Raw genomic sequence first — 51,704 nt, forward strand, 5'->3', positions numbered from 1 at the left:
GATTATATATTGTCAACGCTTTTATTACTTCACATCACTGAACGGTTGTAGATATTTTTTGAATATCTAACTCGCCGTGAAAATAAATTGTTTTCGTTTTTGTCTATTTTAACCAAAAAAATCAAATATTTGTCATCAATCAAAAATAATTTATATCTGGAGTACAAAAGTCTTCAGTCACACAGAAAAAACGTAAATATCGTAAATGGGATCAAGGCAAAAACCAAAGCCATCAAAACGGGGGAGTGGATAAAGTCTGTGGCTATTTGAACCACGATATATACTATATGAAGCATAAAGTAAAGTAGCGTTGTAAACGTGTGAGACATACTTTAGAGATTTTAAAAATGAAACCAAAAAATTAAAGAATATAAAGGCTCCTAGAATGGACAATATAGAGAATAAATTACTGAAGGTTGGTGGCCCTGTATTAACTATCTTATTTAATAAGATACCTACTAGAAAAGGTAAGAAAATATCGTAAGAATGACACAACAGCGAAGCAATACCATTCTCAAAAAAACGGGCAAAAAACCAAGCCAGAAATCTGCAGAGGAAGGAATATCGGTCCTAAGCACAACCATAAAGTTTCATACACAGTAGTGAAAGGTAGGGAGTTGGCATTATAGTTAATAAGAATTCTCAAAAAGCTGTTTGTAACTTTGTTCCCTACTCTGATCGAGTATTGGAGCTATCTTTCAACTCTCAACATCTCAAACGTAAAATAAATATAATCCAAGTAGGTACATGCACCCACTGCAGACAAGGATAAAGACACCATAGAGAACTTCTAAAGACATGATATAAATATTATATTGGGAGATTTAAACGCTAAAGTGGGCCAAGGAGAAGTGGAGAATTGTGTGGTGCGATATGGACTCGGGGAGAGGAATGAACGTGGCGCTCGGCTGGCTGATTTCTGTATTAATGAGGAACTCATAATTGCAAATACCTTGTTCAAACTTCCTAAGCGTAGATTATACACACGGAGGTCACCAGCAGACAATAACAACAAAATAGTCAGAAATCAAATAGATTATATTATCGTCAACAAAAAATATAAAAATTCTATAATATCATCCAAAACTTATCCAGGTGCGGACATATTCTCCGATCACAATTCGGTTGTTTTGTCGATGAGAGTGAAAATAAAGAATGTAAAGCACCCTACTGCAAGAAAATCGTGGATACAAGGCGGCTCAAACAAGACAAAACATATGCGGAAACGAAATTTAAAATAAACGAGAACTTAAGGAAAGTCAAACAAGATAATGCAGTAACTCTAACTATTGACCAAAAATGGGAAAAAATTCAACATGCCCTCGTGTCAGTTGGAAAAAATCCTCAAACCACTTGGGGAAAAAACAACCTTGAATGACAGTAGAAATTTTTGAACTTATGGAAGAACGGAAAAAACATTAAGCAAAAGACCTAAATAAATACAAAGAAATTCAGAAAAACATCAGAAAGAAAATTCGAGTGGCAAAAGAGAGTTGGCTCTCCGACAGATGCAAGGATATAGAAGATCGGGATAAAAAGTATGATAGCTTTAATTTACACAAAAAAATCAAAGAAATGACAGGTTCTAGAAAAAACACAATAAAGATTAACTTTAAAAATGTTAAAGGAGATATGAAGGAAAGACTATGTCACTGGACCAATTAGATCAAAAAGCTATTTAATGATGAAAGAGAAGAACTATCATTAGAAATCACAGAGGTTACCGCACCACCAATATTACGGGAAGAAGTCATCTATGCTATCAAAAACACCAAAGAAGGCAAAGCTACTGGACCAGATGATGTTCCCATCGAATTATTAAAACTCATTGATGAAGATGTAATGGTTGAACTCTTTAATCTAATATATCAGACTGCCACAATCCCCAGACAATGGCTGCAATCGACCTTTGTAACAATACCCAAATAATCAAGTGCAATATCCTGCTCAGATCACAGAATAATAACTTTTATGAATCACACACTTTTTGAAAACACTTTTAAAACATTTTTAAAAATAATATACAGCCGAATTTTTAAAACTCTTGAATATGAAATTGGTGATACACTTTATTTGGCTTTAGAAATGGTATGGGCACAAGATATGCTTGGTTCGGCTTAAATGTACTGGCCCAGAGATGCATGTATATGAATCAGGACATGGATGTTTTGTAGATTTTGAAAAGGCCTTTGATAAGGTTCAACATACAAACCTTGTAGATATATTAAAAAGCAAAAATATTGACAGTCGTGATATGAAAATTATATCTAATCTATATTGGAATCTTTCAGGGTAAGAGTTGACAACCAGAACACCCCAAATATAAAAATACAGAGAGGAGTCCGCCAGGGTTGCGATCTGTCACCTTCCTCTTCAATGTCTACAGTGAAGCGGTATTTAAAGAAGCGCTCTCAGATTCAATAGAAGGTATATCTATCAATATCTATAACATCGATGAAGACATGAGAAATATAGGAATACGTGTTTGGCAGAGAAAGGCGATGGATAGGAACGAATGGAGAGAAATTCTTGAGGAGGCTATTACCCTATCAATGGAGAAGTTTTGAATAACTTGCGTTTTGCAGATGATACTGTAATAATAATTGATAACAACAATTATTTACAGAACGTAATGCAACGACTTAATGAATGCTGTCATGAATACGAACTAAGGATGAATTTGAAAAAAACTAAATGCATGATCATGACCAAATCAGCAGAGGCAAACATGCAATTGATTGTTGAGGATACTATAATTGAGAGTTTGGACAAATACCTACAAATACTTAGGAATATGGATAACATCAAATGTAGACCAAACCAAAGAAATCAAAGACACGTATTAAAATAGCACGTGCATCATTCGTTAAACTTAAAAAGTTTCTTTGTTGTCTTTGTTGTTCTTTGTACACCTAAGAATGCTTTAGTGTTACGTATTCACTACCCTTCTTTATGGCTTAGAAGCATGGACATTAAAATAAGTGCATCTGAATAAGTTGGCGGCCTTTTAATTTTGGTGTTACAGAAGAATGCTACGAATATCATGGACTCAAATAATGTCAAACTCAGAAGTTACTAGGAAGAATAGGAAATGAGGCTGAAATAATATTGACTATCAAAAGAAGAAAACTTGAGTACTTAGGCCATGTTATGAGAGGACAAAGATACTCATTATTGCAGCTTATTATGAAATATAAAATTTGAAGAAAGCGAAATGTGGGAAGACGAACAATATCGTGGTTTAAGAACTTGAGAAAATGGTTTGAATGCAGTAGTGAAGAACTATTTAGAGCGGCAGTCATGGTCTTCTTGTAGGTCATATCCGTTTCGGATGTTTACGACCATCATGGCAATCTGTATTGTGCACACTGCTACTCTAAAAAGATTTGTGGGTGTGTTAAACCACGTACTTGGATTTTTCAGCCAGAAGATCCTTTGCCTTTCTGGTCATCGTTTGCCTTCTACTTTTCCCTGTAGAATTAATTGCAGCAGCTCATATTTTGGTTGTTTTATTGTGGTTAACAGTTCTTTTTCTTTTTGTATTCTTAATAAAACGTCCTGATTAGTAACGTGGTCCGTATAAGATATCTTCAGGATTCGATGATAAAGCCACATTTCGGAAGATATAACATCGTAGTAACCTGATTTTTATGTAGGTATACTAATAAATCATACCTATAATAATAGTGATATTCCTTAAACATTTTTTATGTGATTTTACCGGCTAAAATGCTCTTAAGCACACAAAAAGTGTTACATGCTCTTCTGAGTAATTTCAAATGTCGAAGAAACATATCAAGTTGACTATATATTCTGTGTAAATTAAAAATAGCGTGTTTTGTGATAATTATTAAAAACGCATTTCCCTCAAGCTACTTCCAATTTCATAAACATCAAGTGACTTGTGATCAACATTGAATTATACTTATTCATTTTTTATTTTATGCAAATTTAAATTTAATATATTTTTAACGAACTTTTTCCGCTATTACTTGATATAATTTGATTATATAATTGTTTGAATTCTGCTATAAACACATGAATACAGTTTAATTAGATGTATGTCTAAAATGTGTTAAATTTAAGTAATTAATCTTTTCCGTAAGAGGTGCAAATAAACTAATGGTTGTAAAAGTGTAAGTATAGTGTAATATTGTATTACAAACTGCAAGTATACCTATGCTATCCATAACATTTCTAAATCAATCTTGCAGTTACTCTTCATACTAAGATAAGCTTTCTCTTCTCTTTTGACACTAATGTTTCTATCCATGTGATGTCTTTCATCTTATTTAAACTTATTTCTTAACATTCTTATTCCTTGTCTTATCATTTTGTCGAATGATGTTACCTACAAATTTCCATTTAAATTTCACCTCTTTGATCCGTTCATTTCAGTTTTGATATTTATGCAAACATATATATCCATAAATTACTTTTGTAATTGTCTTATTGTAATCGAGTCATTTTCATCTATATTTATTATGTTGTTTTTTAGTTTTTTAAGTAGGTAATAACTTTAGACTTGTTTTATATCAGCTCTCAGAATAATAGCATTAACATATTATAGTAAATGAATCAGATATTCTCCGTTTATTTTAATACCCCATTCATCCAAGTGCCATTTTTTTTAAGTCACTCTCTAAAATCTTTTGCTTCTTCATTTTAATTTATAACCCTGGCCTATTTTCCTCTAATCGCAGTTCCCTTTTGTGACCTTCTCCTCCATCATCTTATGTTCATCGTTACCTTCATCGTCCAGAACCTCATCCATCCATCTCGCTCTGGGTCTTTATATCTTTTATGAGTCTGTAAGTTTTTGTCATTATCAAAGTCTCGTATCAATAGGTTAATACAGGTCTAATTATTAAATGATCGTTTTCATTTTTCTGTCAAATATCTTAGATAACATCAATCTTTTATTGGCATAATAGGCATAATTCATTTGATTAAATCCTGTGCCCAAATACACTCGCGATCATAAAATCCGGGTCACCTTGAACATTTCAAGTTTCTTGAATATTTTTGCATCTGGTGCAGTAATAACCTTTTTTTTAGGCTAATGTATTTTTTATTTGTCATCAATGTTTGTTTTGAAAAAAAGAAAAAACGGTTTTTTTATTGTTTTTATTGAAAAAGCAGAAAACAAACCAAATTGTTGAAACAGACATACGAAAGAAAAAATGAAAAATACAGAACGTGGTAAAACATCAGTGGAATTTCAATGACTAATATCGTGTATTGCCTCCCCTTGCTCTAATAACCTCTTGCAGACAACGGGGCATATTCTCAATTTTTCTCCGGATTACATGTTGTGGTATGTTATTCCACTCTTTCACTAACAGATCCTTAAGCTCCTGTGCGTTGTTAGGAGGAGGTGTATGGGTTTGAATACGTTTTTTCAAATCGTCCCAGAGATGTTTGATGGGATTCAGATCCGGAGATCTAGCTAGCCAGGGTAACCTCGTAATTCCAACCTTGTCCAAGTATTGCATACTGATCCTGGTAACCTGTGGTCGTACGTTGTCTTGCATAAAAACTGCGTCTTCTCTAAACCCTGCCATGGTGGGCATAACATGTTCTTCCAGAATCTCCGTAATGTACCTTCGTGCAGTTAAGGACCCATTTTTGATGAAGGGTAATTCTGTGCGGAAGTCGGAATATACACCTCCCCTAGCCATGACCGAGCCTCCACCAAATGGCATTCTTGGAGCAATGCAAGCTTGTGAAAATCGTTCACCGGTTCTCCTCCAAACTCTTACACGTCCATTGGATCCAGTTAGGCAGAAACGGGATTCATCTGAGAATAACACTTTGCTCCAATCATTAATTCCCCAATGCGCGTATTGTCGAGCAAAAGCTAGTCGTACAACTCGATGCGCACGGCCAAGTGGCGGTCCTGTAGCCATTACCCGAGAAGATAGTCCAGAAGAACGAAGTCTTCTCCTGACTGTTACATTAACACCCAACGCTAACATTACAATTTCGTACTTCCTGTAGGCAATTTCGATGCATAACCGCAGTTGAGGTCCGGTTTCGTAAAGCCTGAAACACAAGGAAACGGTCATCTCGTACCGTGGTCGTTCTTCTTCGTCCAGAGCCAGGTCGTCTGGTTAGCAAACTCGTCTTCTGAAAGCGTTGAAGCACTCGTTGAACCGTAGAAAGGCTTACGCTAACAGTTCTTGCGACTTGCCGTTGAGTGTGACCGTCTTCCACAAACGCAACAATGCGTGCCGTTTCAACAACAGTCAAGGCATTTTTGGCAAAATATAAACAATAATAAACACTAATAATGACATTATAATAAACACTAATGGTGGCAATAATAAACGTTTGTTTGTTACATTTGAATAGAAAGTGGAAGCACAAATGAGACATTTAAAACAAGCGGCAGTTACAGGTACCGTTCATTTTGGGAAGTGTATAGTTTTCCGCGAAATCGGCATTATTGGAATTCTTTGTTACAAAGGAAACCCTAAGCCGACAACAATTCTCAGAAACATGCATTAGTTTGTATTTGTGTTATTATTATTTACGATAAAGCTCGTTAAAAATGAAATAACGCCGATTTTCAAGGTGACCCGGATTTTATGATCGCGAGTGTATATGAAGGTATTCACACGTACCTAATACACGATATGTAGAGACATAACTACATATATGTAGTTGTTTACTCTGATATTGACTTCAATATTAGGTGTTGACCTCACCGTAATATACCTACTTGGTTTCTGATTCTTTGATTTTAAATCTACTTTCTTGTGCTTCAAGATTAATTTCTCCTAATATTTTTTGTCAGCATTCTTTACTCCTGCTAATGATAGCTACGTTATCTGCATATACAGCAAGCAAGTAATAGTACTTAACCAAGCCTGTGAGACTTGTGTACCCCTGAGAATAACATTCGGGGGATACAATTCATTGGGACGAGAAGGATTAATTCGTGTATTCAGAAATTACTCCACCCCGCTCCAATGCTCCAGACTATCCTCCACCCCCTGATGCGCTATAGAGGCTTCATATCAACCAAGTGCTTGTCAGTGGAAGTCCGGGCTACAAAGACTCCCTCATGAAAACCTACCCCAAGCAATGCAAGCTAGCGTGACGCGCTCTATTCCCGCTATCTCTAGAGAATTATCATCGATCTGTATTACTTGCTCGGCCCTCGAGTCCCTGCTCTGTGCTACGCCTAGTTCGGTGTCTCGGCGTCTCGAGGATGTGGGCCCCTCTTGCCCGTTTTTTGGGTTTTGTTAGTATTCTTTGTGGATTGCGCCTTTTGCTAGTATTTTGTTATTTCTTTTTTATTGGCCGAAGCCGTTTATTAGGTTTTTGAAGCGAAACTTCTATATTGGCGTTGTATTAATTTTCTCTTTATAGTGAAATGCTGGGGTGAGTGTCAAGGAACTAGTGCCACGAGAAGGCGTCACAGATAGCGTCACGATATAGCGGTTCTTCACAACGATTCAATACTCTCGATTAATTCGTTTCTAGTCATCATATATTTATTCTAAGCAGGTTTAAATTAAAAACTGTATGAAAAATAACTAACAAAATAGAGACATTAAATGAGAAGTAAAAAAATTAAAAGAATATCGTTCAATAAAAGATTCGATTCGTAACGATTGTCAAAATTTAAAAGTCATAAATGTCATCCAATTAATGAATAATAATATTGAATTATCTGTTTAAATTTTTATGATACTTCTCGTTTTAAAATATTTTCTTGGAAATACAATTATTATTTTGAAACATCTTATCCAGTTTATATAATAATTAAAATTACTATCTAATGATATTTATTTATATTTTATTATTAATTTAATATTTCGTCTGAATTTGGCAGGTCTGTCAGAGGTAAACAGCATATGCTTTGTTACGTGTTACAGTACGTTACCAGGTGGTGATAGGAACAAACATAATAATTTAATAAATAATTTTAATACTGTATGGCCTACTGTACCATCTTTTTTTGTGATTTTTTTTTAGGGTAACCTAAAACATAAAACACCATTAATAAATTTGCCAAAGCCAAAATGCCAGGGTTATCTTCTTTTGAGAGGGCTACGATTATCTAGACTTTATTATATGTTTGTTAATATTTGCTGTTTAGGTCTTCTGTGCTTCCATCGATGGAACACATATACCTTAATATCTTTCGCAGTATCGATCTTGGGTGGTCTTCTTGCTTAGCGAATTTTGTTCTGGCTTTTTCTTCCATGATGTCTAGTACCCTTATTTGTTTCAGTTCTCTGAACAAGAATCGTTTAGCGACATATCTAGGCACATTTTCAGCTTGTCTAAAGCAGTTTTTGTGAGCTGCTTGTATCCTGACTGTTGCTATTAGTTATGTGTCCCGTGCGAGAGATGCATATGTAATTATTGGTAGTATGATGCTGTTGCTCAGTCTCAGGTTAGTTGTCATTCGTAATTTGCTTCTTCTACCTGTGAGTCCTCTTATTGCAGCTATGGCCATTGTTGTTTTTTGTATTGTCGCGTCGACGTACTGTGTAAATACTAGTGCTTGGTCCATTGTGACTCCTAGGTATTTCGCTTCCCTTTTTCTTTCCATTCGATGCATGCTGTTTTTGGACATAACCGCTTGTGTTTTCTCTGGATTTATAGCAATTTTTCATTGGATACTCCATTCTTCTATGGTATCCAACGCAGTCTGTACATTGTTTACTTCTATGTCCAGATTTCTGTGTTTTGCCGCAATAGCTGTGTCACCTGCTTAAAGGCTGAGTATGGTCCCTGGTGTTCTAGGGTAGGCAGTATATATTGTGTTCAGAAGGGGTGCCAGGACCGCCCCCTGCGGTAGTCTAGCTTCCGGGGCTTCATGCCGAAATCTCTCATTTTGTACGTCAATCCTTTTTGCCATACTCAGTCGAAGGCTTTGCTTACGTCCAGAAAGGCTGCTCCTATGTATTGTCTATCGTTAAATCTAGATGTTATGTACTCTGTTAGTCTAAGTACATGTAGTTCGCTGGAGTGTTCTGCTCTGAATCCAAATTGAGCTTCTGCGATTAGTAATAGCCTATCTCTTTTAGCTTTCGCTAGTTGATACTTAGGAGCTCTAATTGTAATTTCATCTGGACCAAGTGATTTTCTTAGTGAACTAATGTTAATTAAGTCACCTATTTCCTTTGGAGATTTGGTGGGTGTAATTATCTCGTCTGGTTCTTCGGGTATTTATTTATTTGCTTCGACTTCTTCGATGAACTCTATGTCTTCGTCTTGGTGATAGTTAAGTCTGTACTCTCTCTCTCTCTCTCTCTCTTGAGCGGGCGAGAGAGAGAGAGCGAGTACTCCTCGTCACCTCGGCTTTTTATTCAATGAAGTAGTATTCTTCTAATCCTTGTACATGGTTGTCCCATTTTTAGCTTCTGTATTCTTTTAGCGCCTTTTTGACCTCTCTTTTTAGTTAGTTTACCATGTTCTTCTTTTCCTGGTTTCTCGTTCTTCTGGCTTCTTTTTGACTCTATTATTTTGCCTTATCATGTCTTTCATTTCCTGGTTGATGTCTCTGAATCTTACGATGTGTATTTCTAGCTCTTCTTCTGTAGTGCTGTTTCTGCATATACAGTGACCAGTGTGTACTGGTGTTTGTATACTAGGTTGAACTAGATTGAACAATACGATCGGCAAAGTAAGTCCCTGCCTCACTCTCGCATCATGCAAATAGGGAGTCAGTAATTCTTTTACCGTAACTGCGTCTTTTGAACCTTATGATGTCATTCTTATGGGGCAGATTTATTTTCTATATTTGATGTATGCCCAGGATATTTTCATTCTAGAAAAACTTTTACTTTATTTACATTGTAATTGTGCCCCAAACCTCTTTCGCAATTACTGTTCAACATTTCTGTAGACTGTCGCCTAATATTCTTCTTTACTACAGATTCTTCTTGTTAGCAACATATATGTTAACAGACATGCTTGTTAGTTGTTTATTATAGTTTTATTATGATGAGCTGATGTTTTTTTTATTTATAAAGTCGAATAAAATAATTGTGCATTGTCTCTTGGCTTCATTATTCGATTTAAAACCTGTCATCAAGAGTTTGTTTAGTAATGTTTAGTTCATTAGATTTTTAATCTTTTCTGGATCTGTAATTTTATTGTTAAATAAAAACTGCGAAATTTTATTGTGTGTGAGGTAATTTGGTTTAAGAAAGGTAAACAGCATGATATTGAATTCGCTTTATTAGTTTATATGATTTTAATGCTAAAAAATTATTTATTTTAAAAATAATTAAAATCTGACACGGATTTTAGTCTGCTGTTGACACCAAGTCGCATTGTTAAGGAATTCAATCAGTGTTACCAAGTGTTAAAGAAATATATTAAATGATATATATTGCTCAAGCGCACATATTTTAGTATTTTTATTTCGTAATATCACTGACAAGAGGCAAATTTTTAGAGATGTAGCAGAACTAAACCAGTTTTAAATAGGTAGCGACCACAGAACGGCAAAAGTCTCCATCGAAATAGACATTGGTAAAGAGATACCGTATGATCAAAAAGAAATCCAGACCTACCTGGACAGAGTCTGATTATATAAATGCATTTGCTATTTTTGAAAACCGGGACTTACACTGCTAAAAGAAACCATATAAAGAATAAGTCCCCAAACACGAGCGTTAATGGAAGAGAGAAAAAAACGGACAACTGAAAGCATAAAAGTGAACAAATCCAACAAACGAATAAAGATAATAAGAGTCTTAAATTTCTAGATAAAAATAACAAATGTCAAAAAAGAAATAACGAAATAAAATGATAAAGATGGAACTATGATCACCAACAGAGAAGAATTACTAAAGGTAGTAGAAGATTTCTATACAGAATTATACAGAATTCGACCAAAACATGACGAGCCACGAACAGAAAAGTTAGAAAATTCAGGAAAAATATTAGTCAAGAATCAGAGTTAATGTGCACAGTGCACGACCGACGTTTGTTAATAATATTGATTTTTGTCAATAATACGCAGAAAAAATTCAACAAATCACACTAAGAATTTTAAAGTATATTTATTGTATTAAATAGGTAAAACAAAAACTTACAATAATTATACTTTAATTTAATAAAAATTTATGTTTTTTGTCAGACTATCATGATCATCAACCTGTATGCGTCCGCTGCTGGACATAGGTCTCCCTCAGCTCTTTCCATCTGTCTTTGATTTAATATTTCCGCTCCATAACTGAGTATATGTAACACACATTGGTCAAAGATTTTCTTTTGAGACATATAGGTAAGTCAGATTTAAATACACAGTTTAATTTACCAAACGCTGTCCAGGCTAATCCTATGCGACGTGGGAGCTCACATGTCTGGTTATCTCTGCCCAACCGAATTTCATGTCCTAAGTACTTATGCGATGCAGTCTGCACAATATCCTTTCTACCAATAGCAATATTTTGATTTAGCACCAGATTAGTCATATTTGCGTCTTGTACATATTAATCTTTAGTCCGATCTCCAACGAAGCGTGATATAATTTTTCAAACATTATTATTGCACCATCCATACGATCGGCTCTCAAATGATTGAGCTTTTCTCAATTTATGTTAATACCATGCTCGTTCAGATCTGCCTTCTTACAAGTATGTTCTAAAAGCGTCGTGAATAACTTGGAAGAGATGATGTCTCATTGCCGTACTCCTCGCTATATACAGAATTTATTTGTTTGTTGTTCAGATAGTTTTACGCTAGCTGTGGCATTTTTGTAGATATATTTGATTGTATTAGTACAGCGATTGGTCTATTCGGCATTCTGTTAATGCTTTTAACATTTTCTGATGGCTTATGGTATCGAATGCTTTCTCGTAGTCCACGAATATTAGTGCCAATGGTTTTTTGTATTTTACAGACTTCTCTATCGGGTTCTTTATCACAAGTAAGTGGTCGTTAGTGCTGTATCCAGATCTAAAGCCAGCTTATTCTCTAGGCTGATAGAAGTCTAACCTAGCGTCCAGTCTTTTTTTGATAACTTTTGTGAAAAATTTATATATGTGTGAGAGCAAATTGATAGAACGGTAGATTTTTAGATCTGTTACGTCTCCTTGCTTGTGTAATAAAACAATGACTGCATTGTTCCACTGAGAAGGAGTTTTTCCTTGATACATGCAGTTGGTGAAAAGCTTGGCCAAAGCCTGGATAATTTTAATTTCACCTAGTTTGATCGCCTCGGTCACTACTCCGTCATAGCCAGGAGATTTGATATTTTTCATTTCTAGAACGTGCCGTTTTGATTTCGTATGGAGTTATTTCTGGTCCCTGGTTTGTAATTTTGGGCAGGGGCTAATCTTGCCTTTCGTCGGTGCTCTCATACATTTCGCGATAAAAGGATTCGACAATCTGAATAATTTTGGTTCTATCCGTGGTAATGTTTCCATATTTGTTTCTTATTTTGTACATAACCTCTTACCTCATACCTTAGGGTAGAGAGGTATTCGATTATATATATATATATATATATATATATATATATATATATATATATATATATATATATATATATATATATATATATATATATATATTGTACATATATTTTTGTTGCCTATATTGTTCGTATTTCGCCTCAAAAATTTTAAACTTTTTTGTTTTCTTGAATGATTTTAGTTATTTCTCTTGTATTGTTTTCTCTTACGTCTTTTCGGATTGACCGGTGGACATCTATTTAATTTCTTCATTGTTGTGTAGTTAGAGCGGTATTTTTCCGTCATCTGTCTTCTCTTACCTATTAGCTCTTTGGTATTTTGGCTTAGTTTTTCTTTATGGGTCAGAACAGTCGGGCAGCACTCCCTTTCTGTTTCTTTTAGTGCCTTCGTTATGCCATCATTTGCTTGATCTACATCTTCTATTTTATCTTGCAGTATTTGGTTATTGTATCTTCATACAGGTCGTTGTTTTCTGGGGGAATATATTTCTTTTTTCGTGTTTTTAGGATCATCTTTGTTCTTTCCAATGTGACATTTAATAGTATCTTAGCTCGGATTAATCTGTGGTCGCTTCCTATTGAAAATTTGTTGAATACTTTGATGTTTTTGATTAGGTATTTCTTTTTTGTTTGTTATGATAAGTATAATCTATTTCATTTTTGTGACACTGCCATCTGGGCTGATCCATGTCCATTTACGCTGAGGCTTTTTATCGAAAAAAGAGTTCATAGTTCATTTATCATGGATAAATTTTCCTGGTGTAAGAAGTTCAACAGTCTTTTCCCTCGTTTATTTATATCGCCATATCCATACTTACCCATTCCTACTTCTGCATCATTTTGTTTAAACCCAATTTTCGCATTAAAGTCGCCCATAATTATTGTGTAATATGCAGGTGTGGCATTTAACGCTGTTTTTGGGTTCTCATAAAATTCTTCAATTTCTTCATCCGAGTGGTTAGTCGTTGGAGCATATGTCTCGATTACCTTAAGGTTATATCTTGCATTTAGTTTGCAGATGAGGTATACAATCCTCGGGCTTATGCTGATAATTTCAACTATAGTTTGTTATTTTAAATATATTATGTATTTATAAATAGAAAAACTTCTTTTAACATCAACTGATGTGATAGGAGCATATTTTAAATTGGCTAAAAAGCATTGGTCAATATTGGTTTCTTCCGAAAATTTTCCCCGGAAAGTATTTGCCACTTAAAGAACCAATGCAAATCCTACATTTTTGTCAATGGTATTATTTATTTTCGTAAAATTCGTGCTCAAAATTTTCCCTTAACGTTTTCGCAAGGAGAAATAAATTTTTTTCTCTAAAGCAACACTTCCTGAAAGCGGACTTCGCGCTTTTTGTCATTTATTAAGTGTTTCAGATACAAAAGCATAATTTTCTTTCAGAAAACGGATTTGGTGTTTAACGATTTCATTTTTATTTCATGTTCGTTGAGCAGAAGCATTACTAGATTGTTGTCATCAGAAAATTTAAGAATTAAACTTTTAATATCTTCAAAATGATCGGCGTAAAGAATACAACCTCTAACCAGGTTTCCCATCTTGTCACCACTGGTTGTGGAGGAAGTGGTGTGCTAGGAAGTCTTAGAAAAACGTCTGTGGTCATACAATAAGAGGCTAAGCATTGCAGTTAACATGGGGCGGTGTGACGAAGGCACCAGAGTAGCAACCAAGTAAATACGAGCGATAGTTCTATCTTTAGTCGCACCGCCCCCAGTACCCGCTGACTCTCATTACCTCCTGTTCCCCTACCAACCAATTTTAATCATTTTTGATTTATTATAATATTATAAAAAATGAATACAACTACAAAATAAGTATTGTACAAAAAGGGTGTACATATTATTTGAAATTATGAGTATAATTTCAGTGTATGAGGACTGTATAACATAGGGATGGTTCAAATAAAATTTGGATGTGTAGTTAAAGGTTATACAGATTATAGCAAATTAAGTTTATACAAAGTCTTACCAATTCTTCTGCTGCACACACACTCGCGGTATTTACATGCTTTCACTCGCGGTTGTTCTTCATACGGGGAAGATCCGGTTTATGAACACGTATCTCGTGGTACTAACACTGAGATCACGAGATAGAGCACATTTGCATCTATATACGATTTAAAACAGTGTTTGCGATATTTTTCGCGTAACTGTAAGCGGGAGAGAGAGGATGTCTGTTGTTAGTGGCAGTCAACAGTAGAGAGTATCCTCTGTTATTAATGATAGTTAACAGGGAAGAGAGAACGTCTGTTCTCAGCGATAGACAACAGGCAAGAGACAGCGACTGTTCCTAACGATAGGCACCAATCAAGAGGGAGCCTTCTTGTTTGCTATTTTAAAACTGTCTGTATTTCTAAAGGAGGGGGTTGGAAATGGAAGTAGAAAGTATTATCAAGGGATGGACTAAGGTAACGATTGTAAAATTGTGGTAGAATGACATGATTTTTCGCATGTGAAAAAATTGAACAAGTATTACAATGGCTTGTCAGAAAGACATTTTCTTTATTCAAACTATTGAATAAACATTCGAGTTTATTCCCTTGGGTCAAGCACATTCTGGTATAAAACATTCTTTGTTTTGTTATCAGGCACGAACAAAAAAACCGGATGGTTTACCAACACGTGCACATGCCACATATAATTGACCGTGGGAAAAATATGGGTTTTCTAGATTCAGACCACAAACTCTTAAAAATTGGCCTTTTGATTTGTTAATCGTCATCGCGAATACAACACGAATTGGAACCTATATATATATATATATATATATATATATATATATATATATATATATATATATATATATATATATATATATATATATATATATATATATATATATATATATATATATATATATATATATATATATATATATAGGCGAAACAAAACAACCATCAGAAACGCTCCTTTATTGAAATGTGTGAGATCCTCAAGAACTCATCGGCAATAAACAAAAGAACCGACATCGACAATTTGAGCCAGGTTTACCACTCTCTCATCTTACGAAATAAATGATACCAATTATTCTTCAGTTAAAAGTTGGCGTATTTTCCATTCAAAATAATAACAAAATCATCCCCTATTTCCAAGTTTCATTAAAACATAAATTAAAAATAATATATCAAAATATTTCCGCCATACAAATTCCACCCGTCCAATTAATTATGCAATGTCCCCTGTAGAAGTTCATAATTGTCTCAAACCTTGGAATTTGGTGACACATGGCCCTTAAATAAAAAAATTTTCGGTATCGCGTCAAGTTGTTTGCTAGATTGCAATAAATCAGAACTTTGTTGGTCTTCAGCGGAGAACCATCTAAATGAAGCCAAATGTTCGTTTAAAATTTTTTAAATATTCATATCTACGAATATGAACATTATTTTCGGCAAAGTTTGTGTGTTGTTTTTTTGTTTTTTGGTTAAGTTAGTTTTAAATAATGAGTAAAGTGTACAGTAGATATATGATAACATCGATAATATACTACATATTGAGTTGTAAGTTATGAACTATAAACATCTGTATTTCTTATAAACTCTATGTCATTTGTTATATTTTAGAGAACTGATGAAGCTTTAGAAATATAAAGCGAAACGTCTTCGATAAACTTATGAAGTAGTTGACTTCTTTTTTTATTTGCCAACCTGAATGACCGATTAAACCTCTGAATTCACTAGTTGAATACTTTAGATATATATATATATATATATATATATATATATATATATATATATATATATATATATATATATATATATATATCACTATAAAATTCCTAATTGTATGTCAAAAAATGCGCAATAACCAACCCTTAAAACCCACCAAATTTCATTTTCATACCACCTTAACCCTTAGACAAGGAAAGAGAGGGGACGCGTAATCGTATGAAATTGACTGAAGCCAAACCGGCACCAGCAAGGTTGCCAGCTCATATTTTATTTCTTCAGTAGATTGAGAATAATGGATATATATATTTTTAATTTATAATTGAACACTGACGTAATGATAACTTTTTGAACATGATTTTATGATTACATATTTTTTAGTAGGTCGATATAGTGTTTCAGTAAATTAATAAATTGAAGTTGAAATCAGTAGATCTACTGAAAAATCAGTAGACCTGGTAACCCTGTGAGAGGTAGTAATGGGCAATGTACAGTCACAAAACATGCGATCACATCGAAACTGTCTTCACTTTTCGACGGTTTATTTCAGGCAGAATCACTCCCTAAAGGTAGTTGCACGTATTTACTAAAACTATGTGTATTTTACAAATATTTATTTTCAAAAGGATTAAAATCCGACACTGGGCCTCTGTTACTCAGAAACAATTGATTTCTGAATCTTGGCGAATTGATTTTTTGATCAGAATGGCCATAAAGCTACCTCTCTGCAAAGTTTCAGCCAATTTAACTGAAACCACTTTTATATAAAATAAAAAAAGTGCGGGGGTCCTTTAGGTATAAACATCGAGCAAAAAGACAAAAGAGGGAATGTAAAAGTAGTGGGGGCAAAAATATTGTTAGACAGGAAGTGCCATCTTGAGAGGCCAAATTAAACAAGGAAAGAGAGTCTTTCCTTGTTTAAGAAATCAAATTTAGTTGGGTTATGTTCTTATTTGTCCCAACTGTCACATGAAATCTTATTTATATTGAAGTTTTTTAACAATTGTTTCACATTTTAGACTGTTATCGTTAATATTTAATTAAAATTTTCTCGTCTAAGACACATTCTGAAAACTATTTTATAGCTACTGTTAATAAGTGTCGGAAAATTTAAATTTGGCGCATTCGCATTTCCGGATATATCCGCCATCAGAGGCCACTTTTTTGGTCGCCTTTTCATAACGATTAGATTCCCTCTTTTGTCTTTTTGCTCGATGGGTATAAACCAAATAAAATTGTTCTTATCAGATAGGCAAATCTTCGATTAACCCTCGTATATGTTCATGATCAAAATCTATTTTTACGCGGATTTCCTTGTCAATTGTGGATATTGACCATAATTTATTTTATATTTTTGTATCTGTTAGTATATAACTTTCGATTAATATTTAGTTTTAGGGTAACACTTTATTATTTATAGCACAGTATATTGCTTAAAAAGAATTCTTTTTAAGCAATCTACTCCTACTCCTACTGTGGCCTGTGACAGTAGTCGATTAGCCACGTTTAAACGAATGGGCACGAGAATTCACGATTAGAAATAGAATTTTTCCGGTTTCCCTAGGACTTTATATTTATAAATAAAATTACACATTGTTATAGAATTGTAGATTGTAATAAACACACCAACAACAAAAATAGTAGTCAATTTCGTGTGTATTTGTTTCCTTGACTAGGTAGAACACAGTATGTTAGTAAAAGCATAAAATTTGCTCTACGTTATATTGATAATAATTGCAAGCTTCATTTTAACAGTAAGTAAAAACATAAATTACATTATTGTTGAACTTTGTACTCAAATGCTTGAAAAACATAATATCGGCGTTTTCTGATAATACTGACAGTCTAGACTACTACATTATAACATTGTACAGGATTATTAATTGCGTTTGTGTACAACGGCTATCATAATCTCTCTTCTCAAGTTTGTGGCACCACACCACTTTTGTCATGTAATTAATTCGTGATCGACATTCATTTAGCCTGATACTTGTTTAAATCATTAATTTGCAGCAATTGTATTCATTTAAAACTAAACTGCGTAAGCGGGAATGTTGTAGTTTTTTAGCTGCTCGTACTTATTCCTAGAAAATAACATAAATTCTTGGTATATTTTTCCAGCCATGGCATTAACATTTACTAGATCCTTTGTTGGAAAAGGTCTGAAGTACTTGTCCAAGTTACAGGAGACGTCTTCAAAGAAGAAATTGGTGAGTTTTTAATATAATTATCTAAATATATTAAAGTTATCATGTGTTTATTATGAAAATATAACAATAAGCAAATGTTCTCCTTTAATGAAGAAGACAATGTTTTTATAATACAGAATCATTTATAATTTGAGTAGTGGTATTCGGAAGTTATACAGAGTTCTAGTTGAATAGTTTTTGTTTTTTTTTGTATGTGTAGAGAAGGATCTCCATGATTTAGTAATTTTCTTTATTAATAAACATGAAAGTAACTTTTATTACATTTAAAAAAATCAGCTGCAAAATAAAAATCTATATACTAATTATTAATATCATTGTCTGTAATAAAGGGTCACTGGTACACTTTATTCTAAGTTGATTATTTGATATACTTAGTATCCACAAAATGATAACTACATTGTTTGTTTGGGCTTTATGTATTTCCATTAGTTTTTTAAGAATTCTTTTATTCGTTTGAAACTGTTAAGTTAAGAACTAAGCACTCTGATAATTACTTGACAATGGAATATTATGACAATATTTATTAATCTTGAACAATATTTCTACACTGAAGGTGACTTTTTGCTTCAATGATTTCTCCAGTCTGTTCTACAACTATATAATTATATTCTAGGTATGTTTGATGAGTTCTTTCTTCAATGAACATTCTACTAGAAAATGTTGAAATGTAAGGTGTTCTTTTAAGAAGACGAATTTGAGTTCATTACCCTTTTCTTCAACTTTGAACCATTAAAATTATTTCACATTATAAATAATTCAAATAATGGCCTGTAACATTAAAATAATGGAACAATTATTGGTTCCACAATAGTTCTGAATTGAGAGATCAATTTTTGTTTACAAAGATTAAATGCACAATTCTTTCTCTTTTTTGTTCTTTTTTCAGTTAAATCAAGTATCTAATACTATTTTCTCTTGTTTTGACTCTGGGACTGGCTCTCTGATTATTCCCATTGTGTTTACATTTCCCATTATAGTCATTTCTGAGCCCTCTTCGACATAATCTGTTTTGATTTTGATCTTGCTTATAACTCAGAATTAGAGAGCAGAGTAGTTGAAGAACAAATCTAACCATATGATGAGCCAGTTGTGGTGCAGCTATCTACAATTTGCCCACTGACTTGTTCTGGGGGGTCTTCCTCTTCTTCTCTGACTAATGGGTCTGTCAAGGAGCGTTTTTCCAACTGGGTCATTTTGTTCCTTCTGGATGATATGCCCTATCCACCTCAGATGTCCTATCTTAATATGTTTTACAATATCTGGTTTCTGGTATACTCTATAAAGTTCGAAGTTGTAGTATATTCTCCACACTTCATTGTCATTCACTGTTCCATATATTAGCTTAGTACTTTTCTTTTGAAACATGCTAACATGTTTTAATTACTTTTTGTTAGAGTCCAGGTTTCTGAACCATATGTTAGGACTGTGCATATTATTGTCTTGTTTAAAGTTTTACTTTTGTATTTCTCGATATAATTTAGGATTTAAGGAGATTGAGCCCACAATAACATCTGTTGGCCATGCAAATTCTGCGGTGTATCTCTGCAGTAGTATTATTTTCAGTGTTATAAGTGCTCTTAGCACGTCGGATTTGTAGCTGCATGCTTATTTTCATGTACTACGTTTTGTTGGCGTTGTCAAAGGATGTCAAAAAGAGATAAAAAAATTACTTTGGTAGTTTATTAAATGAAGAATTTGACAGAAAACCAGTTGAGTTAACGGATACAGTAATAGTAATGGTCACGAAAATAACAAACGAAGAAGTGGTTCAAGCATTTCAAAAAATAAAGAAAGGAAAAGCAGTTGAACCAGATGATATTCCTGGGGAAGTGTGGAGAGCATTAGGAGAGACAGGAACAAGTTGGACAAATGCCAGAAGAATGGAGAAGCAGTTTATTAGTACCTGTTTACAAAAACAAGGGAGATTTACAACAATGTACAAACTAAAGGCCATAAAGCTAGTAAGTCACACCATGAAAATATGGGAGAGAGTCATTGACAGACTGAATTACGGATTATGTGAAGAAACCAAAATATCTGATTATCAGTTTTGTTTTATGTGTTTTATGTATGACAGTGTGTTATAAGGCAGTGGAAAATATAGGAATAAAGAAACAAGGGCTCATATGGTATCCATTGATCTTCAGAAAGCATATGATAAAGTTCCTCGAGAGACTCTATGGTGGGCACTCAATAAGAATTGAGTCCCCAGTGAATATGTAAAGATTGTGAGAGACATATATGAGGGAATAGCAACTAGTGTTAGGACAGGTGTGGAAGAGACTGATAAATTTTTATGTGAAAGGATTGCACCAAGTTTTGGTGCCTAAATCTTATTTATTCTGATTAGTTTTGGATCAGATTTCAGAGAAACTACAGGGTAAAATTCCCTGGAGCTTAATGTATGCTGGTGATGTAGTGTTAGTATGAAATAGGGAAAGCGACTTAGAACAAAAACTTGAACAGCAGAAAAAGATCTTGAGGAAAAAGGTTTAAAACATAGTAGGACAAAAACAGAGTATTTGGAATGTTCATTTAAAGATGGAGTTAGTAAAAATAAAATGGTATCTCTGGATGGTGAAATGATTGTGAAAAGTAATAGTTTTAAGTACCTAGGATTGGTATTACAGAGTAATGGGGAAATACATGGAGATGCGTGCAGTAGAATTATGGTTGGATGGATGAATTGGAATGAAGTGAGTGGTGTGTTGTGTGACAGAAAAATTCCAATGGAGCTGAAGGGAAAAATCTATAAAACAGCCATAAGACCAGGTATGATCTACAGAAAGGAATGTTAAGCAGTTAAAAAGAAAGAGGAACAAAGAATCCATGTGGCTGAAATGAGAATGCTTAGATGGATGAGTAGAGTGACAAAAAAGGACAAAATTAAGAATGACTATATTAGGGGAAGTCTAGGGTTGGCACCAATTGATGCCAAAATCAGAGAGCATAGGTATATATATATATATATATATATATATATATATATATATATATATATATATATATATATATATATATATATATATATATATATATATATATATACAGTGGAACCTCGATTATCCGTCAGGGCACCGGACCAAGGGTATGACGGATAATCAAAAAGCCAGTTAACAGATTAACAGAACATTAAAAAAAATTTAGAGTATAACTCTCAAATTTTATTTATATGTTTTATTTGACAATATAAGAGGGAGTACAGTCGAATCAATTTGATTTAAAATATTCCGAAATCTTTGTTTGTTTTATTGTTACTTCACATTTTACGTCTTCTACATCTAGCAAATCTACCTTATTTGCTTCTTCCTGCCGAAAATATCACTTCATGAATTGTTGTATGTGAATATATATATATATATATATATATATATATATATATATATATAAATATATATATATATATATATATGTATATATATATATATATATATATATATATATATATATATATATATTCGTATGAACTTTACACATTGCAGTTTTACATTAAAAAAATAATGATAATAACATAGAACATATAAAATTATTAAAGTCAAAGGTTACAGCCTCGAAGCCAATCTCTTGCCTTGAGAGTGAGGTGGTGGATTTCTTGAAGACTGACAACGAACTTGGTGGCTGGGCACTCGAAGACGATGTGGTTAATTGTTTGTTCAACAGCGCTGCATTTGTCACATCCCGGACTGGCATTTATACCCCACTGGTTTAGAGACTTGTTACGAACTCCATGACCAACTCGTATTCTATTAAGGTTGCACCATTCACGACGAGAAAGAGAAAAGCCGTCTGGTTTAATTGTAGGGTTTTCTATGAGATTAGCATTTCTGATATCTGGATTCCATTTGCCCATCCAGTGCTCCTCAGTAGTGAAATCAGACAATCTTGTAGCAGTTCTAGTAGGTGGATGTCTGGATTTCAGTCTTAACTCTCTTTGGTCTATCACTTTCAAGTTGGAATTTAAACTCTTCCCACATTGCCTTCCGTAAATTCCATCTTAGCAAAAGGATTGAATTTATAATAGGGATGGTGGTGCCCAATGTTGTAATTATTGGTCTATGTTGGGATATAGGAAAGTTATCGAGAACTTTCCTTGTGGCATTCTTAAAGTCGTTTTTTGATTTTGGTTTATATCTTCCTTTCGTTGGAAGATATAAACGTGATATCGGGGGGTAGCCCTTTTGCCATATTTCAGAATGGAAGGTGGGTTTCTGTTTTGCATCGTATAAAAGTCTGAGATAGTGAAGCTCAGCCCATTCGGCAATTTGTTCTCCCTGATGGTTACATTGGTTATATCCCCATGTAGTATGGTGGCTGTTAAAGTCTTCAGTGAAGAAAAAATGAAATGAAAATGAAACAATTTTTTTTTTACATTTACTAATGTTTGTATTTTGAGAACGATTTCCGAAGTGGAAATTGAAACGTCAATAAACGTACTTTAACCTTTAATTGTGACTTATTCCCATTTAAATAGTAATTACTTTAAAATGCCACAAGAAAATAGCTTCAGAACAATATTTTTATTACCTTGAAAACCTAATCCACAGCCCTTTAAATATTAGCGTTTTTCTCAAGAAAACTGTAAATATTTTAAAAATTAATAACTTTATAATATACGGGGTGTTTGTTACATTTTAAAAAAACACTACTTTGGTTCAATCCATTGTTCCGACTAACCCTGTATATTCGAAAATAATTTTAAATCGTAGACGTCTTTGATATACATTAGTTTTGTTTGAAACATTTTTTTACTCCATATTTTAGCCGTAATCAAAGAAAGCACCCTTTGACGCACCCTATATATATATATATATATATATATATATATATATATATATATATATATATATATATATATATATATATATATGTTCGGAAAGATTTCCGCGGTTAGTACAATTAAACTTAGAGCTAAGATTAATATTATTATAAAAATTAATATTAAACTCACCAGTCTTCCGGGTTGAACCGCGTCGATATCCATTTTGCCGAGCTTTCGACATCCTCTCTGATGTCTTCTTCAGGGCTTCCGAGGACTCAGTCTCCCGAGCCCCCAGACACTACTACACTCACTAGTCACTTCTAGTTCACTCACTAGTTCACTGTGAACTAGTGAGTGAACTAGAAGTGACTAGTGAGTGTAGTAGTGTCTGGGGGCTCGGGAGACTGAGACCTCGGAAGCCCTGAAGAAGACATCAGAGAGGATGTCGAAAGCTCGGCAAAATGGATATCGACGCGGTTCAACCCGGAAGACTGGTGAGTTTAATATTAATTTTTATAATAATATTAATCTTAGCTCTTATATATATATATATATATATATATATATATATATATATATATATATATATATATATATATATATATATTTAACTGCCTTTTTAATTAATATATGATTGTATAGTTTTGCAATGTGTTTCTCATACCAATTTAGTATATCATTTTGAACTTTTATTATTTTAAATGTATTATAAATTGATATTATTTACAAACAATGTTGGCATTAACTCTGAAATATTTCTTAATGGCCATATAAACTTAAAGGAATATTTTCTAAATTAGCTCTGGAAACTTTATACCAATGATACATAAACACACCTGTTTGTTTAATTTTATATTCTGTTTGCAAGTAGTTGGTACTCCAATGCTACCAAAGTACTCCAAATGTAGTTAGTTTTAAAGTTTTATCATTAGTTTGGAATTGCATTTATTTTCCACTGGTAATATTTAGTGCTATCAATTTAAAGATAAGGATATGTTTCAGACATGCAAACTATTTATGAAATATTAAGTATTTTTTCTAGACCTAAATACTTAAAAATAACTAGATAATTCTCTAAGTATTACAAATTTATTTATATTTTATATTTATCTAAATATTTGCAGTGAACCATTTTTAATATGTTCATAAATTGTGCAGACAAGTGTATTAAAATAGATAACTAGATAAAAAAATGGGAACAATTTATCGGATTGAATTTATTGGATATTAGAGATAGGGAAAATAATGTATAGTGAAAGAAAGGGATCTAAACATGTATTATGTTCCGTTACTAAAACAAGTAACAGTAAGTCGTAGAGGCTTTACATTAAATACAGAAAGGTATACCATTATTTCTGACAATGAACAGTTGCTTGTAAAAAATTGCTACAGGTACCACTACACCACAATAACCGTGAACCAAATGCACAGGGAAACATTGATGGAAACGAATCTAGCCAAGAATTGGTTAGAAAAGTATCTTAAATCTTCAGATTAATGATTTTAATCCCATTCTTAATGATTACAGCTGATGACAAACATTTCCAAATCATTAGTTAAAAGCTCATGTGAAATATTTAGATAGGCACAATGAAGATAAGCATGCAATCACACATCATACAGCTACACGTTATAGAAGGCGACATCATCGAACCAGTTAACGATTTCGTATACCTGAGAACATGTGTCAATCAAGGCTGCAGATAACATTACCGCAGAGATAAACCACAAAATTTGCTCGTCCATTAGGTGCTATTTTGGGCGCAGAAATACAAAGGTGAAACTCAATAAAATAATAATAAACCAATTTCTAAGATGCGGCTTAGAGACTTGAATTCTATCTAAAAGTAAGAAACATGTGGATGTTTTGACAGGAAAGTATGGTAAAGAATGAATGCGATAATTTATGAGTGATGAGTGGTAATGATGTATGGAGAAGATGATACAACTTTAACTGTACTTGTAAAATGACCCAGTAAGAAAAATGTTCCTTGATAGACTCATTGTGCAGAAAAAAGTGCAGAGAAATGCCAGATCAGGAGCGAAAAATATTCTTTTGAAAAATCAAGGATCGACAAGATAAGTGTAATATGTATTATGACATAATTTTTAAACTAGACTAGAAACATCCAACAATCAATCGACTACTTGGAAACAACAGAAGCAAATAAACCTTCATAGAATAGCTGGAATGATACTACTGTATAGAGAAAGGAATGCAAAAGACACACATGCAGAGTTAAATATATTAAGAATTATAAGTGTTCAATACAATACTTTATCGACAATAATGTAAAGGAGAAGCTTATAGCCTTGATAAAACCAAGTACTGAAAACTGCCGTAATAGAAGAAAAATACCATATATGTGGTATGCATACAAACGTGTCACTCAATGACATAAACTGGGAATAGGTGTTTCTTCGCACTAAATAAAATATTTAAGAGTTGGCTCCTGAGTAGAACCCAAAAATTAGACTTTACAAGGTCGTAAGACCAGTGGTACTTTGTGGGCCAAAACTTTAACTCTTACAAGAAATAATGAAGACCTTCGTAGATCGGAGAGGAAGATTTTAAGACTGGTCTACGGGGCCGTTCATGAACAAGAGGTGTGGCATATAAGAATTACCAACCAAATTGCCGTAATGTATGGAGAACCTGATCTGATAACGGAGAACAAAGCAGCCAGGTTAAGATGCGCAGCCTACACATGGAAAGAATGCTAAAACTGCGTTCGGTTAATAAACTCAGTACTATGTTGTTGAAAAATATTTAAAGAAGCTGAAAGTGAGAAGATGGTGAACAGTATCTCAAGATCGATTTAATTGGAAGCAGATAGTTGGCCAAGTTAGGCCCTCTATGGACTGTATCGTCGTGGAGTAAATAAAGGAATATTAATATAAAGGATTTATATTAAAATTAAAATAATTTATAAAACATTAGTGCGAAGTATTATGACATATGGGGCTGAAAATTGGATCATAAACAAGAAAACCAGCAGTAAGATAGTAGCAACAGAGAGGGAATGCCTGCGAAGATGCTGCAGAGTAACAAGAATGGATAGGAGAAGTAATGACGAAATAAAGCAAAGAACATCAATAGAAACAGACATACTAACATATATAGAACAAAAAAGACTAAAGTGGTATGGACATGTAAGAAGAACTAGCGACAGCAGATGGATAAAGAAAATAACCGAATGGAGCCCCATAGGAAGGAGGAAAAGAGGACGACCCCGAAAATCCTGGAGGAACGAAGTAGACGACGCCATGAGTAAGAGAGGACTGAACGATGGAGAATGGAACAACAGAGAGAGATGGAAACGGTTGAGCGAGGGAAGGCAGTGAATACTGTAGAATCCCTAAATATATATATATAATATAAAGGAAATGATATTCTGAAAAGGAAATTAAACTGCTGTGGACACATAAAGGGCATTAATCAAAAGTGACTAACAAAGCATATGAGGGAGTCAAAAGAAAGAAATATGGACACCATATTATAAATATAGAAGAAAAATTGAAAATATGTATGAATTAATTGTCAAAAGACCGAAAAAATTGAATTATAGAAGTGAATTAAAAATAAGAACCGTATGTCCGGTACACCTAAAGGATATGATGAGTTGGGAAATAAGAATAAATACTAAGGTACCAAATACTTCAAAATTTAATAACTTTTTTACATATTAATAATATGCTTACTATTCTATCAATATATTTGAACTTTAGACGCATACCTATAAATATCATATCATTAAATATTCAGTGCATTAAGTTTTATCTAGTTTTTTTTATTATTGCATAGTAACAATTGATTTTTCTACAACCGCTTAATAAAGGTGATTATTATCGTAAAATCACCTGTTCGGTGGTACATAATGAAAAATTGCAACTACAAAAAATAATGAATTAGAATTAAGAATTTATACTATTAAATTTAATCAAACAAACAAAAACAACTGGTACTAGACAAAATATTCATAATGACTAATCATATACACAAAAACGCTAAGCCCTTTTCTTGTCTACCACTTAACTCAAAAACCATATTAGATAATTAAAACATTTTTTCGGAATATTATTAGTATTACGTATGAGATTGTCAAGATATACTTTTGGTACAAAAATTCACTTCCGGTTTTGAGATGACCGGAAGTTAAAATTTACTTTAAGTTTTAGACCCCACAATGTATATATGGATCGAAAGGTCTCGTCGAGACGAATCTAAATATGTACTTCCGGTTGCGATCCGACACCGGAAGTGACCAGAAACGCGCATAAAACGTCAAGATAGAGCAAATCTGACACCGGATTCGTGATCAGCATGCAAAATTAACTGCTAAATGATATCCATGTCGACATTTGATGAATTAAAAATTGCATTCCGGTTTTGAGGTCGACTTCCGGTTTCGTTTTTATTAGTCAAATCAATAGAGAATTCAACGTAGAGTTCAAAAATGTATGTTCACAAAATTATCATTTATAGTTTTTGAGTTATTGATAAAAATATTTTTACTTCCGGTCGATTTTTTTAAATTATAAAACTTTTTTTTATTAAGACTTTTATTTTCTTATTAAGTTTATTAATTATTTCACTTATTAATAAAAATTTCATTTAAAAAACTCGATGTCGAGTTGGTCCGCTAGTATTTTACTATCTCTTAAAGCTCTAAAAAATAAAATAGTAAATAAACATAACATAAAAAATAGTTAACATTTTTATTTTGAGAACGATTTCCGAAGTGGAAATGAAACGTCAAAATAAACATATTTTAAACCAAAATTGTGGTTATTTCCGAATAAAACTATATAGTAAATTGTATTAGAATGCCTAAAAAATAGCTTCAGAACAGTAACAACAAAATGTACGATTCATTAGAATAGAAGCAAAACATATTATCTTTAAAAAAATAATCTCATAAAATCTCAAAAAGGTAGGCTGGGAAACTATATTTAATTATCTATGGTCATAATCATAATAATCATAAATGTCAGTCCGTCTTGTAGTCAAATTTTTATTAAAAAACTTGTATAGTCGATTCACTGAGCTTTGGAATGTTTTGACAGATTGTCAGAAACATGTATATATATATATATATATATATATATATATATATATATATATATATACAGTAGACTCCCTCTATAACGAGAACTGAAATGGCAGACTAATTACCTCGTTATAAGCGGATCTCGTTATATCCAACAACAATAATATTGTCCATACATATGAATATGTAGTTTTCTAAAACATTAACTTTCTATAGTGAAGCCATTCGGAGCAATATAAGATGCTAATAAATATTGTTTGAATGGCGTTTTTAAAACAAAGTTGTTTACTTTTATTGTCAATGAAATGCATTAAAACAAAAAAGAGTTGTTTACTTTTACTGTCAATGATATACGTTAAAACAAAAAATCTGTATTCTGTAAATATGTATAAAGCGTATAAAGTTATTTTGTCATTTTTGACTGCTTTAAATTGTCCAGTATTCTATCTATCATATTTTCTAAAGATGTGAAAAAGTTTTATGCTTCTTCATTTGCGTTTTGTCTTGGATAAAGTTTCTGGCAACCTTTAAAACACTTTCCACATCTTGTCTATTATTGTCTATTAGGACCCATATTATTAGGTGTGAATGGTCAACCCAATACAATGACACTTGTGAATCATAAATTTTACATTTCCGACTAAGAATCATAAATTGTAAGAAGTTTATTGCGGGCGGCCCGCAGTTAAAAAGGGTATTTATTTATAGCTACGGCCGGGCCAAAACGTAAAAAACACGTTTTTCAATCTTATTTTCTCTCGTTATAAGCAAATTTACCTCGCTATAAAGGGTTATAGTTCAATAGAAATTTCACGGGACATCTAATGTACCTCGTTATAAGCAAAACCTCGTAATAACCGTGTTCGTTATAAAGGGAGTATACTGTATATATATATATATATATATATATATATATATATATATAATCAAAAAACTTTCTACCATGATATAATGCTGTAAGGTTTAATTTACTTCTTTACAAATGTTTGTCAATCTTTGCAGTTTCGTGTCAACATCCTTCTTATCTCCAATATCTTTGTGATTACTTCACCTCTTGTCTATCTTGGTCTTCCTATTTTTTGTTTTTCAATATTTTTGCTTGTCACACTCTTCTCACTGGTATGGTATTTTTTTATGGAATTTCGTCCATAAATATTGGAAATAGTGTTGGGCTTTAAAAGAACTATATCCCAATCTGCAAGTATAATATACATATCTAGAAAACTAGCTGAATAGCTGAAAAATAATATATTCTAATTTTATAAATTTTCCAACCTGTAGCCCACAAACAAGGTAGCACAAGGTCTGCCTTTGGCGAAGAATGAAGTGGATTCGGTTTTCACTGCAAAAATTATTGCCAAGGTCGCCGCTTCGAAGGACCTGACAAGGCGGTGAAGCCGTAATGACAAGGCGAGGTCGTAATCTTTATAGTAAAGCTCCTCTACACTAGTCTTTTGCTGTCGACGTTAAATTGTACAGGGTGTTAGTAAATAAGTTTAAGTTTAAGACTAAGTGTGATGAACTGGACAGATTTATGGGTGGAACAAAAGTGGCACAAGCTTGGAAAACATTAAAGCAGTTTAGGAAAAATGAGAAAAGTGAAGACAACATTTCTCTCATAAAGTTAAATGAATGGGAAGAATATTATACGAAACTGCTGAAAGAGGATAGAGTAGAGTACAGATGGGAAAAGATAAGGAAATTAATAGACAACAGAGACACCAAATTCCTGGAGAAGAGAAATTACAAAAACAATGCAATCTAGAGGCTTAGAAGAGGGAGATTGGAGAGATAGAAAAAGATGGAGGCTGAAATGCGGGAAGCGGCAATCGCCGTAGGACCCCCGTTATATGATGATGATGGTTAGTAAATAAGTGCGACAAATTTCAAGGGGTGATTCTGCATGAAAAATATTGACACTGCTATATAAACTTATGTTATATTACAAACTGACAATTTATTAAATCAAAGAATGATTATGACTGTCGCACCAACAGAATGAAGTTGAAATAACAGATAGAATCAATATGCTACTTCAACTCCAACAAAATGGTCTGGTTCTGATGACCGTACCATAATCAAATTTTTAATGTGTTTTTTTTTGGAGTCCAATGTACAGTCTTTTGTCTCTCTCTCTCTCTCTCTCTCTCTCTGTGTGTGTGTGTGTGTGTGTGTGTGTGTGTGTGTGTGTGTGTGTGTGTGTGTGTGTGTGTGTGTGTGTGTTTTTAAAGAAATATCTTAATGGAAAATTGTGGATTTTTCCACCAAAACGGATCTCTCTTAAGTAGTGGTACTTTTTAAAACTTGACCATAGCTCTGAAGAGGGCTTTGTAGGAACTGCTCAACTGCTTTGTAGGAAGTGCGCTCAACTAGGAAATAAATGTTTACACACTTCAAAAATACTTTTCTTTTCCATTCTTTGATTTGTCATAAGTGTGTACAAAAACATCTTTTCATTTGATTTATTTATTGCTCTGAAACCAGTTAAGATATCAAAATGAAATTTGGTATGTTTTAAGAGGTACTTACTGGTAATGATCTGAATTTTTTAAGGAAAAAAAATAATACGCCACTGAAATATCTCAAATGAAACTAATTTTTGAATTATTTGTTTAATTTATAATAAAAAATCTCTCTTGCCCAATTTCATATTAGGCGCCGTTTCTATGCAAAAAAATAAAACATCTTAACGCGTATTATTTTTCCTTTATTTAATACATTATCAACAACTATCTATAAACTAGAACAATAATATAAAGTAACATTAATAAAAATTTTAAAATAGGCACAATGCTACAACAAATGTTCAAAATGACATTATCCGTGACACCTGATTCAACTCTTTACCTCATTGATTGTCAAATATTCCTCGTGTCTGTCTTATCGTCTCACAGCTGGATATAATCCGATACCTCAGGGCATCAACATGTTCGACGGGAGTTTAATAAACTAGGGACTTAAGAAAAACCCAGATCCAAAAACATAGAGGATTTAAATGGGGCGATCGAATAGGCCAATGTTTTATACTTCCCCTGCCTATCCAACGATTTGGATTTACTGTATCTAAGTGATTACATACACGAACGCTAAAATGGGGTGGTGCACCATCATGCATGAACCATAAGTGTTGTTTCAGCTGTAGAGGAATTTCTTGAAAAATAATAGTTAACTCTTCCTGTAGGAAACTAGGGTAAGATTCGCCTGTTAGTAATTTTGGGAGGAAATATGGACCGACTAAATGAACATCAATTACTATTAATGTATTTTTGACTTTTTCTTTAATACCGTTTGGAAGCCTTTGAGCATCATCTCTTTGGTTTAGACTGTTAAGATTTTTTTTTCTATTTCTATTGATTCTCTGTTTTCGCGTTTTCTTTTAATTTCAATGTTAGCTAGCATCGTAGTTTGGTTCAGGCTTATTGTATGTCCTGTGTTTAAGACATGTTTTGGAAGTGACAACGTTTATTCTTCGGTTGGTCTGTCCGATATACAACTTGTCACAGTTCCCACTTATAATCCCATATACTCCTTGATTTTCTAACGATATTTTTGTTTTGGCAGATGGTAAAATACCTTATAGTTGAGATTTTTCTTTCGGTAATAAATATCGTTTGTTGTGTTTTTTTAGCACTCTTCTTCTTAGTTCACAGATATACAAACAAGCCTGGGACAACGAGCACAGACCTCAATGGGAAGATGCATCAATAATGATGAAAGATTGTGTAATTTCGTCGGCTTAGTGACACAAAAATGTATCTCAAAAATGACTACTTTTCAGGAGAGCTTATATAAGGTTTTTAAACAAATGATTTGCATTTTGTAATGACCTGTAGTTTATTCTCAACTTTTTTGTTCCGAATTATTAATCTTAGGAATGTATTCTTTACGGTAATACAATCATACGTAACAATGGATAAATTGTGTTTTCAAAATATCAACAATTAGATAAAGTAGCGGAGATACATTTTTGTGTTCCTAACTGAAAAGTATATTATTAGAGAGATTTATGTATAAATATGTACCATTTTATTTAAGAAAAGATTAATTTTAATCCTATTACAAAGTCATTTGTATTTGAGTAATATCGATAAATTTCGAGAGATGAACATACTGACTGGCAGGTATAATAATTAAAAGTACAATAAATTAAAATTAATTAATCTCTACCTGGTTCGAAAACTTAACCACGCCATTTAAATACAAATGACTTTGTAGTAGGATTAAGAGTAAGCTTTTCTAAAATTAAATGGTACCTACTTGTAATTCTTTGTTGCTGTAGCATTATAATCTAATTTCACAACTGAGGGTTACCCAATTTACTAATAATAATAATAAAAATAATAATCATAATTCATTTTATTATAACTTTATATTGTTCTGAAGCTAATTTCTTGTGACATTAAATACTATTTAAACGTCTCGATGGGAATAACCACAATATATTTTATTAAAAAAAAAATTAAAAAAAAACGATTTCTGAATTAGAAGTCGAAACTCCAATCAAGTTTGTTTTTTTAATAAATATATTGTGGTTATTTCCATCAATAAATTTAAATATGTCAATCACTTTGCACATCTGGCTGATTGACCTTATTGTTGGTGAGCAACGACTTATAGAAGAGATGATACTGGGAAGGAATAATGCCTTTATTGCACAGCTCTTCTAAATCCTTATATTTTTCCTCTTTTATTGGCCCTTTTCCTCGTCTTTTCTGTACTGCAGCCATGTTGATTTAGCCAATTTATACTACTACCATCGATGTCTACTTTTTTGTTTTTTATTAGAATTGTGGCAAAAGCTTTGCAAAAGGTCAACAACCTGTATTTCGGAAACGAAGAATTTGTTGACATACGTTTATGTTTATATAGCAAACTGTTATTAGCATTATTTTATCATGCAGAATTAACCTTGAAAGTATTTACTAACACCCTCTATATGTGTATACCTAGACTGACTAATGTTAAGTAAAATATTATAATTTTTAAATATTGTGTTTAAATGGGATAATATCATAATTTATTGTAATAAAAATTACATTTTACGTTTGTTTTTGGCGTTTCGATTTCCACTTTGGAAATCGTTTTCAAAAAAGATCATTTTAAAAATAAGGAGTTTTTAAATTATTTTTGGCTTTTTATTATTATTTTTGGCATCTTAGCGTAGTTACAATTTGGCCCACTCTGCACTTTGGTAAACTTTGTATGAGTCACTCTGTACTTAGTAAATATGGCCATTTATATAATAATAGTTTCTGCTAATTTTGATTGATGGTTTGTTTACGGTTCATTGGATATTAAATTTTGTCTAAGGTTTCCATACACTTTATATTTATTATAAAAAGATTATGTCAGTATAAATTATTATATAATTATAATAGTTATGATAACAAAACAAGTCGATTATTCATTTCGTTATCAGTTGTATGTTTATGTTTTTAATTCTTGCTAATACTATTGTACTATCGATTAAATAATATGTATACATAGTATATATTATGTATTAATAAACTTAATAACTACGACTATACATTTGGTGATAGAGTTTTTGAATAAATGAAATAATTGATATATGTTCCGCTTCCTTTTCTATCACTATTTTGTCGTTACAAAAGCCTTAATAAAACAATTACCCATTGTTTCTTATTCTGTGGTTAGAGTCTATAACAGGACTCCCTAATATTTTTGCACCCAAGAGCCCATTCTAGAATTAGCCCAAGCTGTTTGTAAAAAAATGTCGATTTCATTTACCAATTAGTGAATTTTTAAAACCTATTTTTTATTATAAAAAACGATGTCAGGAACAACTCTTCAGTCCGTGCAACAGCAAATTTTTGGTTATTAGTTATTTATGAGATTTTGAAGGAATAAAATATGCACTTTTTGACATGCACAAAATCAGTTTAGCTCTAAACGAGTTTACAGACCCTATCCTTTCAGCTAAATGTTTGCCTTTTCCCTGCAATTCTGGAATTTAAATATTTCAATGTTTCCATTATGCCTGTGATGAAGCCTAAATCCACCAACCTGCAGTGGTCCGTTTTTGGTATTAAGATAATTTTTTATTACTTCAATTAAATTTACAAATAGCTATGCTTTTATTGAATCTACTTCATTATGTAGAATGAGATCAGCATCACAATTTACTAATACGACCCTGAAAAAGCAGTATTGCAAAGGCGCTACTCGAATAGAGTTGACAGTTTTTGTAACTATTTTTATGGCATGTCCGAAGGGTAGTAGAGGAAAGGCACCAAATTTGAGACACTTTTTTTGAAAAACAAATATAAAACAGAATATTCAAAAGTGTTTAAAACATTTATTTCAAAAACTTAAATTTTATGTTTCTAGAACACAACAAAAAAAAATAAAGCGAATAAAACATATATTTTTGCAAAAAAATACATTTAATTTTTTTGCGACATTTAATATTAAAAATAAAAGGTGCCCTAATTTGGGATAGCCAGGTATCTAAACTTGAGACAGGTACCTTAATTTGAGATACTATTCAAAAAAGCCCTTTCCTTCGCAGAAAAGGCAAATAAATGTGCTGGACTTTATTTCTCCACAGTCTTCATGTGCCCATCTGCCACATTGGTAACATCTATCGTCGTTTTCTCAGCTTTCATTGGACGATGAATCAGCTAATGGAAAGTCTTCACTGAGCTTGAACTCGAAGAAATTTTTCGCTTCCTTCTTGATGTTTTGCCTTTTGATGTAGAAGGTTGACCTACGTCTTCATCTGCTATTTCTTCTTCGGGCGTTGCTGTTTTTTGATCTAACACCCTTTGTTGAACTGTTTTTTCTGAAGCAAATACACAATCCAAGTTTAGCTGGGGTACTAGTTTCTTTGCTTTTTTCTTCTGCAAACTTTGCTCTAATTCTTCTTTGTAGGGTGTTAGAGTAATTACTGAAGCCTTTCCTGATCTGGCACGTGGTTGTTTAGTGGTATCTCTCTTGTATGTAGGGATTGGACAGATGTCTTCCGGAGAAACAAGATGTTGATGAGGTAATGGTGGACTAGGAGTTGTATGTTCTCGCATTGAATGATTTGGTTAGTCATGGTTTGGTTCTATTATTTGTTCGTCCCTTTCGTTTACACAACACTCAACTGATTTTCTCTAAGCCAGTTTTCTATTTCTTGTGCGTAGTAAGTTTTCAGCGGTGCCATAAAAGCAACATCCAACGGTTGCATTTTATGTGTAGAATGTGGTGAGAGACAAATAATCGTCACATGATTCTGTTTGGCCAAATCTATTAGAGTAACGTTTCTCGTATGAGAATAGTGACCATAAAGTACAAAAAGAACAGGGTCTGCAGCTGAGGGTTTAATGAATTTTATGAAGTGTTGAAGCCATCCAGTGAAAATATCGGCCTGTACCCAACCTGACACATGGCATTCTGCGACTGCTCCAGTTGGAGCTCCTAGCATCAACTCTGTTTTCATATTTTTTTCTAGGAAAGATTAATAATGGTGGTACGAAAACTCCTGCAGTATTCATACATGTAATAGCAGCAATCAGCTTGCCCCTTTTTGTTGAAGTAGACGAAACCTGCTTCTTCTACATTGAATATACGTTGTGCAGGGTTAGTAAGCTTAAGATATTCTGGTTCATACAGGTCAAAGAACTTGGATACATTTTCAGGAGTAAAAGATTTTACTCGAGCACATGACATTCCCTGAGGAGTACGCATTGAAAGCGTCGGATGCCTTTTCAGAAAGAGCCTCAACCATTTCTCTCCGGCTAATTTGTTGACTCCGCTAAATAGATGTGGTATCGAGTTTCGTATTGCAAGTTGAAATCCCAGTCGTTTTTTATCACGCGCTCTTAGCCCGAAATAACGTTGCTCCGTAGTTAGGGCATACTCAACCAACTCATTTTCTAATTCCAAAGGAAGAACAGGTCGGCGACCAATTGATATCCCGACGAGTTCTTCTGGATTCTTGTCTGATTTCACATATCACTATACCAAAAACTTTTGAGGCCTTCAAATAGCCCATCTCTCTATTTCTTACTGTATTTACGTATCATATCATTTGCGTTCCATTTTTTATTTTTTGGCGGTATCTACAAACAAAAAAACACATAAAAATAAAAATTTTACTCGGGGTTCTAATTTGAGACACTCTCAAATTTGGAACCTACAGGTATCTCAAATTAGGATTTTTCCGTTAAGAATAAAACGCATTTTTGTTAGTTATGTATGCCACACAATTACCGTTTAATTTGCATAAAATGTATTAACTAATATTAAACTAACAAAAAAAAATAATTGGAGTAAATGTAATCATCTTTCCTTGATGTATTGTAAGTTTTTATAAATTCCGAAAAAAATTTGTGTAATGTGTAAATCAAATTAACGTCGACAAAACAATAAAGGTCACTTCTAAGCGTCAACTAAAAGCAGATCTACCACTACTGCACAGAATGATCAGTTTTCAATATTTTCACTAGATGTTACCCTATCGTACACAAATATACGACGGTGTCTCAAATTAGGCGCCTGTCTCAAATTTGGTGCCTTTCCTCTACTTTATCACATAAACAGAGAGAATTTTTTAAAAACTACTCGATCGATCAGTCTCATCTTTTGCACATATAGTAACTACATAAAAACTCACATTGTGAAATGTGGTTTGAAACATTTTTATTGTTTATTTTAATAATTATAAACAATTGAAAAACTTTTTATTTAGAAACTTTCATTTTAAATAGTAAGTATTTTCAAGAAAGTAGTCTGTTAAACGTTTTCATCAACAATGCCTAGTTTTTTCACAATATTGAAATAAATGAAAAAAGTCGCTTTTTTGCGTAAGTGTTACTGAAAAAACCATCACGCAGTAAAAATTTCGATACCACGAGATGGTATGCCTTTTCCGACTTCCCCCACATATTGCAGTTGAAAACTAGCGCCCAGTAATTTTTCGATTTTTAAATGCTTCGTTTCCTGGGGTATGTAGCGTGCAATCTGGCAGTTGACTTACTTATCCTCGATCTTGTAGGCCAAATTTTTAAGGTAATGTTTGACTCTCAGATTTATATCAAGTGCTGATTTTTGTGTACTTATGTAATTTATTGTAGGTGATGTATCTCTGACCTATTAATCCATTAATGTTGGTATATTCTTATTGCTGATTTCTTCTTTTAGTATTGGTAACCAGAGCCTGCTACATTCTGTTGATAGGTTTGCTACACATTTTTCTTCGTTAAGTAAGATAAGGGCATCTTCTCTGTTTTTTCTCTTTTTTCTGTCTGATTATTTCATGATTATTAATGAATCCTTCCATTGTACTCAGTGTTCATTGTCACAGGCATGTTCACATATCTGCTATTTGATGAAGTCCCTGTTTTTGATGTATAATTCATGCTCATTTATCCTAACATTCAGTGGTCTTAGGTTTTTTCTACATACATGCGCAACCTTTTATGCCATTACAAAAAAAAAATCATCTTTAACAGCTCTCCTTCTGATGCAGGCAAACTTTGCATTCTTACTGGTTGTGGAGGTTCTGCATCTTTGAACCATCCCCAGTCAATTATATTATATTCTTATTTCCCAGCCATAGCTGGGTTTGTAAGTATACTCTTTTATGTGCTCATCAAGAGTATCCACTGTTGGCTCAAGTGAAGACAATTTAACAGAAGTATCCTTTACAGTGCCTTATAAATGACTCAGGTACTTCATTTGCTGTAGAAACGATGAATAATCATAAATTTTATTTAATTTATTTACGTGAGTATCCTTAGCAAGTTGGAGACTGAAACACCAAAACATATTATGAGGCAAACACCAGTAGGAAGACGCTCAAAGGGAAGACTCAAACTTAGATACATGGAACAAATGGAACAAGATCTGAAAACACTTAAGATTACCAACTGGAAAAACAAAGCAAGGAATAGAACAGAATGGCGGAAAATCCTAGAACAAGCCAGGACCCAGAAAGGGTTGTCGAGCTACTGATGATGATGATGATCCTTAGCAAGTCTATATAATAAAATTGTACAGTACTGCCAGCTTCTAAAATGTCGTTGATCTTGGATCATAAAACACTAGAGCCTTTTCTCGCAAGTCTCTAAAGTAAGTAAGTCTCGTAGATTTTTCTAAAAGATCGACAATTTTTTTCTCGACAAAGCTGATCTCCCATCACAGTCAGTGAAACAATGGGCAAAAAGTATTAGTTTTGAACAATTTGGATAAACTGCTTCAAAACTTTTTGAAGAATACACTAAAGTGGAAGTATTTAGCGTTCTTAATTTAAGGAAATAAATACATATACATATTATAGCTGTAGAATTTTTGTGCGTGGACTATTCATCTATAATAATAATATCGGATGGGATAAGTGATGGATTCCGATGAAGTATGGCATTTTACCGGAGAAATCCTTTCGGGTAGATTTCGGCGCCAGTTGCATCTTTAACCCTGTTTCAAGTAGCTATTGTCGATGTACACTAGCCCAGAAGGACCGACGACTTAATGTGAACTGCGAAGCACGATGAACGGCTCGTATCATTTTTAGAAATGAAAATATCGTTGTTGGTGCCGAGATATTCATCTATAAAACTATTGTGCGTACTTTAAATATGTGAGAACTCCAAAATACGAATAATTTTGGTTTTGTTTTTAATAAAATTGGTTTTTCTTTAATAAGTCAGTTAATTTTCAAGCTTTGATATATGTATACATCGCTATTTGAAAGGTAATTTTAAGGACTGCAAGGATAGGTTCATTAAAAAGCCAAACTACCCTTCAATTTTGAAAAATTACGGTTTGAAGCATTCGAAACAGGGGATGTTCACCCCAAGACATACATTTTAATCGGTGATATCCCCACTGTTTTTTACGGTACAGAAGTTTATAAAAAACGAGAATATTTATTGAAAAAAGAACTTTTATATAATTACCCACGAAAATCAACCATTTTCTTACAATTTAACGTTGGATACATTGCTTATAGGCTTCATTTTTGTTTTACATACTTTTTCGATCAAAGGTATATTTTTTTAATTATGTATTCATAAAAAAACGTTAAAAACGTGACTTTTTTCAATGAAAACTTGCTGTTTTCAATCATAAATAGCTCAGACTTACACTTAAGAATTTCCACCCCCGAGAAGGGGTAAAAACAACCCCTGGGGCGGAAGCACACACAAGTTCACTTAAACGTTTTGTATTTTTTAAATTAAAAATATAGTGATAATAATCTCAGTTTAGATAATGTTATTATGTTATTAGAATTAACACGTACATAGTAGAGCGACAAGTCTAGTTATAGCAGTGCGACAAAGTTAAACTCTAATTTCACTATTTGAGAGAGTGATTCATCGTTTGAAGGCGGAGAAGTGGGGAAAGACGTATGAAAATCCAGTGGCGTACACTCACTTTTATTTCAACGTTAATTATATTATATTGTTTAAATATTATTGTTCAAAATAGGTCACAATATATTTATTTGCAGGTTTTCACTGAAGTTTCCATCTCTATATCCAAAGACCGTTATCAAAGATATAAATTATAGTTATATTTATTTTATTTGTTTATTATTATATATTTATATAATCTTATATTATTTATTTTCTTTTTTTTTTCTTAACTTTAAAAACGGTCTCTGGAATAGAGATCGAAACGTCAGTAAAATAAACATGTAAATAGATGTATTGTGGCTTATTTCCAACATTCTCCCTAAAAATACGGAATGCCACAAGCAAAAAGCCACAGAAAAATAAATATTACTATAATTTGTATATTTGAAAACGATCTCTTTATATAGAGATCGAAACGTCAGTAAATTGAACATTTCAATCAAATATATTGTTACTTATTTCCAACATTATTTCTAAATATACAGGACGGCAAGCTAAAAGCCGTAGAAAAATACATATTACTATCACTTGTGTATTTGAAAACGATCTCTTTATGTAGAGATCGAAACATCAGTAAATTAAACCTATAAATAAATATTTTGTGGCTTATTCCCTAGTCTCCTAAAAATACAGAATGCCACAAACAAAAAGCTATAAAAAACAAGTAATTTTGCAGAAAGCTTACTGATGCCACCCGGCTGTCGCGGAAGTTACGCTAAAACGTCTTTTGACGTGACCCGTCTTTAGAGTTACACAATGAAATTTTTTTAAAACAAATTTTAAGACAGTTTCCACACCACCCTAAAGGTATGTCTTGTGGCGCGTTACTTTTTTTTAAATGGGTGTTCGCCAAGAGCCATATTGTCCCATTAAATAAAATGAACAAAACACTTAAACAGTATAAAACAAAACAAAATAAAATCCTATAAAACAAACTAAAATTCTATAAAAACAAAATTGAAATAATTTTTGATGTAACAAAACATTGTACTATGCTATTTAAACACAAACACTATACACACTTACTATGCTTTTTTTTGTTTTTGGTTTTTTTATGCTGATGTTCCTACTAAACTATTAGAAAATATTATTCGCTATCTAAATCTGAAGATGCAGTGCTCCTATCGCTTTCATTATCTTCACCTGGTATAATTATAATTGGCTCTAGTAAAACTTCGACATGAGTGTCAAGTTCCCACAAACGATGTTCTTCTTTAATTATGTGGCCTATACATTTAGCCCATTTCTCTGGAGTTACATGGAGGATTGCTTGAATTAAAAGTTCCTTAACTTCGTTTAAGTTGAACGTTTTGTTATTGCGTGCTACTTCTTCTTTCACTTGTGCCCAGATAAGTTCAATGGGATTAAGTTCGCAATGATAAGGTGGTAGACGTAGAACTTTGACACCATAATCTTTTGCAGTTTCATCCACAGCATATTTAAGATATTCACTTTTCCTTAACCGTGCAATGTCAAGTAGCTGAATTTTGAGCATTGATTCTTCGTATGCAATCCCCTTTTCTGTAAGCCATTCTTGAATTCTCCCTTTCCGCCATGCCGTCGTCGGTAATTGTTCTAGTCTGCGGCTATGATATGGCGCATTGTCCATAACAACCACAGACCCAGATTCCAATTTTGGTAAGAATCTCTTAAACCAGCGCTCAGATACTTCGGAAGTCATTTCTTCATGATAATCACCTGTTTTTTTCGACTCAAATTGAAGCAAACCATCATCAAGGAACCCTGTATCACTTCCTATATGGGTAATGATTAAACGCCGTCCCTTTCCTGATGGAGCTTTTAATCCTGTAGACCAGCCTTCTATAAATGCTTCGCGTTTACTTTTGACATTTAAATCTTGCCAAACTTTTCCAACTGTATGACCTTCGTTAATCCAGGTTTCATCCAAATAATATATTTTGCGTCCAGTGCTGCGAATTTTTCGTATTTCTTCTAAATATTTTCTTCTCCACAGAATAATTTCATTTTTTTCTAATAGCATACTTTTTCTGTTGCGTTTTACATATCGAAAGTTCATTTCGCGCATGGTCCTGATTAAGACTCTACGAGATATCTTGGGTAAGGAGTCATCGTTTTCGAGCTCTTGGGAAATATTTTTCAGTGTTGGAATTTCACTCCGAAAATAAAATGAATGAATTTTTCGACGTATAATATTCCTTGTCCCGTCATCCAAAACAATGCTTTTCCTACCTCTAGTTTTACCTTTTTCTTGCTTTTTATTTTCCGATGTATTTTTAAGTACACAATAAATACAGCTAACGGATACTTTTGTTAAACTGCTACAAATGCCGACCGCTTGGCTAACATTTAATGCCATTTTTCTGCCGACAATTCCTTCATAAACGTTTTGTATCAATACTTTCTCTTCGGACGTTAACATTTTCCGTCTCTTCTGCGGCTTTTCATTTTTGGAATCAACATCAGAATTTTACTGTCTTTTCTTGGAACAACTCGGTTTTTCGTCCATTGTATTTCAATAATCACAGAATATAACTAAAAATTTACTATAAAACGACAAACTATAACACTCTTGTTATCAATAACACGCTTTATCAATACTACAATACAGTATTGATAAAACACTATTGACAACAATAAGTTTACAAACTTATCACATAAAATATACTCATAAAATGCAACACATGCACTACCCATAGAAACGCCAATGTAAATGAACCATCGGTTATGTCTTGATGGGCATTTCTTCGGCGAAAAAATAATAAAAACTAGTTTTAGATGTCTGGGTCGGAATTAATTCCAAATCGGAGTTTCCTCGCTAATTTCAACGTTGCCAAACGATTGAAAAATAATGTTTTAAAATATCGATTTTTATTTTATAAATTTAAATATGTAACGAAACGGAACATAGAAATAAAATTTATTTCATTACAATTTTGTGCTTAATTTGTACTATTGAAAAAATGATGTTTTTTGGTATTTTTATGACGGTAATAATCGCTGCGTGGAAGAATACAGGTTTTGTATGACAATAATTACTACTTGTGAACAAGAATTGGCTACACTGTACGACAACTTCTGGTCAAGTCTACTATAGAGAAGCATAAATAAATATACTACTTTATAATATATTATACTCTGTAATTTCTTATGAGGAAACGCAAATTGCACTTGAAAAAACTGATAGTTTTCGAGGGCCGCTGTGTACATTTAAATTTGAGGATATTCGGCGTTAAAACTATAAAATCAATCTTCTAAATTGAGGATTTCTACTTTAGCACAATGCAACATGCAACTAGAATTAAAATAATTTACAATTATTGTATTCGTTTATCGGACGAATACAGCAAATAGGTAATATCAGTTTTCAAATTCACCTGGTACGAATAAAATAATTTAAGATTGAATAACTTGTGAAAAGTTGTACATTTTTTTTTTTTTTCAAAAATGGAGATTCTTTTTCTACGATGTAAAAAACTGTCGATAAATCACTTCTCATATAATTAAAAAACATTACAATGCTTTTGTTAGTTCTGTGAACAAAATGTAGTAGGCTCTATATTTTGTTCTTCTTTTATGAATTGGAACCGTCTTTCCTTTGTACAAGAACTAAAATTCGCAATGAGGCACACGAATTTTGTCTTGGTTATTCGACAAGAAATATTACAAAAAATATTTTTTAAATAACTATGTTTTATTGTTTCAGACATCAGTTTTAATATTTTCTGCCCAAATGAGGTTTATATCAACGATTGAAGTAACGAAAAATATATCCCTCATTAGCAATGAAAAGAAAAATTGTAAAGTGATCAACTTTGAGCTGAGTGAACCTCAAGACAAACCACTTATGGTAATGATATCTTGGTTACTGGCCAAGAAGAAGTATTCATATAAATATGCAGATATATACTTAAAACAAGGATTCGACGTGCTTAACATCAACGTGAGTCCTTGGCAATTCCTCTGGCCCACCAAAGGAACACAGGTAAGTTTGTATGATGATGTTGAAAACTCTCATTTTCAACTCTACCGATGAATTAAAAATTAAAACATTGGATAGTTTTTTTTTGAACCTGATAGTTTTTGTTTTATTTAGTTAAAAAAATTGTATTACCTTTTGAATTAAAAAATAAATTCAATAAAAATACTAGGTACGCCCTTTCAGAATGTCATCTATTTTGCTCCAAATGCTTAAAAAATTTTAATACGTTTTTAAGCCTTTATAAAAGTGGCTTACTTAGACCCCCCTTGAGTTTTTCCGTTAGCCTTGTAAATTTTAATTTAAATATGCGCTATCAATATAGATTTCAAATTTCATCAAACTCTGAACAAAACTAAAAAGGGTATTTAAATTCGAAATGGGTTAAAAATAAATTAGACCCACCGTGTATATACAGATCTGTTGGCTTGATAAACAATTCGACTAAAATACAGACGCGTGTTGTCTCAACAACCTCCGTATGCGCAGGAAAATTTTATTTTCTGGGTGAAAATAACTAATTTTCTATAGAATATGGGCATTTGTTCTGTACTCTTTTTTTATCATTTCATAACTTATGTAAAAGTTTTTGTTAAATTTGTTAGATGTAGTGCTAAAGTGAGCCGAAGATTCTATTTACGCGGTTTCAGAATGGTTAAATCCACTTATACAATTCCATGTATTTTCAAACTTCAAATTGGTTAGATCCACTTTTTATATTTCGTGTGTCACAAGTTGTAGCAGCTTGTTTGTTTTGTATATTCTTTCAAAATGCAAATCTTACGGTCATATTCTAGTATTTATTATTTTCCGGAATAAATTATTCGTTTTCTATTAATTCCGTTATTAATAATAATTAAGAACTATGGTATGACAAACTAATCACGATTTTCAGATTTCTTCTTTCTTTTCTCGTAGGAAGGTGGCCTCAGATAATTTTTCTTCACATCACCTTTAGCATTGTAATGGGAAATTTGCATACATAATTTTTTCAAATAAAAAATCGAAACTTATTTATAACAGAGTTAGTTTAGTAATATTAATTATTTTTTAAGGGATATATAAAATAGATATTATTTTTATTGCAATTTAAATCTGATACGTCATATTTTGAGGTCATTAATCTATACACTTATATAATTTGCGGTTAAAGATTTTATTTAATACTGTAGATTAATCTACTTGTTTCATTCTAATATAAGAAGTATTAACTTTCAATTTTATGTAAAATGATTAATATTGCGGAAATACTTTATAAATGTATTTAACTCCACGTTTAAAGAATGTATAAAATAGTAATTTATGTAACAAGTTCATAAAATATATATTTTTTTCGCGAATAGATTGGAACAAATTAAATATTTTAAAATTGTATCTTAAACATTACATATTTGTCGTCTGAAGCATTCAATAAAAATGTGTTCATGTCGTCCCTAGAAATGTATTAGATTTTTTAAGTTTGTACCCAACCGATTTTCTAAACCGAATATTTACTTATATCTAGTGGTCATTAATCATTAAGGTTGCTTTTAGTTTAGAATAGCTGAACCATAATGTATAAAACTTGAATTTTCTGCATATTTCTTCAAAAAAATCTAATAGCATCTGCTCCGTAAAGATGTGAATATTCTGGTTCCTCGATTTCTTAAAATTGTCATATTCTTAGATAATTTTCTTCGGTATCTACTTCTTCTACTAACTAATCAATGCATTACTAGTAATGCATTAATTAGTGATCAGTGTAGTAGTGTCAGGGGATTCGGGAGACTGAGACCTCGGAAGCCCTGAAGAAGACATCGAAGAGTACGTCGAAAGCTCGGCGCAATTATAAACGACGCGGTTCAACCGGGAAGACTGTTGAGTTTAATATTAATTCCTGTAATAGTATTAATCTTGGCTCTAGAATTATTATATATACAGGTATCGGCATAGCTCGCAACAAACAGAAAAAAATAATAAAATATGTATAGGTATACGTATTTCTGACTATTGGTAGTCTTCAGTACGGTGCAGCCAAGTCAGAAAAGAACATGTTAACTTGAGAAAGGATCACTATTATACCGAAGAAAATTAAAATAAATTGTACCCATTGCTGTATGGATGGAAGATACGACAAACAGCTGTGAAACATTACAGTAATATTCCTTACAAATCCTTCGTCACTGAAGAAGTCTCGAACATTATCAAAGAGTTTCGTAACTGGAAATATCCTGGAGGAGACTGAGTTCAAAACTTCTGACTAAAAAAGTTTTTTATTGTTCAACGACGTTTATAAATATTAATTAATCATGTTATTTCTAATGCGCAGGAATTACCATCATTCCCTACGCAGAGAACCACTTATTTAATACCTAAGGATCAAAATAACGCCCAGATCCAGCCAAGTATCGCCAAATTACTTGTCTTCCAACTTTGTAAAAATTGGTCATATCTTTTGTTGCCCAGCTTATCTACCAACACTGTGCTCTAAACAATATCATGGAATCTCAATAGTAATTATGCGCTAAGGGTTCTATGGGCTGTAACGAACCACTTGTAATCAACTCAGAGTAATTTCTAATCAGGCATTCATCAAAAGAATGGACCTTTTTACAGTCCTCATTGACTAAAAGAAGGCCTTTGATTCAATACCGCCTGAATGGCTTATAGATATATTAAGAATATACAAAATCGATGATAATATAGTGACCTTAAAGCATATGATGACGGACTGGAAGACTAAAATTCACCTTCAAAAACATAGTGAAAACAATATCGAAACCGAAAATTCGTTGAGTCAACTGTGGTTTTGTCAAGCTATGAACCCACTATCTCAGCTACTGAACTCCACTGACCCAAGGTTTTAGCATCAAAACTAACAATACTGTAGTGGCGAAGCTTAACCATCTATTGTATATGGTTGATCTGAAATTAACGGCTTCCACTCCAAACAATCTGGATCAGATACTAAAAACTGTCGAAACTTTCTCGAATGATATCAGTATGTGCTTTGGAGTAGACGTGTCGTGTTCTAAATATAGTTAGAGGAATGGTTCAGCCTGGAGGTTTCAATATGCAAGGTGACCAAAACATTGAAACCATGGATGAAAATGATATGTACAAATATCTCGGAGTAATACAAAAATCGACGGAAATTAAGATAAGGATCCAGAAGGCAAGATCAGCTTTCGTCAAAATGAAAAAAATCTTTAATAGCCACAATATAAAATTGGAAATAAAAGTTCGTTTACTAAAATGCTACGTATTCTCCGTTTTTTTATATGGCGTGGAGTCATGGACCTTAACTGAAGCATCACTGAAGAGACTCGAAGCCTTTGAGATATGGTGCTATAGACGCATGTTGAGGATTTCCTGGATAGACAGAGTACCAAAGAAGAAGTACTACATAGAATGGGTAAAGAGCGCGAACTAGTCATAACCATAAAACGTCGCAAACTAGAATACCTGGTCCATATAATGCGCAATGAACAACGATACAACCTACTTCGGACCATACTTCAAGGTAAAGTGCATGGGAAAAGAGGTCCAGGACGAAGAAGAATATCCTGCTGCATAACCTGCGAAAATGGTTTAACTTAACCACTACCGGACTTTTCAGGGCAGCAGTCAACAAAGTTAGAATAGCCATGTTAGTGTCCAACATCCGTAACGGATAGGCTCCATAAGAAGAAGAAATACAAAAATTGACATAAACAAATAAAAACTGGGTTTAGTAAGAGAATTTAGATTTAGTAATGGATCTTATGATAATAGTAAAAAGCTGTTTACGAAATCAAACACGTACACATATTCCCCGCCTAGCTACTCATATGGTATTGTAAAGTGGTTTAAAACGGATATAGAAAGTCCTCGGTGGAAAATAAGAACACTTCTCAAAAGCACATAAAAACATCACCTATCTAGTGTAGTAGATAGAACAACATTACCGCGGTATCTAGGGGGAAGAGAACGTATGGACATAGGTGAACAATTGGAAAAACAGGTTGCCAATTTAAGAACTCTACTTTACATGCATAATTTGCGCCGTAGATGACACAACACCGCTTAAACTGAGAGAACCAGAAATGTACATAAACCATCTTTCTAAGTAACAAAAAATGCGCATCTGAATGGGTAAACCTCTGTATGGGCGACATCCCAATAAGATTAACTAAGACTATGTCGACAATACAGCGTCGAAATATTGGCTAACAGCAGGAAAGATGTTTGGCGAAACAGTGTTTCCTGCTAGCCATTCAGGATTATGTTATTCCAACCAAAAATTACCTAAAATATGTTGTCATCAGGTCCAAATGCCGATATGGATGGCAAACCCAAGAAACTATCCAACATCTTACCGGGGGCTGCCAGGCGTTTGTCGGAACTGATCATAAAGAACGCCTTTACGTAGTAGGAAATATTCATTAGGAACTAGTCAATAAATTGGGACTTCTCCAAACCAACCATCTTCCTTATTATCAATACGTTCCTGAAATAATGGTTGAAAACGACAAATACAACCTATACGCCATACAATAATGCCATTAACCAATAATAATAGATCGAATCTTATACTAGTTAATAAACTAACTAGACAAAAAACACTAATTGATGTGGCGATACGTAACAAAAATAATCTGCGTGTTAAAGCAACGAAAAGATCGCCAAGTACAGAGATCTTGAGATACAAAAAATGGAGACAATGGAGAGTGGAAAGTACCCAGACGATAGCTATTATTTGGTCTACTAAGATCTATATAAAACCATGCAAAAAGCGATATTACTTTCAACGTCCAGATGTATAAGAAAATTTTTATACACACGGAATATTTATAATATTTATAAATATTCCGTGATATTTAAATATTCCCTGATTCCCCCCCCCCCTCCAATACTTTTGATATCGTAGGTTTCGGCAAGAAGTGAATTTTCACCTTAAGAGGGATTGAGAGCTGTATTGGTTAAATCTGGATTCTAGGAACAACTACTAAATTACCTCAATTCTAATATAGTTCATGTACTGTCAAAAGCAAAGGTGACTTGTTATTTTATTTTCGGTAAAGGTGTGGGCTAATTGCACTAATCAACTATATTACCTTATGGTAAACGAAAATAAAGTTTACGTTATGGCATTTTTTGTAACTCTTTTTTCCTTTTTTCACTCTAACTATAAACAGCCGTGTTAAGTGCAAAAAATCGATGTGATATAAGGAACTTTAGAATTAGGGCGTAGAAAAATATTTTTAAAAATATTATTTTATTAAACCAGATTTATTTTTTAAGTTTTAAGTTCCAATAGAGATACGTTTTAAGTTATATTATACACCTCACACTTGGGGTTTGTTGTTAACGCGCGAGAAAATTTGAATGCACCCAAAACTTTCATCTAAATTCAAAATTAAATATGATGCCAGGATAAAAAATTAACTGTCTTGAAAAAGTTATGTCATATTTTTAGATAAAAAAAAATGAAATGAAAATTAGTTCCCTATTAAATGTTATTTCACTACTTCCATAACAACATAAATCTGAAATGTACAGATAAATAGCATTTGGACAGTGTTCATCGTTAAATTATGTTAATAAATCTTTTTGCAGATGGTGGCCAAAGACATTGTAAAATTTCTAGACGTAAATGCAAGTTATAGCCCCATGTTACTACATGGCTTTTCAGTTGGAGCATACCTCTGGGGTGAAGCTTTAGTACTTATGTCTGCAGAAAGGCAAAAATATGACCATATCATAAATAGAATTGTAGGGCAGGTCTGGGACAGTGCAGCCGATGTCACGGAGATACCAGTGGGATTTCCCAAAGCAGTGTTTCCTAATAATTCCGTTTTACAAAATACACTCAAGCAGTACATACTGTAAGTACAGAGACTGCTCAAAAATTGCAAATTAAACAACGATATGATTTTTAGGTATCATCTAAAAACGTTTGATAAAACTGTAACTGTCCATTATGTAAGGTCAAGCCAGATGTTCCACACTAACATAGTGAGAGCTCCTGCTCTGATGTTTGTTAGCAAATCAGATCCCATTGGTAGTGAAACCTCGAATAGAAGAGTTACAGATAACTGGGAAAATATGGGGATGCAGGTAATATCATATTATTTTATTGTTTTTTTGGAATTCGCAAACAGCTTATTTGCGTATCATCGTTTTTTTTTTATAAAATTGTATATAATCGTTTTTAGGTTACTTTTAAAACTTGGGAGAATACGCCACACGTTGGACATTATCGGGCACACCCTAAAGAATACTTAACAGAATTGAATTCTTTCTTAGGATCCCTGAATATTCCACTGTCGAAAGTTGAAGAGAAGGTAAAAGCTTCAGCGAAGCTTTGATGTGATTTATATGTATACTACATTTATATAAATTTGTGCTGTTGTTCGATAGTTTAGGTAAATTTTTATTTCTAAGAGTATATAATAATAAATATAATATATGCATTTTTACCCTCCCGACAAATTCGTTTCTTAATCCATTGCCTTCCTAAATGTTTGTAGAATATAAACATGCAATAAAGCAAAATAACATATAGAGAATCTGAACAAGTCCATGAAACGAACGAGTCCAAAGTGGCTAATAAGTGGAGAGCCCTACAGGAACAAATCCCTATGGAGAAAATTATTAGCAACATTGAAAGGAGCTTTCGTCTAGTCCAATCTCGTCTTTCTAGACTAGAGCTGAAGAAGATCAGAAATCGAGACTGGACACTCCCAACTGGGGAAAAATCTCCACTACATGGTGAATAAACTATGATGCAGGAAAGGAGAAATGGAGGAAGAAACTATAAATCTCTGAATGTGAAATGCATGAGATATGAGGCGGGTATGTGGGGTATACACCGACAAAACAAGTGTTGGGCCAGGAGATATCCCTAAACTCTTTATAAAAATGTTGTCGAATTTTTATTAAAGTACAATACTTACTTCTTGGTGTGCCTACCAAATGCCAGAGATAAAAAGCGTCTCGCGTAATTTAAGAGAAGAGAAAATAACATCTAGTGAACTAAACATCAAAAGAATAAAGAAATCCTAGATGTGCCCGACATACAATAAATTGTATACCATAAACATGGTTTGACTTATATATGTGCGCATTCTTTTTCTTGGTAACAACCTTAATACTTTCAGCAAGGTGTAATCAACCATAAGCTGTAGTTGCACATTGTTCGCTTTGTTATATGTGACGATAATTGTGTGATAAAGTTTATAATATGGCTGAATTTGGAATACAATTTGCTACGTAAATATTTGTTATATACATTTACACAGATGGGTCTAAAAGTGAAACAAGTGTGGGTTTTGTATTTCTTATACCGGCCATCCAATACGTGGAGAAGTACCGTATTTCAAATATATATATATATATATATATATATATATATATATATATATATATATATATATATATATATATATATATATTTATATATATATATATATATATATTTATATATATATATATATATATATATATATATATATATATATATATTTATATATATATATATATATATATATATATATATATATATATATATTTATATATATATATATATATATATATATATATATATATAATTTTTGTAGCAGACGCTTTAGCAATAAATAGAGCGCTTAATTGGTGTGAAAAAAATCCAATTAAGAGAGCTGTAATTTCTATCCGACTCCAAATCGGTTTTGCAAGCACTCATTGGATCTTCAATTAAAAACTATATACTGAAAATTAAATCTAAACTATGGTCTTTAATGCATAAACAAAAAAATATCAAGTTTGTTTGGGTTAACGGACATGCAGGTATTACTGGCAATGAAGAAGTAGATATGGCAAAAAAAAATTGCTTGTGAGACTCAAATAGAAGCAACGATTAAAAGTAATAATGATTTCTTGTCACTAATAAAGAAATATTCCAGGAATAAATGGGAATATATATATATATATATAAGCGGGGATCCTACAGCTTCTGCCGCTTCCCGCATTTCGATCGCCATCTTTTTCTATCTCTCCAGGTGTCTTCATCAATGGCTCTGTCTTTCATGGTTTCCATAACACCTTGTATCCAAGACTTGGCTGGTCTTCCTCGTTTCCTTCTATTACTTGGATTGTATTCCATAGCTCTTTTTGGCCATCTGTTGTCGTCCATCCTCTGTACGTGTCCATACCATATTAACTGTCTAGTTTCTATTCTTTCAGAAGTTGTATGTACTCTATCTGTTTTTCTTCTAATTTCAGA

General features: G+C 32.8%; 1 protein-coding gene across 2 annotated transcripts; it reads left to right on the forward strand.

Annotated features, from left to right (window-relative positions):
• Positions 1–4,117: 4,117 nt before the first annotated feature.
• On the forward strand, positions 4,118–49,933 carry l(2)k09913 (transmembrane protein 53-like lethal (2) k09913). Of its 2 annotated transcripts, none has more exons than XM_072526549.1 (6): positions 4,118–4,136; positions 18,261–18,349; positions 43,208–43,486; positions 49,058–49,326; positions 49,381–49,558; positions 49,657–49,933. In XM_072526549.1, exons 2-6 carry the CDS (start codon positions 18,263–18,265, stop codon positions 49,807–49,809), a joined length of 966 nt encoding a protein of 321 aa, XP_072382650.1. In that variant the 5' UTR covers positions 4,118–4,136; positions 18,261–18,262; the 3' UTR covers positions 49,810–49,933. The 2 variants fall into 2 exon arrangements, with proteins under 2 accessions (XP_072382650.1, XP_072382649.1); XM_072526548.1 differs by lacking the exon at positions 4,118–4,136 and adding an exon at positions 17,665–17,893.
• Positions 49,934–51,704: the final 1,771 nt, after the last annotated feature.

Source organism: Diabrotica undecimpunctata, chromosome 3 (genome assembly GCF_040954645.1).
Source record: "Diabrotica undecimpunctata isolate CICGRU chromosome 3, icDiaUnde3, whole genome shotgun sequence".
NCBI classification, from domain to species: domain Eukaryota; kingdom Metazoa; phylum Arthropoda; class Insecta; order Coleoptera; family Chrysomelidae; genus Diabrotica; species Diabrotica undecimpunctata.